The sequence below is a fragment of the Acipenser ruthenus genome, chromosome 24, assembly GCF_902713425.1.
Source record: "Acipenser ruthenus chromosome 24, fAciRut3.2 maternal haplotype, whole genome shotgun sequence".
In the NCBI taxonomy this organism is placed as follows: domain Eukaryota; kingdom Metazoa; phylum Chordata; class Actinopteri; order Acipenseriformes; family Acipenseridae; genus Acipenser; species Acipenser ruthenus.
In genome coordinates, this window is record NC_081212.1 from 9,747,717 (window position 1) to 9,819,805 (window position 72,089).

A 72,089-nucleotide genomic window follows, 5' to 3' on the forward strand; every position below is an offset into this window, starting at 1 on the left:
GGTATGAGAAACCATAGGATGCGATGAGGGGGCCCAGGGAGCGGGTGTAGAGAGAGAACAGGAGAGGACCCAAGACTGACCCTTGGGGGACTCCAGTTAAGAGAGGGTGAGGTGTGGAGATTGCTCCACGCCAGGTTACCTGGTAAGTGCGGTTGGAGAGGTAGGAGGAGAACCAGGCCAGAGCAGTGCCAGAGATCCCCAGGTCAGCAAGAGATGAAAGTAGAATAGAGTGATTAAGAGTGTCAAAGGCAGCAGAGAGGTCGAGGAGAATTAGGACAGAGGAGAGAGAGGAGGTGAGTGGGGAGGGGGTCCAAGGCACACGTGGTGGGTTTGTGACCCTGGAGCAGGGAGGAGAGGTCAGTCTGAGAGGGGCAAGAAGGTGGAGAAGGAGGGTGAGTTAGTAGGGGTTGCAGTGGGTGTAGGAGTTGGAGCGGGAGGGGGTGCGGGGGAGGGAGAGGTGTTAAAGAGTTTGCGGATATCTGAGATTTTAGAAGAGAAGAAGGAGGCAAAGTCATCAGGGGAGATAGAGGAGGGAGGAGGAGGGGGGGAGGGTTTAGGAGGGAGGAGAAGGTAGAGAATAGTTTACGTGGGTTGTTAGTGGAGGCTTGGATTACAGATTGGAAATAAGCACATTTAGCAGAGGAGAGTGTGGTAAAGGTCTAGGGCAGCAGGGAGTTTGGTTCTCTTCCATAAAAGGGAGAGGGGGAGAGGGGGGAGAGACAGAGAAAAAGAGATGAAATAGTGATCAGAGAGGTCCAGGGGGGTGACAGAGAGGGTGGAGGGGCAGCAGGCCCTGGAGAAGGTGAGGTCCAGTTGACGGCCAGCTTTGTGGGTAGGAGGGGACGGAGAGAGACAGAAGTCGAAGGAGTGCAGGAGAGGGAGGAATCCAGCAGAGTGGCTGGGGTTGGAGAGATGGATGTTGAAGTCACCCAACAGGACAGTCAGGGTAGACAGAGAGGGGAGGGAGGAGAGTAGATAGTCGAGTTCATCCAGAAAGTGAGTGAGAGGCCCAGGGGGGCGGTACAGAACAATGAGCAGGAGTTGACAGGGAAAGGTTAGTTGGACTGATTTTGTAATATTGATGAATAGTACATTCATAACAATAGTAAATTGTGCATACATATAAATGGACGTTTTATTTAATCGAAGTACAGTTGTATAATATTCTGTTGTAAGAAAACAAAATGGAAAAATTGTATTTTTGGTTTTGCAACTTAAAAAAAATAACATGGGACAATTTGTGTCCCCAAAAGCAACCGCAACTCGTTTTTCCGCCGATACCGAACGTCTCATCTGTGTGTTTTGGCACTGCAGGAAACGTGTCAGTAAATGACAAAGACGCACATACGACTCCTTAGACATGCGTACATTTTTAATCCAGTCATTTGGAGACCACTCAAGTCGTTCAGATCGTCACCGCCGTTATTTAGCAGTACAGAAAAGCAAAACCGCATTTCTGCCCTTTACAGCCTCCATGCTGCCTCCACACAAACCTAACGCATGTCGTGTAAGGATGGTCCGAGTCCAGGTATTAGTTTAAACAGGCAGTGCCTCACTTCAGTAATGAAAGGGGTGTGTGTACAACACACAGCCACAGCGAGTGCAGGTTGTTAATACAACCGTCACGCTAGTGTTCAGTGTGTGTGTGGAGGCCCAACTGAATGCTAGTTCAGCAGCTGGATGTTCCTGCCTTAAAGCACACAATGGTAGTAACCACTGCGAGTTTGTTACAATGTAAACTTGTGACACTCATAACTTCTAAACGCCTTTTACCAGCAAATATTATCTGGCACTCCCCACAACCGAGCCTATAAAATTTATGAATGTTTCAATGCGATTAAAACAACATGGCATCACTGTTGAGCAAGCTGACAGTGCAAAGCATTAAATAAAATCACTTCCTTACAAAAGGTGTTTATTTTCCCACTAGATGAATACACAAAGTATGTACAAGTACAGGCGATTCAGACGTACACAAATAACTTCAAACAAAAAGGTAGACTTACATTTTTTTTTTTACCTTGTAACCTTAGAAGCATAATTTTATCTTTGGTAGTTATAAAGTTACCTTGTTGAATTGTCTGTTTAATTGTATAACTATCAATTAAGTTTCTTTAGTTCTGTGATATAAGAGCCTTTCGTTCTCAGTTACATATAAACTGCAACTTAATTCAGAGTACTACAAATACTGAAAAGTTAAAAAGCCAATTGCTAACCACCAGAAAAATTGCATGACAAGTTGCATTTCAAATATTACAAATAATCCTGCAGGGTTCAGAAAGGGTTCCGAGTGGTGGTTCGGAGTGCAGTCTGAACCCAGGGCTCTTCTCAGAAGCTGAAGTGGTTCTTGATGTCCTTGATCTGCTTCATCATCTCAGCGATGTGCTCTCCCCTGCCAAACCAACACAAACACTGTCTGAACTCATACATCAAGTGCTATTGCAAGCAACTAAAAAACTACTGTGTTGCCAAAGACGAGTACCCAGAATTAGCACATGGTCACCACAGTACCAAAAAGGATATTGTAGCCCTGGAGGGAGTCCAACAAAGCCAGACTAATCTGTAAAGTCTTATAGGAATGAGGGAGGGAACTCAATCTATTTAGCCTAGAATAAAGACTAATTAGGGGAGGGCTTGATTGAAGTCTTGAAAATCTTAAAAAGAGTTGACAAATTTAACCCTAACCAATACTTTAAATGCAGTACAGAAAGCAGGGTGCTGAGCTGGCCGGTCTGGGTGAGGTGTAGCTGGAGGGTGTTTCCACTGACAAGACACACACCCTGTCACCACCCTAAATATGTTAAGGCTCCCCCCAGTACAACACTCAATACTTACTCCTCCTTGAGAATGCCGAAGACACACGTCCTCTGGTGTGCAGTGAGAGACAGATTGGCTTTAGGGAGAGACACCCCCTTCTCCATCTGTTTCTGCTGGTATTCTTTCTTCATATTGACCTGCAACGGTAGGAAACACCCGTCACTGTACAATCCCACACTGAACACCCTCAGAACAGTCAGCTCTCATGTATGCTGTGAAACCAGTCCTGCGCTTGTACATTTTCTAGTATGTATGGTTGTTACTATGTCAATTTGTGACTCTTATAACTTGTAAAAGCCTTTTACAAGCAAGCAAGACCTTAAATTTAGTGTTCCAGAACTCCTTGCAGTATTTATAAGAAAGGCACTGCCTTTGCTGTGTCCCGTTCTGTACGTAGCGCAGCATTATATATATATTTTTTTATTTATTTAGTGTGCCCAATTATTTTACCCCTTGATTTTCTCCCCAATCTGGAATGTCCTATTATTTTTCTCTCCTCAGCAGCAATTCCCTACATCCACATTACGCAGCATTTAATACTGTACTCGAGAACTGTACTGTGTATCCTCCAATATCACAAAATGCTTTGTGATATGTTTGCCGATATACTCAGAGCAGGCGCCTGAAGGACTTGCTGTCAGTGTACACTCCGCACTAGATATTCATTTTTATGCTTAAAAAAAAAAAAACTATCAGGACATCTCTGTTAAACTAGTGGGGAAAATAACAAAATCAAAACATTAAATTAGGCGACTGCAAAAATGAAATGTGAGTTAAAAAGTAGGGTCGAGGATAATTCACGCAATTTGTCAGTTCTGTTTGAAATACAATTAAAGGGACCAAAATTTGTTTTGTAAAAACAAAGACTGTTTTGTAATTATCGAGATCAGTTATGTAGTGAGGACAGGTCTTCAAAGATGTTCTTTAAAGACTGAAAGTCCCTGTGGTCTCTCTGAGGGGTACCTGCTTGATGCTGTTGCCTAGGTGACGGAGCTGGTCGTTGATGGTCAGCAGTTCTTTCCTCATGTCCTTCTCACTGTCTGACAGCACAGGCAGCTGCGAGCGGAAACTACCCAAGATCTGCTTCATCCTAGAGTGGGCACAGACAGGTAGGAAAGCAGTTAGCAATACATATGCGATTTCCTATTGTAACAAATGACAATTTTGTAAAGTTTTCTTTTAATATTTATTATATGGTATTCGTACTCTACTTGTTATCTTTAGTTAATGTATAATGTAAAAATTATATTCTACATAAGTAACATCAAAACCGGGTTTATAGCTGTAACAGCATTCGTGAGCCGGTCGCTCTGCTCGCTGCAGGAGGAGTCATGCGGTGTGGCTGGTCGCTCTGCTCGCTGCAGGGGACATGCAGTGTAGCAGGCCGCTCTGCTCGCTGCAGGAGGAGACGTGCGGTTTAGCAGGTCGCTCTGCTCGCTGCAGGAGGAGGCGTGCGGTGTAGCAGGTCGCTCTGCTCGCTGCAGGAGGAGTCATGCGGTGTGGCTGGTCGCTCTGCTCGCTGCAGGAGGAGACGTGCGGTGTGGCTGGTCGCTCTGCTCGCTGCAGGAGGAGACATGCGGTGTAGCGGGTCGCTGCTCGCTGCAGGAGGAGGCGTGTGGTGTAGCAGGTCGCTCTGCTCGCTGCAGGAGGAGGCGTGCGGTGTAGCAGGTCGCTCTGCTCGCTGCAGGAGGAGGCGTGCGGTGTAGCAGGTCGCTCTGCTCGCTGCAGGAGGAGGCGTGCGGTGTAGCAGGTCGCTCTGCTCGCTGCAGAGGACATGCAGTGTAGCAGGTCGCTCTGCTCGCTGCAGGAGGAGACGTGCGGTTTAGCAGGTCGCTCGCACAGACAGCTTGAGAGAACTTGAACACCACTATAGTCCACAAGTCTCAGGAAACAACCATATTAAATAACTACTGTGTCTGTTCTGGAAATAGTCAAATATGTCACCCTCCTAAATACAGAGGCCATTCTGGTTTGCTGTAGGTAGGTAGGGGCGGGCAGGTAAGTAGGAAGTATTCAGGGAGTTTGTTGCCAGATAACCTCACTCAGTAGCCCTGAAAAGATTTTAATGAGCAACCCGTCTCACACGTGCACTAGTAATGTAAATATGATCCATTTACTACCAATGCTGAATGACTGGGTGGAGCATCTGTTGTCCATTTAAACCAAAAAAAAAAAGGGTTTCCCCAAGTGGTGAGTGCCAAGACTGGTACAGTACTCACTGTAGTGCTGTCCTGGGCAGTCCTGAGCCACATTTATACAGTACTGTGTAGTGCTGTCCTAAGCCACATTTATACAGTACTGTGTAGTGCTGTCCTGAGCCACATTTATACAGTACTCAGTGTAGTGCTGTCCTGGGCAGGCCTGAGCCACATTTATACAGTACTCAGTGTAGTGCAGTCCTGGGCAGTCCTGAGCCACATTTGTTAGGGTAAAATGCAGAGCAATCAGCAAAGCCAATCATTCATCTTAGTCTTGACTGTACCTGTTCATGATGACTTCCTGTCGATACTTGGCATCCTCATACTTATCAGCCAGCCGTTCTGCCATCTCTCTCAGGCTCTTCCTGTGCGAGAGAGAGAGAGCGCAAGAGGGGATGAGAGGGACAGAAGTAATGGAGAAAAGCGATTCTGAACATAATTCACAAAGGTCATTTTGATAAAACCTACAGAAAAGTAGACATTTCAAAACCGTCACCTCAAAAATAAACAAGTATGTCCGTAACATCCATCCCTCACCACACTCTGAGCTCTCAGTGTGATGAGAAAGTGTATGAGCATGACATATATCAACAGTGTGTGCGACTAGTATAGAAGAAGAATTAGCAAGGACGTGTTTAATCACAATGAAGCGATGGTTTAAGTATACAGTAGTTTATGTATACTGCACACACTTTACAGAAATGAATCATTTTTAAAATACATAGAAAATTTGGAATTTTAAATATTGTGATCCACATCTTGCGTTTCAAACCAGTGGAGTCCATCAGTATTTGTGAAAGCTTCTCTCCCTTTTTCCACCCAATCGATTGCAGTAAGTTTAAACTCTGTAGAATTTACTTGACCTCTTTTAATCAAGTTCTGGCATAACGGTGTCTGTATTAGCCAGGGACTACTGCACTCACCTCTCCTCTCTGCAGTGTGCCATGTCTTCCAGTTGCTTGTCTTTCTGTCCACACAGCAGCTTCACCCTGCAGAGGGACAGACAAACGCATTAGTGACAGAGAGACGGACAGCACAAGTGCTGTTATTCATACAAACATCAATACTCTTCTGTAGAACAGGACAATAAACTTACACATTTCCACTGTAATGCCGACGACAAATAACTTTAGATTTCTATGAAATCTGGTGACATCATTGCAAGTTCAGCCGTACTAGAGTGTGTTGCTGATGTAATTTGACGTCTCAATTTCTTGCAATTTAACTCAGATAAGACAGAAGTTTTGCGGTTAAGTTCTCTGCAACAACAAGAGCTTGCAGATTCCTTAAATAGATTTGGGCAACCTGACCTCTAATATAAAGTCTGATGTGAAAAATTTTGGGGTTATAGTTGAATCTGATTTGAATTTGGAGGCGAATATTTAAAAAATTACAAAAATGTATTTTTATTATCTGCGAAACATCGCTAACCCTAGGTCTTTTCTTTCTTTGTCTGATGCTGCGAAGTTAATTCATGCTTTTGTTTCCTCTACACTTCACGACTGCAATGCTTCATTTTCTGGGTTTCCAGGTCATGCAGTATCATGCTTGCAGCTTATTCACAATGCAGCTGCTTGGGTTCTCACTAGTACAAAGAAACAGGTTCATATAATTTCAGTGTTGGCCTCACTGCGCTGGCTTCCAGTGCATTTTAGAATTGATTTCAAAATCGTACTATTGACATATAAAGCACTAAATGGCTTGGCACCGGATTATCTAACAGAGTATTCGTCCCATACAAACCTCCGCTGGTCTTTTGTGCCTCCCAAAGCAACATTGAAAAGGACAGGAGAAAGTGCATTTAGTTATAATGCCCCCAGATTGTGGAACTCATTGCCCTTTTCAAATTAGAGATGCTGCGTCGGTCAATATTTTTAAATTAAGATTTATATTTTAGCCTTTTTACCCTCACTCACAAACAAAATAGTCTGACTCTTATTTACTTTTTTTCTGATGTTTTTGTGTATTAACATCATTATTAATTTCTTGTTTTCTTCAATTGTTTTATTTACATTTGTTGCGGTTTTATTATTATTATTATTATTATTATTATTATTATTATTATTATTTTTACTACTACTGTTTAGCATCAACAACATGGCAGGAAACCCATTCCATTCCCACCTCACTGTGTCCTCTGTTCCTGTACTGTAACTTTGGAACGACTTCAATCAAGTCCCCCCTTAAATCTTCTTTGTTCTAGGCTAAATAAATGCATTTCCTTGAACCCATCTTTATAGCTCACTCATTTAATCCTGGGACAAGGGGCTAGGTGCATGAGGGCCAGTACCTGCACTGGGACGAGGGGCTAGGTGCATGAGGGGTGTTACCTGCGCTGGGACGAGGAGCTAGGTGCATGAGGGGTGGGACCTGCGCTGGGACGAGGGGCTAGGTGCATGAGGGATGGGACCTGCGCTGGGACGAGGGGCTAGGTGCATGAGGGGCGGTACCTGCGCTGGGACGAGGGACTAGGTGCATGAGGGGTGGGACCTGCGCTGGGACGATGGACTAGGTGCATGAGGGCCGGTACCTGCGCTGGGACGATGGGCTAGGTGCATGAGGGGTGGGACCTGCGCTGGGACGATGGGCTAGGTGCATGAGGGGTGGGACCTGTGCTGGGACAAGAGTCTAGGTGCATGAGGGGTGGTACCTGTGCTGGGACGAGGGGCTAGGTGCATGAGGGATGGGACCTGTGCTGGGACGAGGGGCTAGGTGCATGAGGGGTGGTACCTGTGCCGGGACGAGGGGCTAGGTGCATGAGGGGTGGTAACTGTGCTGGGATGAGGGTCTAGGTGCATGAGGGGTGGTACTTGTGCTGGGATGAGGGTCTAGGTGCATGAGGGGTGGTACTTGCGCTGGGTGAGGGGCTAGGTGCATGAGGGGTGGGACCTGCGCTGGGTGAGGGGCTAGGTGCATGAGGGGTGGTACCTGTGCTGGGATGAGGGCCTAGGTGCATGAGGGGTGGTACCTGCGCTGGATCTCCTCCCGGGCCAGGTCTTGTTTCAGGATGTACTCATCACGGAACACCTGGGTCGCACGGCTCAGCAGCTGCAAACACTCTGGTGGGGGAGGGGAGACATCCTTATTACCAGACCTGAAAAATACAATCGTTTCATTATGGGATAAACTGCTCACCTATCAGAACCCCAGATAGGGCCAATGCTACAACAGAAACACAGCTGGTGGAGAATACAAGCCTTTAAAACAAAACAGCGAACAAAATAATTCTACAAATTGTATCTCTTTTGCACTTAGGTCTCAAATTTTTTAAAGAAACGATTGTTATAGCATAAATCTACTTCTTTAGGCTAAAGAAAGTTCTTCGTTTCTATGCCTTATTCTCGTATCCGATACACTTCCTTGGTCATTTCACCTTAGCAGTGTATTCAGTGTGTTATTGGGTGAAGGCATTTCAATAGGTGAAGTAGCTGGTTGGTTAATGACAGAAAGGAAGCCACTGGATGGGGTGGGGACGATTTCATCCTCCAGGTAAGTGCAACACTAACTCAAAGGTTGCAAACAGAGATTTCTTTAGTGTGGTACTGTGGTGGAGTGTCCCGCCCCTACATATTTATTTATTATTATTTATATTATTGTTTGCGGCGCGGATAAGAGCGCCGCCTATTTGTTATTGTTTTTATATTTAAAAACCTCGTGAGGATGCGTGGCTGATCAGCTACTGATTATTTAACAAGCTGACAGTCACGCATCCTTACTAAACTCTTTACTAAGTGAGGGCTCTCTCCACTCTCACTCCTAATACACCCTCCCCAGCACGGACAGCTGCAGGTTCTTATACTCTGGCCGAGGGGTTAACTAGCTGTTAATTATCTTATTACCCCTCGGCCACAGTCTGCACGAGTTTAATAAAGATGCGTGACTGTCAGCTAGTTAGTAGCTGATCAGCCATGCATCCTCACGGGGTTTTTAAAATATAAAAACAATAACAAATACGCGGCGCTCTTATCCGCACCACAAACAATAATACAAATAATAAAACGGTGCACAAATATATATATAGGAGCGGGACACTCCGCCACAGGTACCATATATTTTAAAATAATAATACATGTTTACTAAAATCATGTGTTTCTTTCTAATTGGACATTTGAGACCTGTATAACGAATGGAAGTGCACACAATGTAAGATTGATGGAATTATATTGTTAGCTACAATCACTTTAATTGAGTTCTGAAACCCAGGACTGTGTGCAGGATTGGTGAGCGTTCCTAACGAAATCACAAGGCACCACAACATGATCAGTCTGCTTGAGAGAGACTGAATGTCAGGACAGGATTGAGGAGCTGGAAACTGGAAGGGGGCTTGAAAGAAACCTGCCTGAGCAATAGGGGATTGGCAGAGCCACGCTGCAGAATGTTGCGGATGTGCTGCTCAAAGGAGTCCTCTGCAAAGCCACGCAGTGGGGAGCTGCCGAACTCCAAGCCAGGACGAGAGCAGAGCAGGGGTGGCGAGGGGGGGCGGGTCGCGCTCCTGCAAAATCAGAGACACAGTCAGTCACATGTCCAGCAGGACAGAAGAATGTAAAGAGGGGTTTCTAATAGGTTAGGGTATATAATAAGAATTCTATTCTTGCTCTTATTGTATTACTTGTATTGTAACACTTGAAATGTATTTGCTTACGATTGTAAGTTGCCCTGGATAAGGGCGTCTGCTAAGAAATAAATAATAATATTAAAATAAATACATTTAAAAAACTTCTCCTGAATTAGAAAAAGTGAAACGTTTTGTTTGATCAAGGAGAACAGCAGTGTAATTCAAATTAAAAATCTTAATACGAAAGGCTGTTTTAAAAGGTGCTTTCTATAAACATGTTCAGGATATTGTATTCAGAACTTGAGAAACAGGTGTTTAAAGCTGGATCGTCTAGAAACAAGATCACTTTTGAATTGTAGCACTTTTAAAAGCAGAGGAAATACATTTGCCATACTGGAATCCCATAATTTCACAAATGAACAACAGCAATGTCATAAACTTCCAAATAATTTTATTAAAAACACATCACCCCATTGAAAACGTAAAGCTTATTTTCTAATTTTTCTGGTTTCATGTTTTCAATGAAGCCCAGTCAAATAAGTACTGGAAAAGGTGAGACATAGGATTCTTCACACGCCTAAAAAAATCTAAACAAAAAAAGAAAAAAAACTCTCCAGTGATGTATTGGAAGCCCTTGACTGGAAAGTGACTCACAGTAGTGGCTGGGTGATGCAGTCGGAGCTGCTGGTGATGCAGATCATGGTGGCTCCGAGAGACAGGTCTGAGACGATCCAGAAGCCTTGAACAGGGGCGGCCGCGCTGGGGGCGGGGGGAGGGGTAGGGTTAGCTTCTTCACAGAGAACACAAAGTACAGGAGCTTCTAGTGCAACAACAAACCCAAAGTGCACAGATCTATAGGCTTTAGTGCTTTGGGAAAGCTTTGTTTTAACAATCTGCCATTATAGGTGTTCAAATCAAACCAGCATGGCATTCATAAGCTATAAGCGTGCAAGCAACACAAGAAACATTGGGGCAGTGTAGTACTACTAAGGTAGGATGTTTGGGTAGTTAGCACTAGTTAACACCTCCATTATAACACATTCAACAAGTTACACAACGTTTACCATCAAAGCAACATTTAGATTTAAAATACTCTGAAGGTAGACTGTTTAGATAGACAGTTCAAGAGCAAAAGGAGACCATATTCATATGACAGCATCAGAGCATTGCACAGGTTTATCCAAAAGATTCAACCCAGTACAGTATATTTAGTTCCCTAACATGAACACAGTTACACTTGCAGCGGACATACTGTTTTTATGAAAGTGAGAGGCGTCACAGCCCTGCCAGGCAGAGACCCTTGTTTCCTCCCTACCTGCAGGTCAGCGGCCGGGTGCAGAGGATGTGCTCCACGATGCAGCGCTGCTCGGCTGCCAGCTCCTGCAAACCGTCCTTGTCTTCTTCATCTAGGAACAAGCAGGGAGGAGAGTGAGTTTCTTTTTATTATTATTTTACCTCGATTTCTACCCATGCAATTTAGAATGTCCAATTCCCTCACTGTATCAACTCTCCACAACATATATATCTTGGAGTTTGATACTGAATCATACAGTGGTGCCCAAAAGAATGAACAGAATGCAGGGGTGACTCAAAGGGCTCTACACTAGCCAGGAAATCAACCTAAAGGGCTGTCAATGTCTCTTATTTTAGGAGGCAGTATCTTATTGGAATATTTCTGCCACGTCACCAGACCTCTGAAGTGGAACGTGTGGGGGAGGGTACTCAAAGTGTAGGAGATGCTCTTATGCAGTTGATGTGTTAATAATAACCAACCTGACTGAAGGAATTTGTGCAGTTTGCTGAACCAGGTCAGGCCCACACTGTGAACGCCGGCCTCGTGGGTGCAGTGGTACCTTGTCTGGCACAGCGGGTCTGGAACAGACAGGAGAGAGAGTCAGTCAGAACTTCAAACACTGCCATGAACTCAGCAGAGGAGAATCACTGTTGAAACAGTGCCAGGGCATACATTCACACAGATCTTCAGGTGGGGCTTGGTGCAATGAGCAGTTACAGAGCAAAACTGGAACAGCAGTGCACGGCACAGACCTGTGTGTCTCTCTGTGTGTCTGCATGTCACACCAGAGCAGCGCGCTATCAACTACAATTAAACTTGTACATACTTTAACACAAGCTATTTGAATAACTGCAATAAGCTTATTCGGAATGATTTATTATAAATAAAAACAGTGTTTCAAATACTGTGTAATTTCAGTACGCAGCAGATTTACCTTAAATTTAATTAGGAAAACATTTTTATTTATTGGTCAAATTTTAATTCAAAATGCTTGAATTATATGAAGCAGCATCTGGGGGTCTGATTTCCTGATGGTGATTTTGTAAACTTCACACTCTGACATGCCTGAGAACAAAGCAGCAATGTTTGCCAAGCTGATAGGTGAGAGCTTCTGTGTCCTGCTGAGAATCATAGGAGACCTGGATTTAGGCAGTTCAGAGGTTAAGCTGACTATATCAAAATACTAACAAATGCTTGTGGGGCGGAGTCCACCTACCTCGGTGCAGTCTGATTGGGCAGGTGAAGTCTGACTCTAGAGGCTCCTCTCCATCCTCGCTGGCTGCCAGTTTGAGAGTGAGCTCGAGCTCGACACATTCGAAGACATAGAGAGAGGGCACCGGCACCGCACCCTGGGGCCAGCGATCACTGAGCTGAGGGGAGAGGAGCCCGGGTTACAGGGGGAAAAGAAGACAGGCCTCCTTGTTTGTCATTACCACTAGAAGTGCACAGACACATACATAATTCCAGTAAATCTGACCTAATGTGTGTTGCCATCGTTCTTAGATCTCTCATTTCCTATATGAAAGATGTAGACATTATATTAAAGGTGAACTTGATGTTTTAATAGTATTTTATTTTTAAGCTATTAATGCACATTTTAACTTGTCGAATTAATTTGTGTTTGATCAATGTTGACTGCGTTCCTTCACAACGGCAAGTGCAGCACTGCCGAGAGTAAAATTATTTTAACTAGAAGCCGGATGAGCACAGATGGGCTGAATGGCCTCCTCTCGTTTGTACATTAGGAGTAATCAGGAGAGAGTATATCAGGAGATCATGCCCCATGCCAATGCGATGCCAAATCCAATTGGGTAGACGTATGTATGCATGTATGTATGTATGTATAGGAACTCACTTTTTAAATTTTTTTTAATTTTTTTTTATTTATTTAGTAGCCGCCAATTGTTATCATTTTTTTCTCCCAATTTGGAATAGCCAATTATTTTTAGGCTCAGCTCACCGCTACAACCCCTGCGCTGACTCAGGAGTGGCGAAGACAAACACACGCTGTCCTCCAAAGTGTGTGCCGTCAGCCGACCGCTTCTTTACACACTGCAGACCCACCATGCAGCCACCTCAGAGTTACAGCATCGGAGGACAACGCAGGTCTGGGCAGCTTACAGGCAAGCCCACAGGCGCCCGGCCAAACTACAGGGGTCGCTGGTGCGCGGTGAGCCGAGGACACCCTGGCCGACTAGATTAGTAGTTTATAGAGGGTTCAACATTACCACTTGCTGGGCACTATTTAGCCCTACATGTCAGTTTAGGCGGTAAAGTGTTACACTTTTAAGTAATCATGTATTTCTTTTTTAAAGCATCATATCTGACACTACACTCGGCTAAATACATCTCTGTTTGCATCCATGCTTTTTGGTTAGTTTAGCATTCCTTGGTCACCTAGTGGATAAAACTGTCCCCAACAGCTTCTTTCCTGTAATAACCCAATAAACTGCTTCCCTAACCGACAGCCCTGCTTTTAGCCAGTAACATGACCCAGAAGTGCAGAGGTAAAATGACCCAGGAAGTACAAATGCAACAGAAATCCTGTGAATAAGGCTTACTAACTGAGAGCTTTCTTGAAAGTAGTGCTACTTTAAAATAAATTACATGTTTGCTATAACATGTTTATTTCAAAACTGAACATTTGAGGCCTATAAACTAAGTGCAAAACAGGTAAGCCTTATGCAATTACTTTGTTGGCTACAATTACTATAAGCAGCAGTCCATGCCAGCCATGTCCCTTGGTACTCACTGCAGGGTCTTCCTCCTCCTCCCCCTCCAGCACCACACAGTGATACAGAGTGCCGCTCTCAGTGGCGATCACCAGGATGTTGGGCACGCAGGGCAGGCACAGCACTGCGCAGGCGTCGTAGCCGTAGTTATCCTCCGCCGCAGGGTGCATGGGTAGGGGGCCCACAGGCTTCCCCAGACTCCCTCCACTGTGCAAAGAGCACACAGAACCCCATTGTTACACACAACTACACAAGCACCTTGACAATACAGTGGGACACACCGGCAAAATATAATACTAACCCCCACCCAATTCAAAAAGACAGGGTGGTTAGAATCTGTGTTGGGGGGTAACACATTACTGTAACGTCTTACTGTAACCCGATTACATTTCAGTAACTTGTAACTATAATGGTTCATTTTTCAGACGGTAAAGAAATGGAAGAACGAATTAAAGAAATGTAGTAACAGATGTGAAAAAAATAACATTTACTTTTCTGCATTTAAAAATGGACTATGGCTAGTGCAGAGCATGGAAATCAGAAAGCGTTTCAACAGATGAGCGTGTTCTTCATGTCCTCTGCTAGAGGCGTCAGGGGTCAGAACGAGCAGGGTCGATAGATGGATCTTCACCTGTATCTGATCATTTTATTCAGCGGGGAACATAATATTATTGACTTTTTTATTTTGGCATTGAACGAGTTGGTGTGAATAAAAGAGGTGGAGATGTTAATCATATTGGATTCACTTTTTGGACACATTAACACCAAAGGGCCTTAATCTGGAAAAGGATTACAATGTGTTTATTTAATTATTTTTTCTTCTTGTTGCAATAGGTCACATTCTAGTGTACTCTGTAGGGTTTCTAAATTAATTGAAGAATGGTGTGGTGATTGCCTTGTTTGACATATGGTGTTGGGTTATTAGTGCCTATTTGTATTGCCTCAATGTAAACTGGGCACTTTGTACTAATTGAGATTATTTCTAACGTCTTTGTCCCCGAGTTAAGTCTTTTATACAGGTGCCAGAACTGTACCAATTATCTCAGAATGTTGATTGTTAATTGAATTGTGTATTTGAAAGTGGTGTGATCTGTGTGCGTTGAGTAGAGTGACAGGTCTCATTTGTTGTTGTACTGTTGTCTGTAGCGGAAAAACTACTAGAGTGTATTTTGAGAAGTGAAAGCATGTTTAGCACACAGGTGGTACAGCAGACTTCTGTGTTACTGGAACTCACTTTGACAGTAGATACAAGTAACCCTCTTTCTATCCAATGAACCATCGGAAAGTTTTTAAAAAATAAACGTTCCATTCAGTCCTTCAGTTTGAGTGCTTTGCTACACATTTCATATTCTAAAGATGACTGCAATCAACCCTGGCATACACTAAAATGGTGCCGCAGGAAATGAATTACAGTGTGCTAAAAGGGACAAGAATGTGATTAGCCTGTTAAAAGAATTAACCTCAAGAAATGTATGCATTAATCGCAGAAGTTAACTGTGACTGACAGCCCTACTTGCTATCCAAGATATATTATATGATTAGTAATTTTCGAATTGATTATTATAATAAACGATTACATGTGGCCATCCCTATCTATACGCCCAGATCCTTGTCCCTGTGGTTGGTTTTGCAGTGGAGCTGACCTTTGCGCCAGGCTGACATAGCTGAGGAAGGTCTCTCCATTCTCGTAGAGGATGTAGAGGGGGTACGCCAGCACGTCCTCCCTCACTCGCTGACCCAGGAGCTGCTTGGGGGCCGGGAGCCTGGGGCCAAAGTCAAATGCTACAGCGATCTCCCCCAGTGAAGCTGCATAGGACCGCCTGAAACAAAACCAACACGATGACATCAGAACTCACTCGAACAAGATTCAATTAGAAAATACAGATTTGTTTAAAAGCGGTGGTGGTTTCAATCAAATTTCCTTACATAAAAGTAGAACACCTGTGCAGGGCTTGAAATTTGCACTTAATTTCAGAACTGCCCTTGTTTAGATACATTATTAAATTGGCCCAGTGCAAGGAGTTGGAATAATCAGCCCCTGAGATACATTCATTAATCATTTAGCAGACGCTTTTATCCAAAGCAAATTACAGAGACTAGGGGATGAACTAAGCATCACAACTGCTGCTGCAGAGTCACTTACAATAAGACCTTGGTTTTACGACTGAGGGCAGGGCTTAAGCATTAAGAAAAATAAAATGTAAATCCAATAACCGTAAACACATTTGTGTCTGCTTATTCAAGTCTCCTCTGAATCTCTATGAATATAAGGGGTGTAACAATCCAAGATACAAGACCAAAAGCACAACAGAACTCACTGTAGTTCACCAAATGTATGACTTCAGACCTCCCTAGCCCATTTCACTTTCTGTCTTTACAAAATTGTCCCCCTATTAAATGACTACTTAATCTTATTATGCATCATAGAAGTACCCCATCAGGACGTGTATCGTGACACATGTTGTATTGCGACATTACTGTATCGCTACACCCCTAATGAAGATCCCTTTATTTTTGGGAGCAAAGTATATTGTGCTTTCAGAGAGCAGCACGCAGGCCCCTATGAAATGACAGGCCCCTCACGCACCCTCTTGTCCGGACAGCACTTTCCTCTTCAGGCTGAGAGAGAGAGAGGCTCCTTGCTGGGGTCTGTGGCTCCTTCAGACTGTAGCACCTGAGGAGACAGCAAAACAACAAGGAGCAGGATTCAGGACTTATTGCAGTTAAATACATATACCAAACCAATCCCAGGAAATCGTATCTAATATGTATTCCATCACTTTAGATCTTTTCTATATGAAAGAGGCACACTATTATTATTATTATTATTATTATTATTATTATTATTATTATTATTATTATTATTATTATTATTATTATTATTATTATTTTGTATTTCTTAGCATACGCTGTTAACCCTTGCGACAATTGTTACAAGATATAACATTAACTGGTGAACGCACTCATGCTGCACTTCCTGTTAAAGGGATGCATCAGGATTCTGGGAGTTTTGAGTCCTTGTAGGAAAAACAATTCTGAATGTACTGTTTTGACAATGACTCTTCCTGGGTGTATTTTTTTAAAAAATATATATTTCTGCCAAAAAGAGACAAATTAAAATAAGAAACCTTCTAACTGCCATTAATTTTCTTCACAAGAACTCCGATAGGAATGAATCCCAGCTGGCTCTTACCGGAGGGAGTTGTCAGAGGTAAGCAGCACTAAGTGCAGCTCTTCAGTCTCACTGGGGTACCAGGCAGCTTGTCTCAACGTCAGAGACCCAGAGCTGGTGAAGAAGCGCTCAGCTACTGGGATAGTCCTGAAACACAGAGGGATTAGCAGCTAGCAGCAAAGAGGCCTGGAGTCCAGCACGAGTACATGTGTTACAATCATGTTACAAATATCATTTCCCCTGATTCTCATACTCTCAATAACTTGTGCTAGAATATCCTCTTTCACTCTTTAACACACATACCATGAACAGGCAAGTCGCATATTCAGAGGACGATGCTACCAGGCAGTTCAAAATCATTTAAAGTCGGAAAAAAAGTTGTACATTATAATTTTGTTCATGCAAAAGTATTGAACTGCACAAGTGTTATGTAAGAAAGGAAGGAAAAAAAGGATTTGTAGATATTCAATAAATGTGAGCAAAATCTTATTTTTTTGTGTGTGTGTGTGTGCCCCTAAAATTTTCAGTGCGCGCCTAAATTTAAGTTAGGCGCACATGTGCTTAAAAAAAAGTTAGCGTTGCACCCTGCCTACACCAGGGTTCAAGACTCAAAATGCCAGTAAGTTTCTGTTTTATAACTACCTATGCTTAATATTAAAAATGCTTTGATTGCACATTTGTTACGTTTTTGTTGTGTTTTTGCTGCTGTAAAGCTATGAAGATAAGCTGAAAGAACTGAATCTATTTAGCCTAGAACAAAGAAGAATTAGGGGGGATATGACTGTCTTTAAATCTTAAAAGGAGTTGACATTGTTACCCCACACCAATATATTAAGTGCAGTCCAGAAACCAGGACACAAAGTGAGTGGAGATAGACTTAAGACACTTCTTACACAGAGTGTGAGGGGATGGAATGGGTTACCTAGTCATGTTGTTGAGGCAGGATCACGTGGATCCTTTAAGACCCGACTTGACAAACCTTTGAGATTAATCAGCTACTAGGAACCAGACGAGCTTGGATGAGGTGAATGATCTCCTCTTTTTCGTACATTTTTTTGTCCTTCAGTTCTAAAGCACGTTAATAAACATCTCGGCGCCCACGTCTTGCATTTACACTTATCTTCAACTATGTGGGTGCTGGAGGCGCATGGGTTTATATATGAAACTAAAGGATAAACAGCATTCTCTCAGAAAACAGTGTGCCCCCAAGTATACGTCCAGGCGCCTGTTATGAATACGGTAAGAAGCTCTCCACTCTACACCGTGGGTAACATCGCAAGGAAACAGGGGCACAGGGTTTTCAGATACAGTAGAGAACAAGGAGGAGTGCATACTTGCAGTTGACTGTGCAGCGCCCTCCTTCAAACTCAGACCTCTTCCCCCAGCGCTGGGGTAGTTCCAGCACACTCACTCCTTTCTGCCCAATCAGAGCCACGTGGTACTGCGTGGGGCTAAGCAGAACCTGGTGCACTTCGAACAGGGGCGGGTTGATGCACAGCAGGGTCTGCAAATGCAAAGCAAACAGTTACAACAGGCAGTGGGAAATGCCTTGAGGAATGCCGTCATATTTTGCACTTGTGGTCTTATATATAATTGTAATGAAGCCCGGTATTAACATTACAGTATTTAACATAAGCTTTCGATAGAGCCAGACTAACCCAAGCACTCACAAGAATGAGTGACTAACCCAAGCACTCACAGGAATAAGCTATGATGACAGGCTGAAAGAAATTAATTTATTTAGCCTATAATAAATTAGAATTAGGGGAGACTTGAAGTCTTTAAAATTTAAAAGGGTGTCCTGTCCAAGTATATATATCTATATCTATATCTATATATATATATATAATCTCGATAGATAGATAGAGATCGATAGATAGATAGGTGTGTTTGTGTGTGTGTAATATATATATATACAGACGTGCTCAAATTTGTTGGTACCCTTACAGCTCATTGAAATAATGCTTCATTCCTCCTGAAAAGTGATGAAGTTAAAAGCTATTTTATCATGTATACTTGCATGCCTTTGGTATGTCATAGAATAAAGCAAAGAAGCTGTGAAAAGAGATGAATTATTGCTTATTCTACAAAGATATTCTAAAATGGCCTGGACACATTTGTTGGTACCCCTTAGAAAAGATAATAAATAATTGGATTATAGTGATATTTCAAACTAATTAGTTTCTTTAATTAGTATCACACATGTCTCCAATCTTGTAATCAGTCATTCAGCCTATTTAAATGGAGAAAAGTAGTCACTGTGCTGTTTGGTATCATTGTCTGCACCACACTGAACATGGACCAGAGAAAGCAAAGGAGAGAGTTGTCTGAGGAGATCAGAAAGAAAATAATAGACAAGCATGGTAAAGGCTACAAGACCATCTCCAAGCAGCTTGATGTTCCTGTGACAACAGTTGCAAATATTATTAAGAAGTTTAAGGTCCATGGAACTGTAGCCAACCTCCCTGGGCGCGGCTGCAAGAGGAAAATCGACCCCAGAGTGAACAGAAGGATAGTGCCAATGGTAGAAAAAGAACCAAGGATAACTGCCAAAGAGATACAAGCTTAACTCCAAGGTGAAGGTACGTCAGTTTCTGATCGCACCATCCGTCGCTTTTTGAGCGAAAGTGGGCTCCATGGAAGAAGACCCAGGAGGACTCCACTTTTTAAAGAAAAACATAAAAAAGCCAGACTGGAATTTACTAAAATGCATATTGACAAGCCACAATCCTTCTGGGAGAATGTCCTTTGGACAGATGAGTCAAAACTGGAGCTTTTTGGCAAGTCACATCAGCTCTATGTTCACAGACAAAAAAATGAAGCTTTCAAAAAAAAAGAACACCATACCTACAGTGAAACATGGAGGAGGCTCGGTTATGTTTTGGGGCTGCTTTGCTGCGCCTGGCACAGGGTGCCTTGAATCTGTGCAGGGCACAATGAAATCTCAAGACTATCAAGGCATTCTGGAGCGAAACGTACTGCCCAGTGTCAGAAAGCTCTGTCTCAGTCGCAGGTCATGGGTCCTCCATGACCCAAATGACCCAAAACACACAGCTAAAAGCACCTAAAAATGGATAAGAATAAAACATTGGACTATTCTGAAGTGGCCTTCTACGAGTCCTGATCTGAATCCTATCGAACATCTATGGAAAGAGCTGAAACTTGCAGTCTGGAGAAGGCACCCATCAAACCTGAGACAGCTGGAGCAGTTTGCTCAGGAAGAGTGGGCCAAACTACCTGTTAACAGGTGCAGAAGTCTCATTGAGAGCTACAGAAAACGTTTGATTGCAGTGATTGCCTCTAAAGGTTGTGCAACTAAATATTAGGTTAGCGGTCCCATCATTTTTGTCCATGCCATTTTCATTTGTTTTATTATTTACAATATTATGTTGAATAAAAAAATCAAAAGCAAAGTCTGATTTCTATTAAATATGGAATAAACAATGGTGGATGCCAATTACTTTTGTCAGTTTCAAGTTATTTCAGAGAAAACTGTGCATTCTTCGTTTTTTGTGGAGGGGTAGCAACAAATTTGAGCACGTCTGTATGTGTGTCTATATGTGTATAGATAGATAGATAGACATAGGTGTGTTTGTGTGTGTGTGTGTGTGTATATATATATATATATATATATATATATATATAATCAGAAATTTCAATGAAGATGTTTTGTAGAATAACAAAACAAAACGTCAGCTAACCTGATACTGCTCGGGAACCAAGTCTGTGCTGTTAAGCTGGCGCAGATTTGTGGTGTAAAACGCACTCTCCGCTCCGTCCCACACAAACAGGTCCCCGTCTAAGCAGAAGGTGAGATTCTTCGCCGGTTTCCTGCCGTTCCCGCGAGGCTCAAAATCCAGGTTTTCACGAAGCTTTGTAAACAGAGCATGGGCCGGCAGTTTGCTCCTCCATCGCTCTCCAGTACACGCCGCCATGTTTCCAGTCACAAATCCAGGCAAGTGTCCACTGTCGCAGGAAAGTGAGGGTTTGGTTGAAGGAACCAATAGATACAAGCTTACACAGGCAGGCGGGAGCTTCAAAAGTTGTAGTCCAATCGCAAATAAAAAATAGGGTGCGTTCACGATACACAGACTTTGCTAAGTCTGCGCAGATTCTGAAAATTCATTGGCTGCGTTCACCATACGCAGATTCTGCGGAAAACCTGTCCAAATTCAACATCTGCGTGAACTCAGCCGGAAAGACGTCACCAGGTCACGCATCCACAGGCTTAAAAGTCTGCAGAGCCGCACAGCTTCTCAAGAGGTCCTGCGCTGGAGCAGCCGCGGCGCAAAACAACAGACGAGCGCTGGCTAACAAAGAAGTGTGTAGACAACCAGATACAATCCTCACTCCATGTGCTACTGCCACCTAGTCAGGGGGTGAGAATCGCCTTCCAGTCATGTCATTAATTATACATGATTTGACTCTTTTTCCATACAGTTATTATACTTTTCAAATATTCAGATATTTATTCTAAAGGTTTTAAAAAAAGCTAAACGGTTGAAATGAACCTAAAACCGCTCTGTTATTTTCAGCATGTGTAATTGGGTATTGATGAAAGGCTATCAGGGACAGGGAATAACCTACTTTGAATTAAGGAGAATCAGCTTTAATAACAGGTAGTTGAAGTGAGATATGTGACCATATGTGCAAGTATTTGAACTATTTTTGTCCCAGATCAAAATACAGTACTGTCTAATCCTGCCCGTTATAATACTCATTAATTTGTCTCACATCACAAAACACGTTTATATGATCTCTTTATAGCAGGGACAGTTTCTACTATATATTTTCTGATCATGCTGTAAATGAAGCTGGTGGAGCTCAAAGGGCACTTGGACTGCATCCACTTCTGCGATTAGAATTTCTCTCAACACCACCTCCATTTTGGTTCTGCTCAGAACTGTTTTTCATCTTCCAAAGCTGTGCACGCTGCGGCTGCACAGACCGTGACGTCACGCGCAGACTCCCGTATACAATCTAGCCGGCAGCAAAGTGTCGTGAACGCGCCCATTGGCTACTTGCTCCGATTCTGTGCAGAATGACGAAAGTCTGCGTGGCGTGAACTCACCCTACGTCTTTGCCAAGTGTCGCTGTGGAGCGTTATGGGATTTGTAGTTTGTGCATAAATACAGGTACATAAATAAAATACATACATTGGTCTGTTAATTTTTGATGGGAAGACAACTTAAAGAACAGCGCATTTACGGCAGTGAGTAGCTATTTCCATCAACAAGACGAACACATTTCCAGCGAAATTTCGCACAAAAATATATATGCGAATCTTATCGTACAAAAATAAAGGGTTTCCATCAAACTGGATTTTGGCTAACAAACAGCCGTTTGAAAAAATGGTTATCGCATACATTTTCTTGATCCGAAAATAACAAAAATGTGATGCATTTTTTTTTTATTTGCTCGCTAGACTAGCGTATTGACCTGTGTGTGTGTGTGTGTGTGTGTGTTGACCCGACGGGAGTAAAAATAATTACCATATTTTTTGAAGCTGTACTGTGCCCCTCATATATAATGTATTATTAATAATAATAATAATAATAATAATAATAATAATAATAATAATAATAAAGCAGACAGAATGGCAGTCCAGTATCAGATACCCACCGAAACCTAAAATAATTTATTTCAATCCTGCTTGGGAAAATTTATATTTTCCAGGGATAGTAGCATGGAATGCATGAGGTGTGGTCAGGTAAATGAAGCATTTAAAATCTACAGTGGCCAGAGATCATGCAGATAAATGATGTAAGATGACAAAAATATTAAAGATGTCTGCAGCAGAAAAGGAGATGTAAGAGAAGCGAAAGAAAACAGTAGGGTCAGGTACACGTCGGCATTTGTAAACTTTGACCAAAAAGACGCACAGCATGATCTCTGTCTTTACAATTTACAAAAGGTAGCGTCTTTAAAGAAATTGTCACAGAAATGTACCCCAATTCCACTGCCTTCCAAAGACTTCACTGTAGTGCGTAAACTGTTGCCATAAACAATATATTTGGCGACTACCTTTTCAGTGAAACCCTGGTCAGCGGTAAATGTATCCTTTGTCTGCAGAATGTGTGATGAAAGCACTCACCAAAGTGACACGAGTCAGCTCGTTTTGTACATTTTGAAGCAGGTTTGCTCTGAGTTTTTGAAACTAATAGAAATATCTGGACGTCTTAATGCAGACAATCTGAGTGCAGCCATATTCAGTTGTTTGGAAAATGAACAAAATAATGATATGGTATGCGGACCAAAACTTAACCCATGTAATGTCAGAAAGTGGTACGCTGTCAGATTTTGGTACAGGTGCAATCAATTGCGATCTGATGGGTGTTTTCTATTGTCAAGCAGGTACATTTACCATTAATTCTACATATATATTTTTTTGCAAACTCAAACTGGAAACACAATCAGTTTATCTAAAAAGAAAAAAAAAACAATTCACAACGAACAAGACAAAATGAGAAGTCCACAGCAAAGTTGCACAAGTAAAAAATGTACAAGACCCAATATATTACATATTCACATACTGTTTTCTTAATGGAGGAAAAATATGATAAATTACATTAACAACGATGTAAAAGACCGAAAACAGGATGATGTACCAGATTTGAATGGGCGCTTCCCTGCTTCCCTAGTGGAAGTTGTTTAGGCTGTGCGAGCAAGTGCAGTGCGCTGAGTACCACTTTTACAGTGTACCTGAAAATAACACTACACCTGTACTGAACACTGTGTGGTTTAAATCATACAGTGCGTCAGTAAAGCTATCACAGCATTACGAGGTATGTTTATTTTACATTATATTTAAATGTATGTAATTCTAAGGGACATGATATATGATCATGTCCTAGGGAGGTCAGTATTTTGTAAGGTGTCCGTTGTGTAACATGACTGTGCCGACCCCTCTACATGATATGTGTTATTTAAGCTGAATTACCGTAACCGCTCGGTCCGGTGCTGATCAACAAGTTTTTTTTGATATTACAAAAAAAAACCCCAAAAAACAACATTGGTGATTCAAGAATCATTTTTGATAATTAGGGGGGACAATTACATCTGTGGCCAAAAGTTTCCAGCACCCTATAGAATGAACTAATGTTGCTTCATAAAGTGCAATGAAACCTGCTGAATAATGTTACGTTAACATCTTGTAACAATTGTAAGTCGCCCTGGATAAGGGCGTCTGCTAAGAAATAAATACTACTACTACTACTACTACTAATAATAATAATAATAATAATAATAATAATAATAATAATAATAATAATAATAATAATAATAATAACATATTGAATTACATACCGCTTTGTAGTTTTCCATCTACATAACGTAATGAAAAACTGACAAAAATTGAAAAATGGGACATTTTGAAATCTAATATGAAATACTGTACTAATATTATGGCTTCCGGTACACTTTTGCAATATAAGTTTGTAGTTTCTTTGATTAAATAGTGTTAAATTAAAATGTCTAAATTATGTTAATGTGTCCCTTTCTTAATTACCAGTATGTGTCAATCCTAAAATTCTATGCAAAACTTTTGCCCATAGCTGTAGATTTGATTGACATATGATCTGTGACTTTAAGTTTTAATTAAGTGCCCAGTCCCAATAGAGATGTGCTACGTTGACCACATAAAAATACTCAAAAAATACTAAAATTAGCTCGAAAAGTATTTCCATTACATTTGTGCGCCTCATTTATCGTACACAATACATTTTTATCCACCCCTATTGAACTACTTTTTTTTCCCTCTCATGAATTAACCTGCTTCCATCATAGTTGTCGAGTTTTAGAACTGTGACGGGAGATCTGTGCTGGCTATCGGGCACATGAACATATCGAAAGCACTGTTTGACCCACCTGCCAATCATGGCAATTACACAAAGAGGTTGAGCAGGGGTGTGTCGCTCGGACCTCTTTGGTTGGGGGCCGGGTCTTGGGTGGACGGTGGATCCCATGAGAATTACCTCTCCTATTCCTCTGTTAACCCTCCCTAAATTGTGGAAAGAAGCTAAAGTAATTGTGTTTCACAAGGCTTGAAAGCCGCTGCGGGACTCCACAAGCTACCACCCTATAAGTCTGTTGTCCTGTCTCTCAAAGCTGCTGGAAAAAGTCATTCTGGCTCACCTCAATGATCACGCTACTTGCAACAAACAGCTTATTAACAAGCAGTTTGGGTTTAGAAAAGAACATTCTACCATCACCAGCTGCTACGGGTGGTGGATACCATCAGCCATGGGTTCAACATCAACAAATCAACAGTCATAGTCTTTCTAGATGTGGCCAAAGCTTTTGATCGTGTGTGGCATACAGGTCTTCTCCACAAGATGATTAGCCTCAACTTTCCAAAATACTTGCTTAATTGGTGAGCAGTTATTTGACTGGATGCACTTTCCATGTTGCAGTACGGGAAGAAAGGTCCTCACAGGAGTACCGCAGGGAGCAATCATCGTCCCTTTCCTGGTCAATATTCTGACTGACTTACTGAGGACAGAGCTGGCACTCTATGTTGATGATGTTGCAATCATCTCAGTCTTTCAGTGAGAAGGTGGTGACCAAGAACCTGCAGATCTCACTTGATAGACTCTCGGATTGGTACAGTGACTGGCGAAATAGCCCTCAATGCCAGCAAGACCACGGCAACACTGTTCACAAAGAGGCACATCAAGGAGTACCCACAACTCTCCCTCAATGGTGATGCAATCCAGTGGGAAAACAGTCGTGCCTATCTGGGTGTCACCTTAGATGCAAAGCTCAGCTGGAAGAACCATATTGAAAAAACACAACAGAATGCATCCCACAAACTGGCAGACGAGAACCATGCCACTAAGAAGCAAAATCAAGTTCATCAAGGCAATTATCAGACCTACCTTGACCTATACTTCCCTAGTCTGGCGTGGCTGCTTGGACTCAACTTGTCTCTTACTTCAGAGAGTACAGAACAAGCCTTGCGGATTGCTGCAACCTTCACCAGAACAGCAGATCTTCACAGGCAGCTGGGTATTGAGATGCTGGATGAACATCTTCTGAAGCTGAACAGAAAGTTCTATGGTGCTTTGGGACAAAATGACAACCCTCTGAAGCTCTCCAACATCACAGAGAATCCATTCGACTGGTACACCCGAACCATCACAGAGCTGTATTTGTGAACTCTATAACCCCCTGTGACAGAGAACGAATGAATCCGAGTCAACACTCTACCTCCCAACCTGTGAGGGCACGGTATAACAGGAACAGTGTGCCCCGGACTGGATGGTTTGACTGTTCATTCCAGGGTCAGTCGGAAGTCGGACATCCAAAAAGGGGGCGAAGTCACAATACTAGAAGTCAGCGCCTTACTGCGGTAGGCGATGTGTCAGTCATGGATTGGAGGAGATGTGATTGCACTTGCGACCAAAGGGGGCTTGACTGAAGGTTTATCAGGGGATAAGGCCGAGCGATCTGTTCCTTTGTTATGGTTACGGACAGATTCCAAAAACTGTAAACTAACCGTGAGTGTTTTTGTGAGTGTTTTGTATTAATAGTGTTTGTTTTGTAATTAGTAGATGGCTAACAACCGGGAGCTGTCGCTGTCAAGCCAGCATCCAACCCAGGTTATAAATACTGCACCAGTCACAATCACTGTATTCACCACCAGCACGGGAGCACCACGAGAAAGGACGCGGAGCCGTGCCTGTATTATTATTATTTCGGGACTGAAATCCTGTATTGTTTAACTGTGCAATTACACATTGCTGTGTAGTTGCCAGCATTATAATTTAACGGTGTCAAACCGTGCAAACAAAATAAAGAACTGTTTGGACCGTGAACTCTGTTGTTTGTTGTTGTTTGAGCACTGCATCACCTCTACACCAGCACACTGCAAACCACTTTGCCACACCCCCCCATCCATTACATCTGTAATACCTGTTCAACTGTGGTGATGAAATGCAGATCAAGACGTCAACTCAATCCGCCATTTGAAATTCAAACCACGAGTTCAGAGTAATGAGGTAACTACCTTGGTATCTGAATATATTACTACTGGATTAAATCTGGTAGTCAGACAAGAAGCTCTGTTAGCCCTTGCAGGATACAATCCAGTGGAAGCTCTGGTCGGAGAATTAGAGTAAACAAAGAGAACGAAAGAGTATGGAGAAAGAAGGAAAAAGACAACAGAGATGGGGGACGAAGACAGCCGCTATACTTAATTATCACGTACCCATACTGGGACGTTATTTAGTTTAGCTCAGGCAATCTGGGCTACCCCATGAATGATATTGAGGGAATAGGAGAGCATCACTGAAACTCGAGCCTCACTGAATAGCGGAGGCTGTGGGACGCTGCGTGGAGCAGCACCTTTTGTTTGTAGTTTGATTACCAGTGTTTATTTTCTCTTTTGCTTTTGCCTTTTTGTTTTGGACTTTTATTTTGCAGTGAGTGCTATACAAGAACTTTACAAGCAAACAAACATTACAATTGTGTTTTAAATAAATCTTGTGCACCTGTGTGGCATTATCAACTACACTTTTCTGACTCCCGTGTCCCTTAATGAGTCATCCACACACCCTATCACAAGAACATAAGAAATTCTAGAATGAGAAAAGGCCATTCGGCCCACCTACTGTATGTTCGCTCGCTTAATGGAAGTGTGATCCGTTAACAGAGGAAAAACAAAAAAAGTTATTAGGGGAAATGAAACCTCTGGGGATCCGTGGCTAAACAGACCGCTCTTCCTCCAGGTGGCTAGCTAAAGGTCTTTTTACGGTCACAGAGAGGGTTATACAGAATTTTTGGACAGCATCCTGACGGATCCTGAAGGATCCGATAGTCTCTGCTTCAACAACTTTGTCCAGCAGCCTGTTCCAATGGTTCACCACCCTTTCCATGAAAAAGCTCCTTCTCCTCTCAGTTCTGAATAAACCCTTCGTCATCTTCCACCTGTGGCCCCTGGTTCTGCTTTCTGTGACCTGTGAAAAATAATTCTCAGCAGTTACTTTGTTAAACTTGACAATCTGAAATGCCTCTATTAAGTCACTTCTGGCTCTGCTTTCTAGGCTGTACAGATTCAGCTCTCAGTCTATCTTCATATGACATACCCTTCAATCCTGGAATTAATCATGTTGCTCTCCTCTGTACTCTCTCCAGTGCCTCAATGTCTTTCTTATGATATTGGGACCAGAACTGGACACACTATTCTAGGTGTGGCTGTACCAGTGCATTGTATAATTTGAATATTACTTCTCTTGATTTGAATTCAACTGTCTTGAATATATAACCTAATGTTCTATTCCCCTTTTTCATAGCTTCTGCGCACTGTCTAGTTGGCTTAAGAGATTCATCCACTACTACCCCCAGGTCCTTTTCGTACATAGCTTCCTCTATTTCGTTACTGTCCACGCTGTACTTGCCTGTAATGTTTTTGTGCCCTATGTGCAGGACTTTGCATTTATTCACATTCAATTTCATCTGCCATGTGTCAGCCCAAGCTTGAATCTTGTCTAAATCTCTTTGTATTATTAAAGTTGCTGATTAGGAGTTGGCTACCCCTCACAGTTTTGTGTCATCTGCAAATCTGCATAGTTTACTGATTATGTCTTTGTCCAAGTCATTTCTATAGATTAAGAATAGCAATGGTCCCAATACTGACCCCTGTGGTACCCCACTTGTTACTTTACTCCAGTTTGATGCCTGGCCTCTAATTATAACTCTCTGCTTTCTGTCTTGTAACCAGTTATGAATCCATGCTGCTACTTTACCATTTATTCCTACTGATTTAATCTTTCGTGTTGTACTTTGTCAAATGCTTTTTGAAAATCTAAGTAGATTATGTCATATGCACTATCCTTGTCCACTCTAGTAATGCATAAAAAAGTTTAATGGAAGCATAGCTACTGTCTCTAATCTTTTTCTGTAGCAAGAAAAACTATGCAAACATATTTTAGTGTTTTAGAATGTAAAACACCAAAAGCTGTCCATGGTTTGCCTATTTACCATAGTAAAAGCATAGTAAATTGCAATAAAGTACAGGGAAAACATGGTAAAGCATAGGTAAGCAGCCCAGGTCTAGTAAAACATATTAAAGGTAAACTATGGTAAATGCATTGGGACAACCATGGAACACTGCAAAATGACCATGCAAATGTACTGACCCTTTATAAAAGCAAGGAACACTGCAAAATGACCATGCAAATGTACTGACCCTTTATAAAAGCAAGGAACACTGTGAAATGACCATGCAAATGAAACAACCCTTTATAAAAGCATGGAACACTGTGAAATGACCATGCAAATGTACTGACCCTTTATAAAAGCAAGGAACACTGTGAAATGACCATGCAAATGAACCGACCCTTTATAAAAGCATGGAACACTGTGAAATGATCGTGCAAATGTACTGACCCTTTATAAAAGCAAGGAACACTGTGAAATGACCATGCAAATGAACCGACCCTTTATAAAAGCATGGAACACTGTGAAATGATCGTGCAAATGTACTGACCCTTTATAAAAGCAAGGAACACTGTGAAATGACCATGCAAATGAACCGACCTTTTATAAAAGCATGGAACACTGTGAAATGATCGTGCAAATGAACCGACCTTTTATAAAAGGTGACCCTGCTGCTACACACTGTATGCATGTGAAGGTTATTATACAAGATCCACTGTAACACAATTTGTGCTTGACAGGAAGTACACAGTAGTTGTTTAGTGTGTTGTTTCACAGTGAAAAACTAGAAAAGACATTGAGTGCACAAAATACCATTTTTTTGATGGAATTACCCCTTGTTAAAACATGGGCATGTGTGGCTAGAATGGGTTGCTTTAGTTTGAAAAATTATATATATGAACTACCATGGCTGGTTTTCACTGCCTCTTTTACGCAAACTACCAGAGTAACACTAACAGAAAATGAAGATCGGAACAATAATAATAATAATAATAATAATAATAATAATAATAATAATAATAATAATAATAATAATAATAAAAACACCTTTAAAACCAGTTACACTTGTTGGTGTATGCAGGGTTAAACTGCTCTGGCAATAAATCTGCAACAACTCCGTGTTACAGGCAGTGCAGTGCCTCTCGCCACACTGTCCCCTGGGGCTAACCTTTGATATACTTTGTAACCTTCTCGTCTACCCCGATGTGTGGCAGTCGCAGTGTGAGGAGAGGCAGCCTCTGTTTAAAATTGTTTTCCCTGCAGTCCGAAAGCTTAATGTAAGTATTGTTGTCCCAATCGTCCATACATACTATACCGTGCCGTCTGTTAACCCTGTGTAAACCACGGGACAGTATATTTGCTGCATACACACAGCGTGCTGCATAAACCATCATGGCATTTGACTAAATATGGTCATTTGGCTAAAAAAATAAACTAATACAATAAGCACATGTTAAATTAAACAAAGCATCTGCTACTTCGCTGTCCCTTTAAGAGTCCTGGTGCGCCCCGTGTGGTTGTGAGGAGAACTAGCTTTGGTTTAGCCACTGGCAGTAACTCGCATTGTCTCGGGCAGAGCAGTCATGTGTGGAGTTACCGCTTCACTATGAGGCGCCGTTCATACAATACTATGTGCATCTGTAACAGATTCAGGATGAGACCAGACCACAGCATCGCCTCCGAGACTGTCTGAGCCATCGGTGTCAGAACAGCATGTCCCGGTTCACACGGGGGAGCAAGAACCCGGTGCCGGACGGGCTTAAGATACTCAGCACCGGGCAGCTCCGGGACCTCTTGCAAGAAGAGGATACAATGGACCAAATCGTCAGACTCAGTCAGAAGGTTATATTGCTATTTTTATACACCAGAAAAAAAACAAAAAACAGAAACGTTTAAATACCAATGTAAAAAAAAATGTGTCAAATACGTGTTGAGCAGAATTGATAAATGCAAATATGTGAACAATAGTATTTATATGTGTGTGTGTATATATATATATATATATATATATATATATATATATATATATATATATATATATATATATATATCATTATACTTGTGTCAAAAATCATACGCTACGTGGTGGTCTATATTGCCAGGATTCAGGGCAGAGGTAGATACTGCAAGTAATTGATGGGTATGCCGTTTATCGCTTTACAAACACACAACCTGAAGCTTCTTCTGTGGACCGCAGATGCAGATTTAGTTATTTTTATTTAATATGTATTCATAACTACGCAAACTGGCTGAAAATGCCAATAATTTAAGGCGGTGACAATTTTTATAGAAAATGGACTTTACATTGTTGGTTTATTTTTCTTGTAGTTGGAAATTATTAACATGCTGGTCATTAGTGCAATAGATCTCAAACACGTTTCTATGGAAACCCTTCATAAAAAGTTTTCCTTGGTAAATTTCCGCTAGTACTAATTTGCAGTTATAAATGTCTTGTAGGCCCTTCAGTTTATCATTGGGATTTATGTTAAGGTAGTCAGGCATAGTTCATTGTCGTTTAAGTGTCGTTAATAAATTATTATTAAAGCTGGGTGTTATTTAGAATTGGCCCTTCTAGCTTGCACGGTCGTTTTGCAGTTTCCCGATGTCTACGCTAATGCATTTACCATAGACTATGGTCTGCCGTGCTTTTCAATATGCTTTACCATATAAGGATTACGGTTTAATACCAAGCTTTCAGTGTTGTTTAATACACTATACTGTGCTGCAGGGAACTTTGAAAAGGCGGCCTCTTCATATGACTTTTCTAAAGTGTTTATTGGGAGTAACAGCATTTTTGTAAACGCGCAGAGGGTGTTTGCAGACAGAGGAAGCTAGCCCTAGTCACCGTCAAAATTCCAGTTACTCAACAAAACTGAATTTGTGGTCAAAGAAAGCGAGGGAGGAGGGGGGAGGGGGGTGTTAGACTAGAAATAAAAATATAAATGAAACCTCATGTGATAATCTCGAGTCAACATGCCATAGTACACGCGCCCATAAAATCCCCGGGTAGATTTGGAAGGGTAACTATGTATTAATACAGTATTAATGTGTGTGCATCGATTTACCCTTTGCAATGTAGACAAGGATTAAGCTGCAGTATTTGAACCAGTAGCAGCACACATATTAATATATAAAGTGGTTGTATATACCATATCAACACCTGCCTTATGCCACACTAAATGTTTGCCCCAAGCATGACTCATACATTGGTTATGTCAATTGAATTTTTGACATAATAATAAGCTGTCAGTTTCAGTCAGAATGGGCAAGACTGCAGTTCTAATAGACTTTAATACGTTACAAACTACTGCTTTTTAATAGCATTCTGGAACAGTCTAATAGGTGTATCATTTGTTCAACTTCCACTCCAGAACCTCACTACTGCCCCTACTGGTCAGGCGCCCGGTAAAGCTTCAGAGGACATTTACCAGGGCTGGCATTTATCTAGGGGCCAGTAGCCCTCTGACATACGCTCTTCCTGGGTGTAAAGAGGAGATTGGCTTGGGGATCGGAGGAAGTTGAGAGGAGTTGCTGCAGTGAGGGAATGTAATTGGTCATTCTAAATTGGGGAGAAAAACAAGGCAAACTAATTGTTGAGTTGCAGTCTAATGTAATGAATGAGAAAACTAACCTTACTGTGCAGGATGGGTTTATAATTACATACAGAAAATGTTCAATGAATCAATCTTTACTTTTGTAAAGCGCCTGTAACGAGGGCCGCCACAAAGCTCTGTGCATGAAGAAAAATAAATAAATAAATAAAGTAATAACAGTAATTGTAATAACAAGAATATCCATAAAATAGCTCAAAGTATTTAAAATAAATAAAACAGTCAAATAATGCTAACAAATAAAAATAATAAACTATGCCACATAGAGAAGAGAGAATATCATTTTAGATAACTGTATATCCCAGACTATAAAAATGTGTTTTTAATCGAGATTTAAAAACATCAACGAGGGAGCTTCCCTTACCGTACTGGGTAGGGGTGGGAATTTCTTCACAATAAAAACATGTATTAAAGTCCATCAGAATGACGGCTTTGTTGCTAGGTGGGCTGGCTTATAATTTCCTTATTTTCGTAATGCTGCCTTTCAAACGCTGTCGGGGTATTTATTTAGGAAAAGTCTTAAAAGGACAACCACATAACTTTCAGACACGCAGAGTAATTTAAATTTGAAAACATCAACCCATCAAAATGTCTTCCATTTCTAGTGTTAAGGTGGTATACATGAATAAAATATTGTAGCGGCTCAAAGCAGGAGATGGAGACGGGATTCAGGCGCTAACAAAACTACTTTATTAATTAAACAGGGTCCGTGTTTGGGTCAGGACCACACCACAAAAACAATAAATCCTTCCTCCTGTCTATCCTATAAACCCACTTTCTCATTCGCTCTATTCCACACACACATACACACACAGGCTCTGGCTGTATCAGTCCCCTCACACACAGAGACGAGAGCAGACCACTACTGTCATTGGGGTAGGGGGGGCAGAGCAAGGGCGTCTAGATGACATGGTCTGCACCCAACAGTGGCTCACACACACACACACCCACACTATCGAAACTAGTGGTATTGTCCCACCCCGGAACAATACAGATAACGTGAATGCACAGGACCAGATGAAACAAAAGCCTGCCAACCTGAACTGACTGGGTTGCTACAATATATTGAACTTACATTCATGAAGAGATGTTATTTGCATTATTTTGAGTACTCGAGTAACCCACTCCACGTACTGGGCAGCTCATTCCATAGTTTCAGTGCAATACAGCAGAAGCATCTCGTACCTGAGTTTCTTTCTGAATAATGGGTATAAAAAGTAACCTGGCATCCTCAGATCGGAGTGACTGGTTGAGGACGTGTGGTGTTAAAAGATCTTTAAGATAAGGTGGAGCAAGGCCATTTGGAGCCTTATAGGTTAATAACAACACCTTAAAATCTATCCTAAATCGGACAGGAAGCCAGTGTAGACATGCCAGCATTTTGAACAAGTTGTTATTGCAGTTCATCTGTAGCAAACACTCAACAGCAGTGTCTGCAGTAAGACTAAAAGAAACTCAGTAACATGTTTAGTATTGCTACGTACAGAAATGCTAAGGAAATTGAAGCTGTAATAATTCAAAAACATTTTTTTTGGTAAAAACAGACACGGAATTGCGTGCAAACTGGAAGAACTTCACACACTGACATTTCAACCGAGGCTGTGTATCTCACTTGTGTTCACATGAAACCAAACTGACTGACCCGGAATTTACTCTCGCTGACTTGCACGCAGCGACACAAATAAATTCCAGGTCAGTCAGTTTGATTTTATTTGAATACAGCAAACAATGTCTCTTTCTGGGGCAGCAAAGCATAAGCCCCAAACTGCCAAAAACATCCCGACCCTGGAGAAAGAGCATTTCCTTTAAGGAAGCAGGTCAGAAACCACCTCCAATCAACCGTAAAACAAGGAAAGCTCACTGCCTTTGCTGTATTTGTGATTGAGAAAGAAGTAAGCCATGTTAAACTGCATTTGACTTAAGGTTGCCAACCGTCCATACACTTAGGCCAGTCGGTAAAGAAAAGTCACATTTTAACACTAAAACATAAATAAATTAATAAAACATTTCTGTGATTTTGGATCGAAATAAATATAAATATATTTGTATTGCTTTGCAGCTTTCCCAATCAGCTTGAATGCCATATACCTGCACCTTATGGGATGCCAGTGAAAAGCATCAAAAGAAGAATGCCATTAACAATAGAATTAGAACAGGTTTTTTCTCAGATGGACCTTGTAAAAACAGACGTAAGAAATACATTGTCTACAGACATTCGGAATGAGATTCTGATCATCAGACTGCTGTTAAAAACAGCACCAGCTTCAGACCAACGAAGCAAATGATCCAGTCTGCAAATGTTTACATGTATGAGAAGTAAATAAGACCTAAAGAAATGTAAGGACACAAAACTAGCACATTTTATAGTTTATTGTTTCTGATTTTTGATGATGTCATTAAAAAAATATATAGTGTCAGTAAAAAATCTGTAAATCTGTATGTCAGTAAAAACAAAATTAACAAAAGGTTGGCAACCCTGACTACATGACTATGTTTGTTTTTAATATATATTTTTGTGGACTATAGGTAGGGGTCTACTTAAATCGCGGTAAATTTACGTATTTTTCACGGATATGTTGCGGAATAAAATTAGGATTTCGCGGACATGTTTAAACATTAAATAAACCTAAGTAGACAGTATTTCAGAACACTATAAAGCTTAAAAATAGTGGTACTTGCTTCCTTACTAAAACAGAGTGCTGGCATTTGTTAAAGGCAAGTATGCAAATCCCCCTGCAGTTGACTTGCCCATACATTGAGACTGCACGTCTGCATCCACTGAATTGGTTGGAAGTTAAGGCAAAGCTTTGCCAAGTTATACAGATGTGGAAATCGATTAGAAACAGCCCAAAAACTCGGTTACACAAGGGCATCTGGCATACTTTAATAAAGTCAATGTATGCAGCATGTTCGTTGTCATGTTATTTGTCCCATCCAATAATTTATTTTATTAGTACCGAGTCAAAACAAAGAAGACGTGGCTATTCGGGTCTAAAATTCTAACTGTAAGCAGCAGGTTGAAGCGAGGTGGCTGTGCTGGATCGTTTTGTACTGATTTAACTTGCAGACAGGAATACTTTTTGTCTGGGCTGACTTTCCAGTTTGGTTTCTGAAAGCTGTTTATTTTACGTTATGTTCAGTAAGTAGCCTCTGTAGTAGCCTTTTGTTTAATGTGCGATTCTGAAGCTAAATAGCGATCGATCGTATTGTAGCGATCTCGGTTCCCGCAGGCAGGCGCATCACACAGGGCGAGGAAATCCACACACAGGCGGAGGGCGGGCGCGAACCCGGGTCCTCTCGCACTGAAGCATAGCGCCGATACCGCTGTACAAATGCTTTGGAGAATTTATTTTGTAAATGTTACTTGTGGACATTGTTTGTTTGTTTTTTGCTTAAGTGCAGTGCACACGGGACGGCGAAGGAATAAAAATTGGCTATCTACAGAAGGAAGATACGTAGTTTGCGTCACTTGCATTGTGCAGTAATTTAAACAAGTTTTTTCCTCTCCGTACTTGTTTGTATGCATTGGCCCCTAAGAGGTGAATTTCGCGGTGACCCCTCAATTTCACGATTTCCGCGAAATCGCGAATTAGGTAGGTCCCTAACTATAGGGGACCTACAATTAGTGGACAAAAGTTTGAGATCCTCCTTTATAGAAGTATCTTGTTTTTTAAATTGGATAACAATCAACATATGGTGTTCTTGTCCATACAGTGATTACACTATGTAACACAATTTTTGTTCCTGGGTAGTAAGTGTTACTTCCTAATTGCTTATGCCTCAAAAGTATAGAAAATGGCTATTATTCCCCACAAACTTTGCTTTTGTGACCAGACAGTGATATTTTGAAATTTACCTATTTCCAATGAGAAAACGGGCGAATTTGTGTCTTTTCGTTCACATAAAGTCAGAAAAAAACAACATATGAATCCAAATTAACATGTATTTATACTAAAGTAATACAAAAATGACTACAAAAGATTTAGAAGTGAGTAGTTTTTCGAGATTTACGATTATACTGTAAATCACTTTCACGAATCAGCCCCCAAATGTAGTCTCCCATCATGTTCTCGTTATACTGTCCTTGGTAGCGGCGTTCAAAGTCCAGTATATCCTGGTGGAAGCGCTCGCCTTGCTCCTCCGAGTTCGCTCCCATGTTCTCCTTGAATTTATCAAGATGAGCATCAAGGATATGGACTTTGAGGGACATCCTACAGCCCATTGTGCCGTAGTTCTTCACCAGAGTCTCAACCAGCTCCACATAGTTTTCGGCCTTGTGATTGCCCAGGAAGCCCCGAACCACTGCGACAAAGCTGTTCCAAGCCGCTTTCTCCTTACTAGTGAGCTTCTTGGGGAATTCATTGCACTCCAGGATCTTCTTTATCTGTGGTCCGACGAAGACACCGGCTTTGACCTTTGCCTCAGACAGCTTAGGGAAGAAGTCTTGAAGGTACTTGAAGGCTGCCGACTCCTTATCTAGAGCTCTGACAAATTGTTTCATAAGGCCCAATTTGATGTGCAGTGGTGGCATCAGCACCTTCCGGGGGTCCACCAGTGGCTCCCACTTGACGTTGTTCCTCCCCACAGAGAACTCTGTCCGCTGTGGCCAGTCCCGCCTGTGGTAGTGTGCCTTGGTGTCCCTACTGTCCCAAAGGCAAAGATAGCAGGGAAACTTGGTAAAACCGCCTTGGAGACCCATCAGTAGTGCCACCATTTTGAAGTCTCCTATGACCTCCCAGCCGTACTCATCATACTTCAAGCCTCTTGATGCCATCTCAGAAAAATGCAGATATGTATCCACTTAGGCAGCTGGAACTAAATTGAACTGGTGGGCTTAAGGCCCCTGTATTTATACTACTATTTATATTACTGGAAAGTTCTAGAAAGTTCTAGAAGTTACTCCAAGTTTACTCAGCACTGAATCTATCTGGAATGTTCTGGAAAATAGGTAAATTTCAAAATATCACTGTCCTGGTCACAAAAGCAAAGTTTGTGGGGAATGATAGCCATTTTCTATACTTTTGAGGCATAAGCAATTAGGAAATAACACTTACTACCCAGGAACAAAAAAAAAAAAAATTGTTACACAGTGTTATCAAGCTGCGCTATGGGATTTGACGCAGGCTTCAGGAGTTTCTGAATTTATTTTGAAATGTATTTAGCACACCACCTTCAATTAAACTATTTCTGTCAGATTTGGTCAGTCGTTCAGTTTAGAGCAGTGCGTAAAACTTTCGTCATAACTAGAATTTGGCATAACTGACGTTTCTGAAAACGATACCTTTTGCAAATTGGTGGAGCGTGAGTTAAGCTAATATATATATATATATGAGAGCATAAGAAAGTCTACAAACAAGTTCTGGAGTCATGCATCAGAAATGAGAAAGTTTATGCCAGAATTTCTGACGATTTGAAGCAAATGGAAATAAACCGCAGGTACGGTACACTTAAGAACATAAGAACATAAGACAATTTACAAACTAGAGGAGGCTATTCGGCCCATCTTGCTCGTTTGGTTGTTAGTAGCTTATTGATCCCAGAATCTCATCAAGCAGCTTCTTGAAGGATCCCAGGGTGTCAGCTTCAACAACATTTCTGGGGAGTTGGTTCCAGACTCCCACAATTCTCAGTTCTCTAATATATATAATCGTCTATTTGTTGTTATTCATATAGGAAGGTAGGGCCCCAGAAGTGTATGTTTGCCTAGGGCCCTGTGATAGGTTAATCCGACCCTGGTTGTGTCACTCAGATCTCATGGATTGGCTGCAGTCGATCGCTGTGATTAAATGGGAAGGAGTTTAAGGGGCAGTGTTGTGTTATACTCTGCCGTTACAGATTCTGTCCCCCGTCGGTGAGATGAGATGATGTTAAAAGCTCTAAAACCATGAATGAGCCCGGCTCTTTTGCATTGTGGTTGAGATGCCTCCTTGCGGTGTGCTGGGTCGCCGTTTCACACCTAGCTTCCACCCTGTTAAATAAAGCTAAAAAAAAATAATCTCAGTGACTTTTTTTTTTTTTTTTTAGCTCTTGCGGTTTATAATATAAGAGAACCCCTCGATGGAATTATCATAACATTAACCGAAATGTTTGTCGATTATAATACTGACATCACCATAATTAAGAAATGCTAAAAGAAATGACAAATGTTTCAGCTAGAAGTCTTTTTCAATAAAAATTGAATTAAATGACAAATATTTTGACTAGAATTCTCCATTCAATTAAATTCCCCATCCCCACCCCCCCTCACTGTCCTGGCTTGTGTAGTTCCAGGAGCTGCAGCTGGAGAGGGACACCATGCTGACTACCAACCGTAGCCTAGCTGAAGAGTCTCTCTCACTCCGCCCGCGGCTGGACAACGGCAAACTGCAGCTCGCTGGCAAATACCAGGAGCTGGAGCTGCTGTCGGCAAGCTGTCAGGAGAAGCAGGAGCGCGTTGGTAAGTCACACAATAAACACTGTACTGAAAATGCAAGGTAAGCAGACAACTGAAAGAGCATCGCGGATCAGTGTTTCTCAACTAAAGAGCATCGCGGATCAGTGTTTCTCAACTGAAAGAGCATCGCGGATCAGTGTTTCTCAACTGAAAGAGCATCGCGGATCAGTGTTTCTCAACTGAAAGAGCATCGCCGATCAGTGTTTCTCAACTAAAAGAGAATCACGGATCAGTGTTTCTCTGAAATACTCAGGGGAGTTCCAGGACCCCTCAGCTCATTATTACACTTTGTTGCTATGTTTTTGTTAATTTCTAGTGTGGTTATGTTTCATTGATGTCTTTACATTTAAAACAAAATCCCATACATTTCCTAAAGTTAGTAACTGAGTATTTATAAATAATACTTAAATAATACTTATTTATTTATAAATGGTTAGCAGGTTGTCCATTAAGTAGAAAATGTACGAGCGAAAGAAGGCCATTTGGCCCATTTAAGCTTGTCCGGTTCCAAGCAGCTGATTGATCTCAGAACTTTGTCAAGCTGGGTCTTAAAGGATCCCAGTGATTCAGCCTCACAACATGCCTAGGAAACCCATTCCATACCCTCACCGCTCTCTGTGTGAAGAAGTGTCTCCTTCAACAACATGACTAGGAAACCCATTCCATACCCTCATCACTCTGTGTGAAGAAGTGTCTCCTTCAACAACATGACTAGGAAACCCATTCCATACCCTCATCACTCTGTGTGAAGAAGTGTCTCCTTCCCTCTGTCCTAGGTCTGTCTCCACTTAATTACCAGCTGTGTCCTCTGGTCCTGGTTTCTGTACTGCGCTTAAAGTATTGATTCTGGTTAACTTCCTTTTAAGATGCCAGAGATTAATCAAGTCCCCCCCCCTAATTCTTCTTTGTTCTAGGCTAAACAGATTCAGTTCCTTATGGTTTATTATGATCACAGTATATTATTTTATATATATTACAGGCGGGACGCTTTATTGGGACGCTTTGGGAAAAGTAAAAATATCCTGAATAAGTGGCTGTTCCAATTAAACGAGAGGCAGTTGAGACGACTTTGTCACACTTTTTTGTTTCTAAATGAAAAGAAAAATAATTAAATCACATCACATCACATTATGATTAAATGTTAAATACATATATATATATTTTTTTATTCTTAAACAAAATGAATCACTGTTTTTTATTTCTACATGAAACGAAAAAGAATGAAATCACATCTTCGCAACAACAGCCTGATAAACCACAGGGGACTCCAGCTCCTTCAAGAGTTTAATGTGGTTTATGCAAGTCACAGTGTAATCACATACTCACTGCACTACGCAAACCTGTCTTGTTCTGAAAAGTGATCTCCATTCATCATTTGAAAATACTGTATCCCAATTAAATGAAGTGACGTCCCAATTAAATAAATAAATAACATTGGGAAGAACTGTCTCCCAGAGTTGGGTCCCATTTAAGCAGCAATCCCGATTATCAGTATCCCGATTATTATTTATTTCTTAGCAGACGCCCTTATCCAGGGCGACTTACAATTGTTACAAGATATCACATTATTTTTACATACCCAATTACATTATTTTTTACACATTATTTTTACATACAATTACCCATTTATACAGTTGGGTTTTTACTGGAGCAATCTTGCTCAAGGTTACAGCAGCAATGTCCCCCACCTGGGATTGAACCCACGACCCTCCAGTCAAGAGTCCAGAGCCCTGACTACTACTCCACACTGCTGCCAGAGCCCTAATCACTACTCCACACTGCTGCCAGAGCCCTGACCACTACTCCACACTGCTGCCAGAGCCCTAACCACTAGGGCCCTCATAATAAACAAGTGCCTGCCCATACACAGGCCCTCATAATAAACAAGTGCCTGCCCATACACAGGCCCTCATAATAAACAAGTGCCTGCCCATACACAGGCCCTCATAATAAACAAGTGCCTGCCCATACACAGGCCCTCATAATAAACAAGTGCCTGCCCATACACAAGCCCTCATAATAAACAAGTGCCTGCCCATACACAGGCCCTCATAATAAACAAGTGCCTGCCCATACACAGGCCCTCATAATAAACAAGTGCCTGCCCAAAATGCAATCCGAGACGTATATAGGCTAGGAGTGTGATAAAAGTTTGATGAAAATTCACAATCAAGGCAGTGATTGTGTTCACCATGTAGTGAACAGACAGACAGAGAGACTTACAGACAGATGGTAGATGTCATAGCTGTTACAAATACTCAGATGTTGTGCATTTTATTTTTAGATAACTATGTTAAGGAGTTCAGGAACTGCTCTTCATTTCTAGTTGCCTGTGATAGATGTAACATAGATTTTGTTTAACCAGTGTCTTAATAGAAGCAAGCTTTAAAACTGAGATGTGGCAGAAAAAGCCAGCCTTGGTCTCTCCGCCCACTCCCTGTGTAGCCTTATCAAGAAGGAGGGCACTTCCTGCCCAACACACACTTACCCACAGTCACCAGACACAATGAAAATGGCACCATGTGCAGTCTTTACACTCTAGGGGTGTGGAATTCTCTGCATTACTACTAAAATGACCCGTCTGAAATGACAAATGTACATTTAGTTTGCTGGACACCCCCACAAATAATGCCAGGAAAGGATATCCAGTACAGTGGAATCCAGCCAACATCCAGACCAAATTGTCTATTCTGGAATCTGGCATGATTTGTAAGTGCCTAAAATTCCTAAATCTGACTGCAGGCTGGCACCAAGTCGTATGATTTTTCTTTTCTAAGTTTGGAATAATGAAGTAAATACACCCGTGGCTGTGGCTTTTCAGTAAACCGCTTGGTTTCATAATGGAGAAAGTAAAATACAAATGAAACCAGTCATTGAGTTACAGGGTGTACCTGGACAGTACTTTCACTGTGAGTATTTTAAAGTGTTCAAATAGTATTATACCTTTATTGCTTTTCAGGTACGGTATTGGATTTTATAGTATTCTGTAAACCAGCACACTGTATAATCTGGCACAATTTTCCAGCCCCATGCAATGCCGGATTAGACAGGTTTTACTGTCTCTGGTTTCATTCTACAGACCTTGGTATTGACCATGGATGTTATTGAATTACAGTAACAAGCTATTTTTTATTACAGTTTTTAAATATGGAAGTTGTTTCCCATTTTGCTTCCACAGGGTGTATTTGCAGAACTTGTCTATTGCCACATTGCCATTTTTTCCATGTGTATCAAATCTGATTAATCTTCAGTATATTGTTTAGCTCAGTTCATTTCTTCAAATATACCCTATAGTAGTTCCATTAATCGTGATAATTTTTAGCTGATAATACATCAATATTTTCCAATCTTGCTCAATAAAATGTTGTCTTGTGCTTACCATAACCCTACAGGGAGCCTACACAGTAAAAGCTCTACTTACAGTTCACAGGAATATCAACAGCAACTATGTTTGACAATTGTTTTACCAAGTGAATTTGGGCCCTTGGTCATGAATCAACTGGGCAATACATTTTGGAACATTTACTCAGGAGTGTTCACCAGGAGAAAGAGAATGTCTCTTCTAAGGATCCCTGTGTATCCAGATCACCTGTTATGTATATAACTGAGGCACACACCCAGTGTTAAGTAACTGCTGAAGTACTTTATTCTTTACAGCCGCAGTGCGTTTTTATTTCTTTTTTTTGAACATATACAGCTCTGGCGCTCACTGGCTAGTTCAAGAACAACTAACTTACTCCCAGCATGCTTTGGTATTTAAAGGTGTAATAACATATTACTATCAAAGGTAATATTTAAGCAATAACTGATTGGCAAACATTTAACCTAGTCTATTAAGAACAGACACAGCAGCTCCCTCCTGCAACAAAGCTGGTTTTCTGTATGCACACTACGGCGCTCATTTCAATCACAGCATTAGCATTGTTGTGGGAGGGACTGTGGCTACACTGTAATGTTTAGAAGTAAGAATCTGTATTGCTGCAGTATGGACAACTTGGGATACAGCCAAGGTAAAGTCATGAGTTTCTTGTAGAAATGGCAGGGGATTCTGGAACACTAGATGGTATCTAATACCCCTTCACCACTGGCACATCCGACCCGTGAGGGCTCGGCACGGTACAGGTACAGGTGGTTCTTCACTGCCTATTTGTCGAGCCGAGCGGGAACCAAACAGGACATCTGAATCTGGCTGCGAGCCAAGACGGTTTTGCACTTCCTTGGAGACGGTTTTGCACTTCCTTGGAGACGGTTTTGTACTTCCTTGGAGACGGTTTTGCACTTGATTGTAGAGGGTTTTGCACTTGATTGTAGACGGTTTTGCACTTCCTTGGAGACGGTTTTGCACTTCCTTAGAGACGGTTTTACACTTGATTGTAGAGGGTTTTGCACTTGATTGCAGACGGTTTTGCACTTCCTTGGAGACGGTTTTACACTTGATTGTAGAGGGTTTTGCACTTGATTGCAGACGGTTTTGCACTTGATTGCAGACGGTTTTGCACTTCCTTGGAGACGGTTTTGCACTTCCTTGCAACTTTATTTAATATTGTTTAGTACCAGATGTTGCTTAAAGTACACATAGCTAACAAAATAACAGCATCATTCCAGTAAATCATATTTAATATGTATTCCCATCACTTCACAGATCTCATATTTTCTTATATGAAAGAGGCAGGTATTATGTGAAATGTGTATTTGATTTTTTGAATGGTATTGGAATGTATCTTGCACTCTTTGCTGTGCTGGAATGCTACTGGAAGTGTTGAGTCCTTGTAGGAGTATCGTTTTTTAGACAATGACTCTTACTGAGCAAATTTTTTAAATGTATATTTCTCTGGAAAACAAATAAAAGAAATACAAACTATGCATTCTAAATGTTTGCCATGTACTGTCTTTAAAAGAACCGGGACTCTCAGAGCCAGACGTTTTGGCTCTCCTCTGAGTACCAGCCACTGCTTCTTTACTGTCACGTGTTTTCAATGGCAACTTAATTACTTCATGCCACTTCAGGAAGTTGACCGAAATTGTAGCACTGATGCATCTGCAAGGAGCATTCGATAATTATTCATCTATAACAGCTTCAAATAAATTACGATTCAAAAATCGAATTCACCTTAATGTGTGCATCTTTCATATAGGAAAATCTGAAACCAGTGAAATGTTAGCAATATACAATATATATTAGGTATGTTTGCTATGTGTGTCTTTTAAAACTGCATGTTTCAGACTGAATTGTGCATAAGTTATTTTGTTAGCTGTAACTACAGTACATGATAGCAGGCAGACTCACAGTGTATGTGGTTGCCAGCCAGGCTGTGGCTCTGTCAGTGCTGTGCAGCTTCTATGCACCTTGCTGCTGCACTCTGCTCTCTTGTGGTTAGGTGCTGAGTTCCGGGGGGCCTGAGGTTTGCTTCTGAAAATCAGATAAGTGTTATTTAAGATCTGCATTATTTAAGCAAATAGTATCATGGTAAAGTCTCTCTGTCTGCACATCTGCTTTAATATAAGCAGATTGAGGCGTCTCTCTCTCTGTGCATCTGCTTTAATATAAGCAGATTGAGGCGTCTCTCTCTCTCTCTCTGTGCATCTGCTTTAATATAAGCAGATTGAGGCGTCTCTCTGTCTGTGCATCTGCTTTAATATAAGCAGATTGAGGCGTCTCTCTCTCTGTGCATCTGCTTTAATATAAGCAGATTGAGGAGTCTCTCTGTGCATCTGCTTTAATATAAGCAGATTGAGGCGTCTCTCTCTCTGTGCATCTGCTTTAATATAAGCAGATTGAGGCGTCTCTCTCTGTGCATCTGCTTTAATATAAGCAGATTGAGGCGTCTCTCTCTGTCTGTGCATCTGCTTTAATATAAGCAGATTGAGGCGTCTCTCTCTGTCTGCGCATCTGCTTTAATATAAGCAGATTGAGGCGTCTCTCTCTCTGTGCATCTGCTTTAATATAAGCAGATTGAGGCGTCTCTCTGCGCATCTGCTTTAATATAAGCAGATTGAGGCGTCTCTCTCTCTGCACATCTGCTTTAATATAAGCAGATTGAGGCGTCTCTCTGTCTGTGCATCTGCTTTAATATAAGCAGATTGAGGCGTCTCTCTCTCTGCGCATCTGCTTTAATATAAGCAGATTGAGGCGTCTCTCTCTGCGCATCTGCTTTAATATAAGCAGATTGAGGCGTCTCTCTCTCTGCGCATCTACTTTAATATAAGCAGATTGAGGCGTCTCTCTCTCTGTGCATCTGCTTTAATATAAGCAGATTGAGGAGTCTCTCTATGCATCTGCTTTAATATAAGCAGATTGAGGCGTCTCTCTCTCTCTGTGCATCTGCTTTAATATAAGCAGATTGAGGCGTCTCTGTGCATCTGCTTTAATATAAGCAGATTGAGGCGTCTCTCTCTGCGCATCTGCTTTAATATAAGCAGATTGAGGCGTCTCTCTCTGTGCATCTGCTTTAATATAAGCAGATTGAGGCGTCTCTCTCTGTCTGTGCATCTGTTTTAATATAAGCAGATTGAGGCGTCTCTCTGTGCATCTGCTTTAATATAAGCAGATTGAGGCATCTCTCTCTCTGTGCATCTGCTTTAATATAAGCAGATTGAGGCGTCTCTCTCTGTGCATCTGCTTTAATATAAGCAGATTGAGGCGTCTCTCTCTCTCTCTGTGCATCTGCTTTAATATAAGCAGATTGAGGCGTCTCTCTCTGTCTGTGCATCTGCTTTAATATAAGAAGATTGAGGCGTCTCTCTCTGTGCATCTGCTTTAATATAAGCAGATTGAGGCGTCTCTCTCTCTGTGCATCTGCTTTAATATAAGCAGATTGAGGCGTCTCTCTCTCTCTGTGCATCTGCTTTAATATAAGCAGATTGAGGCGTCTCTCTCTGTGCATCTGCTTTAATATAAGCAGATTGAGGCATCTCTCTCTGTCTGTGCATCTGCTTTAATATAAGCAGATTGAGGCGTCTCTCTCTCTGTCTGCGCATCTGCTTTAATATAAGCAGATTGAGGCGTCTCTCTCTGTCTGCGCATCTGCTTTAATATAAGCAGATTGAGGCGTCTCTCTCTGTGCATCTGCTTTAATATAAGCAGATTGAGGCGTCTCTCTCTGTCTGTGCATCTGCTTTAATATAAGCAGATTGAGGCGTCTCTCTCTGTCTGTGCATCTGCTTTAATATAAGCAGATTGAGGCGTCTCTCTCTGTCTGCGCATCTGCTTTAATATAAGCAGATTGAGGCGTCTCTCTCTGTGCATCTGCTTTAATATAAGCAGATTGAGGCGTCTCTCTCTGTCTGTGCATCTGCTTTAATATAAGCAGATTGAGGCGTCTCTCTCTGTCTGTGCATCTGCTTTAATATAAGCAGATTGAGGCGTCTCTCTCTGTCTGCGCATCTGCTTTAATATAGGCAGATTGAGGCGTCTCTCTCTCTGTGCATCTGCTTTAATATAAGCAGATTGAGGCGTCTCTCTGTCTGCACATCCGTACATCTCATAGGCAGCGTTTGCCCCCTGGGGTCCCCATGCAGTACTTGATTCCGGGGCCCCTACCAGGGCAGGGCTGCCAGACCAGTATGAAACAATTCCAAGATGTAGTATAACAGTAATTAGCGGTTATGCAAAATAAACACACTGTTTATTAGGTATAGAAAAGCTTGTGTTGCATACTGCATCTGGTTATTTTGAGTAAATGGACAAACAACTGATTTTAAACTTTGAACGAAGGAAGTTTGTTTATTGCAGCTTTCAACTCACTTTAAAACACAGTGTGTGTTACAAATCTCTGCCTCTCCCCCACCTTGAATCTTAGCAATAATAAGCATGATAATAACTCCACACTATCTGATAACTGGCAAACACAGGTACATTGATTGCACTCGTGATTTGTGTAATGGCTATGCATACAGCATAACAGCATCCATACAAACAAGACATGTTTTTCTGCTTATGAAACAAACATATGCATTCATTTGACGTATTTAGGGTTTCCAAGCATCAAAATACAATGACCAAGAAAGTTTCCGTTTTGCGGATCGTGCAGATTCATTGTATCCATGAAAAGCGATTTCGTTCTGCCAAGTGACAAAGTCTAGTCAGAATAGATTTCCAGTACTTCTGTTCCAGCTAAATTAATTCCATGTTGGCCAGCTCAATAGTAGTATTAGTGCTCATTCCTACCTGTAGGTTGCGCCATTTTTCCATGTTGTGTGTGTGTGTGTGGCTTTGAATGTTCATACTCTTCAAGAGTGTGTGAAAAGCGCTGCCAGGCCTTGAAGCCCTCCTTGGAAATACTGCTGTAATGAAGAGTGCACAGCAAAAACAAAACACTGTATCCGAAGAAAAAGAAGAAGAAGAAGAATGTCATTTCCATAATCCGCTTCGGACCTCTTCACAATTTCGCATCGTTGATCATTGCTTTTATGATCTGGCTAAAGCGCCGGGTCATTAGATAACATGCTGATATCTGCTATGCAGACAGGGCCCTCCTCGGTTTTCACATCATCTGCAGGTGTTTCAGCTCGTGGTGCAGTAACATACTCAGAAGCTGCAGCCGACGAGGGACTTCTGTATTACTAGCATCTTCTTTATCGCATGCCACTTGCTGTGATGCAGAGAATTATGTCAGTTTATTGTAAGTTACCATTCGCTTTGCTTTTTCTTGTGAGTGTTTTCGCTTTTCAGCACCACGGATAATTCGGCTTCATTTTTCTTTTTCACACTCCTAAAGAGTAAGCAACAGTCCACACTAGAAGATGGGTTAATCTCCTTGTTACGTATGGGGGTTGTTTTTTAGACTAATACAATTAAATGCACCATGAAATTGAATAGGCCTATTCCATTACAAAAATGATGACACAATTTAACCGGTCTATGTAATCACGTGTAAAAAAGGTATACCTTTATTGATTGATTGATTGATTGATTATTTGTTAACCTTAAATACATTTACAATCTCCAGCATACACCCCTCTGATTTTTCGTAGTAGTCTTGTCGGGTCATGCGGCTGTCAGTATTAGTAATGTATTTTTTCCTCTAATAGTTATGTGTGTTGTGCACTAGTCAGCAGCACTCAGCACTGGCAGAGTCCCTCCCCTGGTCTGAACTTGTTGAAAAGCGATATGCAATGCGCTTTGGCTTTACCTAGTCACCAGTGACACGTAACTGTCACCTTTGTTGTATTGTCATGTTTTAAATGTGTGCATATTGTTAATAAAATGTAAAATAATAAAAAAATAACCTGTCACCACGGTCGGCTGGGGGCCCCCTTCCTGCCTTGGGGCCCCATGTGATTTCATGGGTTGCATGTCCCTAATGACACCACTGGTACATCTGTATGTCACACTTTTTAACAGAGCTCTACAGTACATAAGCCAATGAAAGCATCTGTCCCATCATCATTTTTTGACACCATTTTCGGGTATAAATTGTGCTCAAGCCCTTTAAAAACAACTGGGAATAGAAATGTGGCTGTATCCCTAAACTCAGGATCCCTACAAATCAGCATTGTAGTAATAAGTATTTAGGATTTTTCAAAGGCATTTAAAAGGGCATTACCATGACGTTAATTTTAAATCTCCTCTCAGGTAGCTGGATCATTCAACACTATCAAAACAGGACCCTGCAGGTAGTATTATTGGAACCCTTTTCTATATTGCATAGTTCATTTAGATTTACTCACCGTTTTTGTTTTGTTTTTCAAATACAAAATTGTTATATTGTTAGCTCCATCATTTGTAATAATTTTAGAAAGGAATGTACCATGGTAATCCTCTGTGCCTTTGAACAGTACTGCTATTTACAGTATGTGCCGCTACTGTACAGTTTATCGGATTCCAGCCAAATGCAATCCGAAATGTCTACAGGAGGCTAGGAGTGTAAAAGTTTTGTGAAGATCATGACAACTATTGTGTTCACAATATAGAGTGTGACAAACAGACAAACAGTTAGACAGACAGACGGACACGATCAGTGCACAAGGGTCACCATTTTCTGAATGAGAACCCATAAAATCAACATTGTTCCTGTGACTGCCGTTTGGTTTTGTTGCAGTGTTTCTGATTCATCGCAGTATAAAGAGCTACTACTTTCAACTTTGTCAACACCTTTTAAGATTTTAAAATCAAGTCATCCCCTAATTCTTCTTGCTTTAGGCAAAATAGATTCAGTTCTTTGACTCTTTGTATAGCTCATGGTTCAGTGTACATTTACATGCAGGCTACTATTCCATTACTATTCTGAATAATGTAAAGAGCATATTCAGAACAAGGTAAGCAGCATTCCAAATAATACCTCGTTTCCGTGACCGCCAACGTGAGTTAAAGGTCAAGACGTGCATTCGCTGCAGAGTGTAAACGGTATTACAGTCAAATTGTCAACGATTTAAAAGATACATCCATCTAGATATTCTTTCACATTTGTTTCACACAGTACATATTGTAATGGAGTGGGCTTTCTTATTAAAGATATAGAGGCTTTAGGACCCTGGGGATTAGGAGAGGACACTCCATCTTGGTAACACTGAAGTAACAGGAGGCCATTTTGCTAAAGGCCTCCTAATTGGGTTAAATTATTTGTTAATTGTTTTGGCAGTGGGTCTGATTGGGGTAAATTAGAGCCAGCTGCCCACACTTATGACTGTGGGGCATATAAACCTCACAGTTGGTTAATTCAGGGCTGTCAGGTTGGAGAAGGCAGTCTGGTAAAGTGAGTACTGTGTGTACTGGATTGTATGTTTGGGTCGGTAAGCAGCTTAGCTGCCCGACGCTCAGTCAGGGACTGTATTGAGTTTAGGAAGTACTCCTGAGAGGAGTTAGATTTTGTTTTGCTTATTGTGTTTGGCTGTACTTGCAAATAAAGATACAGGCACTGTCCTGTTTAACTGAGAACAAAGTGTGAAACTGCTTTATTTTGTATCAGAATACGGGGCTGGTAAGAGCGGACACCTGGAACAGTAAATACAGAGTGGTGACTTTATCACAATATACCTTTGGCAGACTGCTATGCAGAACAGGGAAAGAAGCGCTGGGCAAGGGAAATAGTGTGTCAGGTACCGCAAAGTCCATAAACAAAACAAAGCGTTAAAATAAATGAGCTCTGCACGGTATAAAACACAGCTGATTTTACCAGCGCTTGCTAGTCTAACTGATTAGAAGGCCTTCTTCGTTGTTCTCCAACTTGCTGCAGAGACATTGTAGATGCTGGTATAAATAGTTACTGTAAATGAGATACTGGTTTAGCAGACAGATTTAATTAAGTAAACATTTATTTTAATCTTTTTGAAATTTAAAAGTATAAATGCAAAGCTGCGTTGCATTTTTCTTTGTGACTGTGCGAAGTGAAAAACGACAATTCAAAATCCCCCAAGGTAGCAAATCCACTGAATTTAATACCAGCCAAAATGTCCCGTTAAACGGTATGTTTCCGCCCCCTACAACAATTTTGATTGACATTTAATGATGTAATTTCCTCCCAGTCCGAATTCAGACTTTAGAATTCAGGCCAGCCCAAGGAGTGAAATTGGACCAGAGAATTCGGTTCCGAATGAGGAGCCAACTCCAGTAATTTAAAAACATGGAAACGGAGGTGTGGGGCAACTCGAGCATGTTTCTGATTTCTGTGGTTCATGGAAACGTGGTATTAGAGTAATCAGAATTCTATAAGTGGAATATGGAGCTATCTTGTTGAATATTAGTGGAGTATTAGTGCATGTAAATACCGTATTCCAAATACTCGTCCTTCTCTACTGTGGTGACCAGAACTGAACACAGTATACTAAGTGCGGTCTTACCAATGCATTATACAACATCATCATAGTGTCCTTTAATTTGTATTCACTTATATTCACAAGCATGCCTTTTTGATTGCTTCCCTGATTCAGGCCCCCCGTATTAGTGTTTGAGTGTGGTTGACACCGACTGAATTGATCATTGCTGTTCTGCAAAGCTTCCCCCACCCACAGAGCCATACCGTAACACAGTGGTGTTGCTAGGAATTGACCCCCTTCCTTCAACCACCAACCCCTCCATATACACACACACAATTTATAGAAACAGAATTCTCCCCCTTTAACCACCCACCCCTCCACATACACACATACAATTTATAGAAATAGAATTCACCCACCCCCTTCAACCACCCACCCCTCCACATACACACAGACACAATGTTTAACTTTTACAGACACGTCAGCCATCACAAAGACATGCAGGGGTTTTTCAGGTGTTACAGAGCTGTGACAGGAAGCTGTTGTAACTGCGGAGGCTGGGTGTGAATCAGTGACCACAGACCCCTTAAGAGCATCTTAAAGTATCTGTAGCTCACAAAATACATTTTCTCCATCATGCACATCCATTCATTATATTGTTCTCAAATTAGTTTTAAAAGGAACATATGTTCTAGCAAACATGTCTTTTCCTGTTAAAACATGATATATGGGACTCCATTAGATTAAAGCCATGCTTTTAGACTGTGTTGCACTTCCTGCGTCTGTTCACCTGCCTTCACCCCTTTAGTGGCTTCTTTCCAGCGGCTTCCCCTAGACACGGCTCACACACACAAGAACCAGGCTTGTATGCACAAGCAGTTATATAGGTTGTGATCTCACCTAACCTGCAGTCTGTAACCCTAAGCCTAACCTGCAGTCTGTAATGACAGTAAATCACAAACGTAGTTTTGATGGTGCTTCATAAGAACATAAGAAAAATTGCGAACGAGAGAAGGACATTTGGCCCATCAGTTTTCGTCCAGTTCCTAGTAGCTGAATTATCTCAAAACTTGAGGTTGAGTCTTAAAGGATCCCAATAATTCAGCATCAACAACATGACTAGGTAACCCATTCCATACCCTCCCCACTCTCTGCATGGCTAGGTAACCCATCCCATATCCTCACCACTCTCTGCATGACTAGGTAACTGTGGCAATGTGCCCCGCCCCTGTGTGCATATTATGTGTTGTATGTTGCGTGCGTGTGTTAATGTTGGTGTATAGATTGGTACACGGGATATAAACGGGTCTGTGTTTCACGTGTGATTTAAAAAGTGTAGATTTGTATTTAGGCACGAGGAGGGCACAAATCACTTCACGTGCTGGTTAAATGTAATATGTGAGCACGGGGTTGCACAGAATTAATTCACGTGCTGGGATTCAAGTGAATAATTAATTAGTAATTGAATCCCAGCACAACAGTATATATAGAGACACGTTCTTTCACTCGGGGTTGGGTGTTCGGTGAGTGGAGAACGGGATTGGAGACAGAGGTAATTGTAAAAGTAAAATAAGTAGTTAAATCTGCTCACCGTGTTTTGTTCGTCTGTCTGCACTGTCTAGTCCGTTTTGTTTGTCTATTTATTTTGGCGCAAGTGCCGTGTCCTGTGTTTTTGTTTCAAACCGTTTATTTTCTGTGCTGTTTATTGCTGAGCAAAAGCATTCGCTCAGCTCCACCAAGTCTAAACTGTCTGTTTATTAACTGCTTCTGGTCTGACGCCACCCACTCCGGCCGTCTTTGTGACAGTAACCCATTCCATACCCTCCCCACTCTCTGCATGACTAGGTAACCCATCCCATATCCTCCTCACTCTCAGTTTTAACAAGGGTCTCCTACCCTATTCCAAAGTCTCCATGTAATTTCCAGCTGTGTCCTCTGGTTCTGGATTCTGTGCAGTTTGTCACCCCTGATTCTTCTTTGCCCTCTAGGCAAAATAGATTCAATTGAGATCTGAGCTGGATGGGAACCCAGGCTTCACCACATACAGTAGCTCCCTTTTCACAGTAATTGTTATTCTTAAGTACTGAAGATAGTACGAAGGTAGACCTTCACTAAATCTAGGTCACTGCTGTTTGTTTTGCTGGTTATCGCTTTCTGTTGCTCTCAAAGTCTTGAGTCTGGAGCTGTGTGTGCAGCACTTTTGCGTGAGATAACGGTTTGTTTTGACACTTTTGTTTTGGGGACATTCTGTTGTCATCTTGAGATAAACAAGTGACAGCCCTTGCAGTCAGGCTTCATTTAAAAGAGTCTATTGCTTGTAAAAGCTAGAATTGAATTGTCCTACACCCTCCAGGGCCACAGTGTCCTTTTGGTACTGCGTTGACCAGAATTGAACACATTGTTCTACACATGTTCTCACCAGTGCATTATACAACCTCACCAGAGCTTCCTTGGATTTGTACTCTACACTCTTGGCTATTTACACAAGCATTTGCCTTTTTGATTGCTTCCCTGCACTGTGTGGTTGCTGACAGCAACTTCTAGTCGAAACATTTGTCATTTAATTTATTACGTTTCTTTTAGTATATCTGTATCTATGAATAACACATTATTTTGTTAGAAAAACCCATTGACACAACATGTTAAAAAGCGATTGTTTCTGTGCCTTGAAAATGTCCGGAAACAGATTTTGTCTTTATCTGATTGAAGGGAACCATAGACGATACAAACAAAAAGCCACCTGTGTACTGCAGTGCTGGTACAATGAACAGGGACTGACACGGATTTTCAGAGCACACTGTAAATGCAGATTGTAGCAAACACTGATTTAGAAGTTTAAGATGCAGTCACCCCGACATATTTTTTTACGTATTTTAGAACCATTTGGAACCATTGTGAAAATATGTGTGTGTGTTTCAGGTCCCATTCATAACATTCATCAGCCATTAAAGATTACAGGGCATCTTATCCCAGGCAGAGAAAATATGTACAAGTTCAAACTTTTAAAAAGCATGTCTCTCGTTCTCCTCCCTGCAAAGGAGGAGGCGGTGGTACACATGTGGGGATATAGAGGAGGCGGTGGTACACATGTGTGGCTATAGAGGAGGTGGTGGTACACATGTGGGGATATAGAGGAGCTGCTGGTACACATGTGTGGCTATAGAGGAGGTGGTGGTACACATGTGTGGATATAGAGGAGGTGGTGGTACACATGTGTGGATATAGAGGAGGTGGTGGTACACATGTGGGGATATAGAGGGGGTGGTGGTACACATGTATGGATATAGAGGAGGAGGTGGTACACATGTGTGGATATAGAGGAGGTGGTGGTACACATTTGGGGATATAGAGGAGGCGGTGGTACACATGTGGGGATATAGAGGAGGCGGTGGTACACATGTGTGGATATAGAGGAGGCGGTGGTACACATGTGTGGATATAGAGGAGGTGGTGGTACACATTTGGGGATATAGAGGAGGCGGTGGTACACATGTGGGGATATAGAGGGGGCGGTGGTACACATGTGGGGATATAGAGGAGGCGGTGGTACACATGTGTGGATATAGAGGAGGCGGTGGTACACATGTGTGGATATAGAGGGGGTGGTGGTACACATGTGGGGATATAGAGGGGGCGGTGCTACACATGTGGGGATATAGAGGAGGCGGTGGTACACATGTGTGGATATAGAGGAGGCGGTGGTACACATGTGTGGATATAGAGGGGGTGGTGGTACACATGTGGGGATATAGAGGGGGCGGTGCTACACATGTGGGGATATAGAGGAGGCGGTGGTACACATGTGTGGATATAGAGGGGGTGGTGGTACACATGTGTGGATATAGAGGAGGCGGTGGTACACGTGTGGATATAGAGGAGGCGGTGGTACACATGTGTGGATATAGAGGAGGCGGTGGTACACATGTGGGGATATAGAGGGGGTGGTGGTACACATGTGTGGATATAGAGGAGGCGGGTCCTACACGTGTGTCACACTTCACAGATTTCTCCATCTGGAAAATCGCTTATCCAGTTGTCATGAAACTAAACATGAGTGTCTGACTGTCTGACTGTCCATCTATCCATCTGTACTGTACAGTTGGTCACACTATTTAGCATATATCTGGATAATGGATTATCCAGTTGCCATGAAGCTTGCTAATTCCTATTTGATGCTACGCTGCACACAATGCATATATCTGAATAAAGGATTATCCAGTTGTCATGAAGCTTGCATAGAAAACCTGGGCTCTAACCACTAAACCACACTGCCTTCTTCACAGTCCCTCAGCTCTAACCACTAGGCCACACTGCGTCCCTCCCAGTCTCTCAGCTCTAACCACTAGGCCACACTGCCTCCCTTCCAGTCCCTCAGCTCTAACCACTAGACCACACTGCCTCCCTCCCAGTCCTTCATCTTTAACCATTAGATTAGGCTGCCAACCCTCCCAGACCACTCTGGCTCTCATCATTTAATGGTGATTATGTTTTGATACTTATTTGTCCTGCTCCTAACAGATGCCTACCTGGAAAAACAAAGCCCCCAGGAGGCCCAGAACCTTCTCCAGGTTGAGGTGGACAGAGCTGAAAAGGAATCTGAGGTGAGTCTGCAGACGAGGGTTGGGGAGTGCGAGTGATCCTACTCGGGACCAGGCATGCCTTATGGGCTGTGGGCTCCTATTGAACAGCCATACTGTCACGCTGGCTGTGATTGGTTGATCCAGCAACTTGGTAATACAGGCATAAGACTGAAAAATGTTGTAAGTTTGCAATAAGTTAGACTTCTTAGTTCTAAATTCGATGTTTGTAAAGTGTTGTAATTTGGTAATTGTAGCTAACAAAATAATTCCATACATCTTCCCCATTGTGCACTTCCATTAGCTACATGTGTCTCACGTGTGCAGTTTTTAAAGAAACGCATGTTATAAAGCTCTGAAATTATGTGATGCTCAACCTACTTCTGTCAGGGAAGCTGCTACTCTTACGGTCTTTAAATCAAGATTAAAAAACTTAGGGCCTCACACTAAACGTCGGCAAATGATCAGAATTAAGGCGTGGGTGGGAAAGCCACAGCAGCAGTCGCTGTATTCACTAAGCTAATAAAGCACTGTCCTCTCTGGCTCATAAAAGGAAGTATAGTGAAGTCATGCTCCACTATACTTCCTGTTTGAGCCAGAGAGGACAGTGCCTTTTTATTTAGTCATTCACCCTGTATAGTCCCACCCCCCAGCCAATGACAGAGCGTCAGCCGATTTCTTCACAGCCGACTCTTGTCAACAAGACATTGCTTGACAGCGTGGGAATACACAGGGTGTACGGACCCCCTACAAGCTCACAAATGCGCCTGAAGGACAGATCCCTCCCCTCTCACAGTCATGCTGAAAAAGGGGCTTCTACAAGAATTTAAGACTTGTCATGCATAATCATAACTATAATCATAATTATAATATCCATATAACTTCAATTATGTAGTATGTATTTATTTAAGGAGGTTATTGCGACAACCATTTTGTCTATAAGTATGTTTGTTATAATCAACAGACAACTGGGGAAAACAAATTACAATATAATACAATCCTGTATGTATTGATTAATAGGGAGTGAATATAGGCCAATTCACACCGGACGCAAGACACAGTTAAAGTACAGTGCTGCGCAACATCTGGAGCGAGATAGAGGAGTTGTGGGAGCATATGCTGTGCCAAGCATAGCCTAAAGAAATGTAAAATAAAAGCACAAAATCAAAGTAATGAATGAATATACAGGTAAATATGTGCACAAATGAAAGAATATAAATGTTTGTTTGTGGTGGATTGTTATTAAATGACAAAAAAAATACTTATGCTGCTGCTACTACTACTGCTACTACTGCTACTACTACTACTACTACTACTACTAATAATAATAGTACAAAACCATAACCATGTAAGATGTAATTTATTTAGTTTGAGTAATGCAAAATATTAAGTTGCATCAGGTCACTGCGTCCTGTATAAATTGGTCTTGCTGTAAACAAAACTAACATGGCCAGTCTCTTACTTTAATGACATGTTGCTAAAAGCCTCAAAGTCTGCCAGTCTTTCTGAAGGAGAAATCCATTCCCTGAAGTGTGTGTGTTGCTTTTGTATTCGGGGCACTGTGAGATCAACCAGATCCTCAGAACATTGTGCATCTAACCAAAGCCATCTACAGTAAGAATGGTGATCTTCAAATCAAGCTCTGCCATTACATTTTGGAAGATTCCTTGTTGCGGTCTTTGCTTGTCAGACAAGTACCATTTTGTCCACGTTTTCCTCTTTTTTTGTCTTCTTTTCAGTCTCATCGTCATCAATACAATACACAGTAACTGCTACTGCAGCTGCAACCCTGGATAGTGCCAATGTCGCAAGCAATAAATTGCCAAATGTAGAAAAATTGCTATCAATTATTGCCGGCAACTATTGCTAGCCATAATTGCCAAGTGTAAACCCACCCTATCCAATCGCCGCCCGCAGCACAGATGATCACAGTGAAGTTGCTCCGCAGTCATACAGCTACGCCCTTTTTCCCCAAGATGGACAACTTCCTGTTTCATCCCACCATTGACCCATCTCGGGGAAGGTGTAGCACAAACCTTACCCAGCCCCTTCCTGGTCAAGAGGTAGACTTGCAGCTCAGATTCCTTCTCTCCCTGTCACAGGAATATATTGTGTTATTATGTTTTAGGCAACATATTATGATAATGTTTGTTACGGTAATTGTTTATTAGTTAGTTTAAAAAAGTTTAGTCGAAAAAGTCCCCTGGGTCGACATTGTCAATACCTTTTAAAATTTTGAATGCTTGATTCAAATCGCCACGTAGTCTTCTTTGTTCAGGACTGAATAGATTAAATTCTTTTAGCCTGGTTTAAAAGGCATATGACATGCCTTTTAAACCAGGAATAATTCTGGTCCCTCTTCTTTGCACTCTTTCTAGAGCAGCAGTATCCTTTTTGTAACGAGGTGACCAGAACTGAACACAATATTCTAGGTGAGGTCTTACTAATGCATTGTAAAGCATACTTGCTGAAAGCATGACAGTCAACAGGGAAGAAGCTGATTGGTTAACGACAGGAAAGAAGCCAGTGAAGGGGTGGGAACAATTTCACCCTCCAGGTGACCCAGGAAGTGCAAGACAGTTTCAAAGCATGGCTTGCACACAGCGATTTCTTTTACCGAGTGTAGTAGCAGATACCATGTTTTAAAACTACACATTTGAGACCTAAAATGCACACCTAAAATGAATAGGTGTGCATAGCAGAGAAATGTTATGGGATTATTTTGTAAGCTGCAATTCCTTTGAGTGTTCTCTCTTTTGATTTCTGTAGGAGCTGTTGTCACAGTTCATGGAGCACTCCTTGCCTTTAGAGGCTTTTCTCGAATCATTCCAAAGCTCCAGAAAGCTTTGCCACATCCGTCGTGCACAGACCGAAAAACTCCAGGAAGTGACGAAACGCGACAGAAACCTGAAGAAGCTGCAGTCAGGAAACCTGAAGCACCAGGAGCCCGTCCCCAATGGCTCTCCCGCCCAGGCCCCTCCTCGAGTCTTTCAGCTCCGCTATGGCCTGAACCCAGCTATCTTCATACCTTCCTTCCACCTGACCTCCACCCCAGCTCCAGCACCCAGCACCGCCCTCCCTCCCCTGGGCTCGCATCCAGGACAGCCTCATGCTGCTTTCCAGCCTTGTGCTCCTCACTCCGGCATGGGCCTTCCTGTAGGTCTGCGGGTGATTGGACAGATCCCAGGCTGGCCGCCCAGGGCTGTTCGACTCCAGCAGCTCCAGAGACGACACAAGCAGTACCCCCCGGAGCCCCCGTACCGATAAACACCCACTCTGTGGGTAAGGCTCATAGCAAAAGTTAGGGAGAGGGTGGGCAATTAACAATAGACATTATGTGATTGCTGTAGACCTGTAGAAGTTGATATGGCAGGTTGTTGCACAATCAAACATGCTTAATATGACCCCGGCCAGAATATAGAGGCAGTCATGGGGACAAGCTCCTGATTACAGCACTCTGGTTAAGTGTTACACTCTGGTTAATATCACACACATTTATCAGTTATACACACACTGATCTGAACTTAATATCACTTTGGAAAAAACATAAGATTAGAAAAAAATAAGTTGCTGCATAGCATTAAAATGTTCTTAATACTATAAGGTACAGCCCTTCATTTCTGGTTTTTATTTTATATACATTTCCTGTCAATGTATAACTGTTTTAATTTTTTTTAAAAAGGGTGAAAATATGTGAAAATAAGTAATTTCCCAGTTTTCCAGGTAAGCATCGGGGCGGTCGGAACAGCAGCTAACTGTGTAAAGCTGCTGAAGCTACCCTGTATCAGTGCTTCAGTATGTTATTACACTAAAGAGATATACCCAGATTTTTACATTTTATTTACTGGCTGTAAAGTCTTGGATTTTCTTGGTGTAAATCAGTATTTAACCGGCCAAATTTATGATGAAAATCAGTAAATACTGATTTGAAGCTTTTGTAAAACGTGGGAATTTTGGAGAATAAACGGCCTTGACATATAGCATATAGATTGACAGCTTTCTTGTGGTTTTTTAACTGTTCAATGTTTTACATAAACATTTCTGTGAAACTGTTATAATCAGTGCAGTACCTTGTAGTACATGTGAGTTTCTCAGCTACATGGGAGCACACCTCTTCTGTTTCTAATGCTTATTTTGCAGGTTATTGGTGAATTCCCAATAAAGTCAAGTGTGCTTATTGTCACAATTCTTGCCCAGTCACTTTGATATTATTAGTTTTTATGGGATTTTATAGTAGGTTTGTATTGTATAGAGAATGCAAGTGTACAGACAGATGGGTGCAAGTTTATTAGAACAGCCCATTGCTTCTGTATTGATGTGTTTATTAGAACAGCCCATTGCTTCTGTATTGATGTGTTTATTAGAACACTCCATTGCTTCTGTATTGATGTGTTTATTAGAATACCCCATTACTTCTGTATTGATTTGTTTATTAGAACACCCCATTGCTTCTGTATTGATTTGTTTATTAGAACACCCCATTGCTTCTGTATTGATTTGTTTATTAGAACAGCCCATTGCTTCTGTATTGATTTGTTTATTAGAACACTCCATTGCTTCTGTATTGATTTGTTTATCAGAACACCCCATTGCTTCTGTATTGATTTGTTTATTAGAACAGCCCATTGCTTCTGTATTGATTTGTTTATTAGAACACCCCATTGCTTCTGTATTGATGTGTTTATTAGAACACCCCATTGCTTCTGTATTGATTTGTTTATTAGAACACTCCATTGCTTCTGTATTGATTTGTTTATTAGAACACCCCATTGCTTCTGTATTGATTTGTTTATTAGAACACCCCATTGCTTCTGTATTGATTTGTTTATTAGAACACCCCATTGCTTCTGTATTGATTTGTTTATTAGAACACCCCATTGCTTCTGTATTGATTTGTTTATTAGAACACTCCATTGCTTCTGTATTGATTTGCTGTGCATATCAAATCAAACCACTTGAACTGAAAATCTGGGAAAATTATCAAAATAGGCAAGTTAGTGATTGTCTGATTTAATTTATGACTTTAATCAGCTACGCATGCAATTCATATACAATAGTAAGAGAAAAGGAACACATAGCCACAAACGATAAAATGCATGAGACTTTTTAGAAGTTGTTTTAAGATGCATTTTTACACACAAGTGCCTGTTGTTTCTATGCCACTGATTACTGAGCGGAAATTGAAATTCTCACTCCCAGAGGTTTTCATGCAAGTAGGTGTATAAAGATATAGATGACAAATCTTGAGGTGTCTAATACATGTGCACTCTGCTGTATACAATGTTATGAATCATGTTATGAAAGGAGACTTTTCCATTTTTTTAATATGCAATTTTTTTTAGTTTTTTAGTTTTTATCAGGCCTCCAAACAGGTACCATTCTGAACTCGTTACACACCGTGCACCTTCTGACTGTTAGATTTAAGAAATACATTTATCACCCGCTCAGAACCCTTGCATACTTCATTCTTTTGATCCTATCTTCAAAATGAAAGATTTTTATGAGAAATCTGTCCCACAAGTGCAGTGGTACCTTAAATTAGTATCCATATTATGTGACATACATCAGTACATACCAACACCAAATCCCCTTCGCCGGAGGTAACAAGCAGACATTGTGAGGTGGGTGCCAAGACCAGTGCTTTTAGAAGAAACTCCTTGCCTATTTGCTGTATTGACTATCCTTGCTTACCTGAACTCCTCTGCTATGCCAGCAGCCCCCTTGTTAACCTGTCTTGTGTGATGTGCTCCATTCTGCCCTCAGGGTCTGGTATTTACACTACAGTGAGTACTGTATGTTTTTAAAGGTAAACGGGTTGTATAATGTCTTTTTAAGGGGGTTAGTTATTGGTAAAGTTGCAGTTCCATTATATGGACACCCACCTGGTCCTGATTTGGATAATAGAAGTTTCACTGGACCTTCTTAAATCTTAATTATCATTTCTGTACCTTCAGCAATTATTGAACTATGCAATGAAACCAAACTGAGACCCCTTCTTAACGTGGTTCAGACCAGAAAACTGTTCATCCTTTTGGTTTATTCGAATACAAACATGTGTGATGTTCTGCTGTTAAGGATTTTGACATGGCAAACATTTTCCATTTTAAGACGCACACATAATGGAAAAAGTGAATTACATTTTTTAATGGTTAGTAAAATAATTCCAGTAAATCTTAACTAATATGTAAGATCACTCTGTAAATATTTTCCATATGAAAGGGCTCCACTCTCAAAGCCGTTTACTCCAGAGCGGTATTGCGCAGTTTGTTCTGAATGGAAAAACACCAATTAAATGTCTAAAACGAATAAGAAACAACTCAATACTTCACTCAGGCCCCTGAATTAAAAGTCTTTGTTGTTTATTTCTGGGTTGGTAACATAACTGGGTGCGTTTCTTCTTTCTGAAAAGATTGTGCTGATGATGAATTGGAGTAAATAGCTTTGTGAATGTAACCCGCTATGTTAAACATGGATTTTATATTTAATGGTATTTCTTTAATTGCATTAATCACATTAAAACTGGCCAACATCTTTTGCAGTCTTTTGCACCCTGCACATGTGAGCTGCTTCTGGGAGTTTGAGTCCTTGTAGGAAAAACCATTCCGAATGTTTTGTTTTTTTAGACTGAGCCATTCCGAATGTTTTGTTTTTTTAGACTAAGCCATTCCGAATGTTTCGTTTTTTTAGACTAAGCCATTCCGAATGTTTCGTTTTTTTAGACTAAGCCATTCCGAATGTTTAGTTTTTTTAGACTAAGCCATTCCGAATGTTTCGTTTTTTTAGACTAAGCCATTCCGAATGTTTCGTTTTTTTAGACTAAGCCATTCCGAATGTTTCGTTTTTTTAGACTAAGCCATTCCGAATGTTTCGTTTTTTTAGACTAAGCCATTCTGAATGTTTCGTTTTTTTAGACTAAGCCATTCCGAATGTTTCGTTATTTTTCCTAAGCGTAAACACTGTTTTTCCTGACGGACGTGTTTTTGATGTCCACTTCGTTCCCTCGTGTGACGAAGCTCACCAGAAGTGTATCACTGAATTATCTGCACGGAGCGTTTGATAAATACTCTACAGTAACAGCTTCAAATAAATTACCAGAAAAAAATCACCTTCTCATATACAGTGGTTTACAGAAGTATTCAACCCCTGCAAAGTTTTCACATTTTTTTGGAACCTGAGCGTACTCCACAACGCTTTCAAATTACACTTTACATGTAGAATCTCCACAAACTACTCCACATTGATAAAGTTAAAAAATGCATATAGAATATAAATAAGTAAGATTTACAGAGAAAAACAGATTAATCTCAGTTGTATAAGTATTCAACCCCTTTGCTACTGCAGCCCTAAATCAGCTCAGGTGCAAATGATTTGATGAAAGGTCACAAAATTAGTGAAATGGTTTCAGCCTGTGTGTACTCAAAGTGGTTTAACTTGTAGATAATTTCCCTCAGGTATATAAAGACTTTCAAGCTGCAACTCACATAGTGATCCAACAAAGCAACCATGAAGACCAAGGAGCTTTCGAAACAAGTCAGGGATAAAGTGGTAGAGAGGCACAGAGCAGGAGAAGGGTACAAGAAAATTTCAAAGGCGCTGATTATCCCTCTCAGCAAAGTGAAGTCCATCATTAAGAAGTGGAAGATGCATCATACCACCCAGACACTACCCAGATCAGGTCGCCCTCCCAAACTGAGCAACCAGGCAAGGTTCGGGATGTCACTCTGAAGCCAACAATGACCTTGAGAGATCTGCAGAGTTCTGTGTCTTGAGATGGGAGTCTGTGTTCACACATCAACAATAAGCCGGTCCCTACACAAAGCTGGCCTATATGTACAGATGGCAAGAAAGAAGCCATTACTCAAAAAGCCTCATCTTAAAGCCTGTATGGAGTTTGCGAAAAAGCATGTAGATAATACTGCAGACGTGGAAAAAGGTTTTGTGGTCAGATGAGACAAAAATTTAATTTTTCGGTCTAAATTCCAAGCGTTGCGTCTGGCGCAAGCTCAACACTCTGCACATCACCCAGTCAGCACCATCCCAACTGTCAAGCATGGTGGTGGCAGCATCATGTTATGGGGATGCTTCTCTTCAGCAGGACTGGAAGCTTGTCAGGGTAGAGGGGAGAATGGATGGTGCAAAGTACAGGTGAATCCTTGAGGAAAACCTGTTTGAGTCAGCCAAGATTCTGAAACTGAGGAGGTAATTCAGATTTCAACAGGACAATGACCCGAAGCACAAAGCCAAAGCCACACTGGAGTGGTTGAACAAGAAGATAATTAATGTTCTTGAGTGGCCCAGTCAAAGTCCTGACTTGAATCCAATTGAAAATTTATGGCGAGACTTGAAGATTGCAGTCCATCGACGATCCCCAGCAAACTTATCAGAATTGGAGCACTTTTCCCATGAAGAATGGGCAAAAATTTCACTATCCTACTGTACAAAGCTAGTAGAAACCTATCCAAAAAGACTCATAGCAGTAATTGCTGCAAAAGGTACTTCTACCAAGTACTGACTTAAGGGGCTGAATACTTATGCAACCAGTAAATTTCATCCTCCTCATATAACAGTGTTCAGTTTAACCACTACAGCTTTGAATAAGAAAAGTTTGTTTGAAAAACTGTGCATACATTATGTATTCTTAGTCCTTGAATATAGACTGAATTTAGGTTTAGCTCACTGTTAATGTTTGACATAAATAATTAGTGTTTTTTAAAAACTTGTCATGACTTTTATTCAAATATTTGTATGTAATTGTGATGTGGTTTGTGATACTGAAAAAATCGAATTTAATGTAGCATAAGAATATTTAGGAACAAGAGGAGACCATTCGGCCCATCTATTCTGGCCTGGTTCCTAGTAACTGATTGACTTTTGTCAAGCTGGGTCCCAGAGATTCAGTATCAACAACATGACTAGGGAACATATCCCATCCCCTCACCACTTTCTGTGTGAAGAAGAGTCTCCTTCAACAACATGACTAGGTAACCCATTCCATCCCCTCACCACTCTCTGTATGAAGAAGAGTCTCCTTCAACAACATGACTAGGAAACCCATTCCATCCTCTCACCACTCTCTGTGTGAAGAAGAGTCTCCTTCACCAACATGACTAGGTAACCCATTCCATACCCTCACCACTCTCTGTGTGAAGAAGAGTCTCCTTCACAGCAACATGACTAGGTAACCCATTCCATCCTCTCACCACTCTCTGTGTGAAGAAGAGTCTCCTTCACCAACATGACTAGGTAACCCATTACATCCCCTCACCACTCTGTGTGAAGAGTCTCCTTCAGCAACATGACTAGGTAACCCATTCCATCCCCTCACCACTATCTGTGTGAAGACTTGTCTGTCCTAAATCTCCACTTAATTCCCAGCTGTGTCATCTGGTCTTGCTTTCTGTACTGCACTTAAAGAGTAAGGCTTCTGAAAAATATAGCGTTGTACGTCCCCCACGTGCTGCTACAACTGTTTAAATAACGTACCTGTCATTTTTATTTCCATTGTAAACATCCTGACAACTTTTTACACTTATAAGTTCAAAGTCTGTTTCAAAGCTGTTTTCAACATGTCAGCTCTAGTGCACTGGGGTTTCAGATGAGGGGTGTGTCCTCTAAGTCAGAAAGAGCAATAAAAACATATAAAAAAGTAAAGACTACAAGTGCTGGAATGCGCCCTATAGCCTGGACAGTGCCGGTTCGAATCCAGGCTATTCCACTGCCGAACGTGGACGGGAGTTCCCAGGAGGTGGCACACAAATTGGCTGAGCGCCGCCCGGGGAGGGGGGGGGGGAGGTGTGGGGGTGGTGGGCCTTAGGTCGGCCACGGTGTCCACCAGCGATCCCTGTAATCTAGCTGGGTGTCTGCGGGCTTGCCTGTAAGCTGGCTAGAGCTGCGTTATCCTCTGACGCTGTAGCTCTGAGGAGGCTGCATGGTGGGTCTGCAGTGTGAAAAAGAAGCGGTCGGTTGATGGCACATGCTTCGGAGGATAGCATGTGTTCGTCTTCACCACTGCCGAGTAAGCGTAGGGGTGCTAGCGGTGAGCTGAGCCTAAAAATAATTGGCTATTCCAAATTGGGAGAAAAAAGGATAAAAACAATTGGCAACTACTAAATTAAAAAAAAAATAATGCAAGTGCTCGCTTTTGTGTTGCGTACAACATCATGGGTCATTATTGCTGTGTTACCTGTCTGACAATGTGGGCAACAATCCTGATACTACAGCAATAAAAATTTGCACTGCCATTCTCTTGTAATTGGTACCACTACTCAGCGGTACCCAGTTGCAAGCGCGTGACAGTGACATTGGCCAAACAAGCGCTTCATCTTGTATATTTATAAATAACCAGTTCACACAAACACCCTGTAAGGAAACAATGTGCAAATGCCTACAAACTGCAAAAAACAAACGTTATTTCAGTAGCTACCCAAACACATCAAATGAAATCAACAGAAATCATGACTAATAGCCAAGGTATTATTTATTTTTTCATCAGTTATTACATTTGGGTGCTAATATCAGCTCACAGTGCATATGCCTCAGTCACACAGCACAGGTATCTCGGAGTGCTGTATTAAATGAATGGCAGTCGAACAGTATAGTTAAGGGCCCTTCTCTCTGATAGCCTCTCTCTCCCTAACAGGAGCCTTAACTGACTTGTGTTATTATTTATATTGCATACACATCCACCGGAGAAAGAGAAATCAAACCCAACAGGATATTAGTTTTGTATTACTGTACATCAGAAGGGCCAGCTGTGAAAAAATTACTTTTATTATTTATTTATTTATTTATTTATTTATTTATTTATTAGCAGACGCCCCTTACCCAGGGTGACTTACAGTTGTATACAAAAAAATACATATCAAGAATTACAGTATAATTAAGATCACACCTCCTTCTTTTTTCCCCAACAATAGCCTACGATAAAATAATTGGTTTTAACCTTTCAGATTTGAAAGGTTAAAACCACTGTGATTTATACAGCTCTTCCTATGCAGTTACAGATCTGCACTGTGATTGATACAGCACATCATATGCAGTTACAGATCTGCACTGTGATTGATACAGCTCTTCCTATGCAGTTACAGATCTGCACTGTGATTGATACAGCACATCATATGCAGTTACAGATCTGCACTGTGATTGATACAGCTCTTCCTATGCAGTTACAGATCTGCACTGTGAGTGATACAGCTCTTCATATGCAGTTACAGATCTGCACTGTGAGTGATACCTGCTCTTCCTATGCAGTTACAGATCTGCACTGTGATTGATACAGCTCTTCCTATGCAGTTACAAATCTGCACTGTGATTGATACAGCACTTCATATGCAGTTACAGATCTGAACTGTGATTGATACAGCACTTCATATGCAGTTACAGATCTGCACTGTGATTGATACAGCACTTCATATGCAGTTACAGATCTGCACTGTGATTGATACAGCTCTTCCTATGCAGTTACAGATCTGCACTGTGATTGATACAGCTCTTCCTATGCAGTTACAGATCTGCACTGTGAGTGATACCTGCTCTTCCTATGCAGTTACAGATCTGCACTGTGAGTGATACAGCTCTTCCTATGCAGTTACAAATCTGCACTGTGATTGATACAGCACTTCATATGCAGTTACAGATCTGCACTGTGATTGATACAGCACTTCCTATGCAGTTACAGATCTGCACTGTGAGTGATACCTGCTCTTCCTATGCAGTTACAGATCTGCACTGTGATTGATACAGCACTTCATATGCAGTTACAGATCTGCACTGTGAGTGATACAGCTCTTCCTATGCAGTTACAAATCTGCACTGTGATTGATACAGCACTTCCTATGCAGTTACAGATCTGCACTGTGATTGATACAGCACTTCATATGCAGTTACAGATCTGCACTGTGATTGATACAGCACTTCATATGCAGTTACAGATCTGCACTGTGATTGATACAGCTCTTCCTATGCAGTTACAGATCTGCACTGTGATTGATACAGCTCTTCCTATGCAGTTACAGATCTGCACTGTGAGTGATACCTGCTCTTCCTATGCAGTTACAGATCTGCACTGTGAGTGATACAGCTCTTCCTATGCAGTTACAAATCTGCACTGTGATTGATACAGCACTTCATATGCAGTTACAGATCTGCACTGTGATTGATACAGCACTTCCTATGCAGTTACAGATCTGCACTGTGAGTGATACCTGCTCTTCCTATGCAGTTACAGATCTGCACTGTGATTGATACAGCACTTCATATGCAGTTACAGATCTGCACTGTGAGTGATACAGCTCTTCCTATGCAGTTACAAATCTGCACTGTGATTGATACAGCACTTCCTATGCAGTTACAGATCTGCACTGTGATTGATACAGCACTTCATATGCAGTTACAGATCTGCACTGTGATTGATACAGCACTTCCTATGCAGTTACAGATCTGCACTGTGATTGATACAGCTCTTCCTATGCAGTTACAGATCTGCACTGTGAGTGATACAGCTCTTCCTATGCAGTTACAGATCTGCACTGTGAGTGATACCTGCTCTTCCTATGCAGTTACAGATCTGCACTGTGATTGATACAGCTCTTCCTATGCAGTTACAAATCTGCACTGTGATTGATACAGCACTTCATATGCAGTTACAGATCTGAACTGTGATTGATACAGCACTTCATATGCAGTTACAGATCTGCACTGTGATTGATACAGCACTTCCTATGCAGTTACAGATCTGAACTGTGATTGATACAGCACTTCATATGCAGTTACAGATCTGCACTGTGATTGATACAGCACTTCCTATGCAGTTACAGATCTGCACAGTGATTGATACAGCTCTTCCTATGCAGTTACAGATCTGCACTGTGATTGATACAGCACTTCATATGCAGTTACAGATCTGCACTGTGATTGATACAGCTCTTCCTATGCAGTTACAGATCTGCACTGTGATTGATACAGCTCTTCCTATGCAGTTACAGATCTGCACTGTGAGTGATACCTGCTCTTCCTATGCAGTTACAGATCTGCACTGTGAGTGATACAGCTCTTCCTATGCAGTTACAAATCTGCACTGTGATTGATACAGCACTTCATATGCAGTTACAGATCTGAACTGTGATTGATACAGCACTTCATATGCAGTTACAGATCTGCACTGTGATTGATACAGCACTTCCTATGCAGTTACAGATCTGAACTGTGATTGATACAGCACTTCATATGCAGTTACAGATCTGCACTGTGATTGATACAGCACTTCCTATGCAGTTACAGATCTGCACAGTGATTGATACAGCTCTTCCTATGCAGTTACAGATCTGCACTGTGATTGATACAGCACTTCATATGCAGTTACAGATCTGCACTGTGATTGATACAGCTCTTCCTATGCAGTTACAGATCTGCACTGTGATTGATACAGCTCTTCATATGCAGTTACAGATCTGCACTGTGAGTGATACCTGCTCTTCCTATGCAGTTACAGATCTGCACTGTGAGTGATACAGCTCTTCCTATGCAGTTACAAATCTGCACTGTGATTGATACAGCACTTCATATGCAGTTACAGATCTGCACTGTGATTGATACAGCACTTCCTATGCAGTTACAGATCTGCACTGTGAGTGATACCTGCTCTTCCTATGCAGTTACAGATCTGCACTGTGATTGATACAGCACTTCATATGCAGTTACAGATCTGCACTGTGAGTGATACAGCTCTTCCTATGCAGTTACAAATCTGCACTGTGATTGATACAGCACTTCCTATGCAGTTACAGATCTGCACTGTGATTGATACAGCACTTCCTATGCAGTTACAGATCTGCACTGTGATTGATACAGCTCTTCCTATGCAGTTACAGATCTGCACTGTGAGTGATACAGTTCTTCCTATGCAGTTACAGATCTGCACTGTGAGTGATACCTGCTCTTCCTATGCAGTTACAGATCTGCACTGTGATTGATACAGCACTTCATATGCAGTTACAGATCTGCACTGTGAGTGATACAGCTCTTCCTATGCAGTTACAAATCTGCACTGTGATTGATACAGCACTTCCTATGCAGTTACAGATCTGCACTGTGATTGATACAGCACTTCCTATGCAGTTACAGATCTGCACTGTGATTGATACAGCACTTCCTATGCAGTTACAGATCTGCACTGTGATTGATACAGCTCTTCCTATGCAGTTACAGATCTGCACTGTGAGTGATACAGCTCTTCCTATGCAGTTACAGATCTGCACTGTGAGTGATACCTGCTCTTCCTATGCAGTTACAGATCTGCACTGTGATTGATACAGCTCTTCCTATGCAGTTACAAATCTGCACTGTGATTGATACAGCACTTCATATGCAGTTACAGATCTGAACTGTGATTGATACAGCACTTCATATGCAGTTACAGATCTGCACTGTGATTGATACAGCACTTCCTATGCAGTTACAGATCTGAACTGTGATTGATACAGCACTTCATATGCAGTTACAGATCTGCACTGTGATTGATACAGCACTTCCTATGCAGTTACAGATCTGCACAGTGATTGATACAGCTCTTCCTATGCAGTTACAGATCTGCACTGTGATTGATACAGCACTTCATATGCAGTTACAGATCTGCACTGTGATTGATACAGCTCTTCCTATGCAGTTACAGATCTGCACTGTGATTGATACAGCTCTTCCTATGCAGTTACAGATCTGCACTGTGAGTGATACCTGCTCTTCCTATGCAGTTACAGATCTGCACTGTGAGTGATACAGCTCTTCCTATGCAGTTACAAATCTGCACTGTGATTGATACAGCACTTCATATGCAGTTACAGATCTGAACTGTGATTGATACAGCACTTCATATGCAGTTACAGATCTGCACTGTGATTGATACAGCACTTCCTATGCAGTTACAGATCTGAACTGTGATTGATACAGCACTTCATATGCAGTTACAGATCTGCACTGTGATTGATACAGCACTTCCTATGCAGTTACAGATCTGCACAGTGATTGATACAGCTCTTCCTATGCAGTTACAGATCTGCACTGTGATTGATACAGCACTTCATATGCAGTTACAGATCTGCACTGTGATTGATACAGCTCTTCCTATGCAGTTACAGATCTGCACTGTGATTGATACAGCTCTTCCTATGCAGTTACAGATCTGCACTGTGAGTGATACCTGCTCTTCCTATGCAGTTACAGATCTGCACTGTGAGTGATACAGCTCTTCCTATGCAGTTACAAATCTGCACTGTGATTGATACAGCACTTCATATGCAGTTACAGATCTGCACTGTGATTGATACAGCACTTCCTATGCAGTTACAGATCTGCACTGTGAGTGATACCTGCTCTTCCTATGCAGTTACAGATCTGCACTGTGATTGATACAGCACTTCATATGCAGTTACAGATCTGCACTGTGAGTGATACAGCTCTTCCTATGCAGTTACAAATCTGCACTGTGATTGATACAGCACTTCCTATGCAGTTACAGATCTGCACTGTGATTGATACAGCACTTCATATGCAGTTACAGATCTGCACTGTGATTGATACAGCTCTTCCTATGCAGTTACAGATCTGCACTGTGAGTGATACAGCTCTTCCTATGCAGTTACAGATCTGCACTGTGAGTGATACCTGCTCTTCCTATGCAGTTACAGATCTGCACTGTGATTGATACAGCTCTTCCTATGCAGTTACAAATCTGCACTGTGATTGATACAGCACTTCATATGCAGTTACAGATCTGAACTGTGATTGATACAGCACTTCATATGCAGTTACAGATCTGCACTGTGATTGATACAGCACTTCCTATGCAGTTACAGATCTGCACAGTGATTGATACAGCTCTTCCTATGCAGTTACAGATCTGCACTGTGATTGATACAGCACTTCATATGCAGTTACAGATCTGCACTGTGATTGATACAGCTCTTCCTATGCAGTTACAGATCTGCACTGTGATTGATACAGCTCTTCCTATGCAGTTACAGATCTGCACTGTGAGTGATACCTGCTCTTCCTATGCAGTTACAGATCTGCACTGTGAGTGATACAGCTCTTCCTATGCAGTTACAAATCTGCACTGTGATTGATACAGCACTTCATATGCAGTTACAGATCTGCACTGTGATTGATACAGCACTTCCTATGCAGTTACAGATCTGCACTGTGAGTGATACAGCACTTCATATGCAGTTACAGATCTGCACTGTGATTGATACAGCTCTTCCTATGCAGTTACAGATCTGCACAGTGATTGATACAGCTCTTCCTATGCAGTTACAGATCTGCACTGTGATTGATACAGCTCTTCCTATGCAGTTACAGATCTGCACTGTGATTGATACAGCTCTTCCTATGCAGTTACAGATCTGCACTGTGATTGATACAGCTCTTCCTATGCAGTTACAGATCTGCACTGTGATTGATACAGCTCTTCCTATGCAGTTACAGATCTGCACTGTGATTGATACAGCTCTTCCTATGCAGTTACAGATCTGCACTGTGATTGATACAGCTCTTCCTATGCAGTTACAGATCTGCACTGTGATTGATACAGCTCTTCCTATGCAGTTACAGATCTGCACTGTGATTGATACAGCTCTTCCTATGCAGTTACAGATCTGCACTGTGATTGATACAGCTCTTCCTATGCAGTTACAGATCTGCACTGTGATTGATACAGCTCTTCCTATGCAGTTACAAATCTGCACTGTGATTGATACAGCACTTCCTATGCAGTTACAGATCTGCACTGTGATTGATACAGCACTTCATATGCAGTTACAGATCTGCACTGTGATTGATACAGCACTTCCTATTCAGTTACAGATCTGCACTGTGAGTGATACAGCTCTTCCTATGCAGTTACAGATCTGCACTGTGATTGATACAGCTCTTCCTATGCAGTTACAGATCTGCACTGTGAGTGATACCTGCTCTTCCTATGCAGTTACAGATCTGCACTGTGATTGATACAGCACTTCCTATGCAGTTACAGACCTGCACTGTGATTGATACAGCACTTCATATGCAGTTACAGA

General features: G+C 41.5%; 2 protein-coding genes across 2 annotated transcripts; one reads left to right on the forward strand and one right to left on the reverse strand.

Moving 5' to 3' along the window:
- Positions 1-1,811: 1,811 nt before the first annotated feature.
- On the reverse strand, positions 1,812-20,970 carry LOC117429339 (nucleoporin 88). The gene is made up of 17 exons (XM_058998357.1): positions 20,470-20,970; positions 18,103-18,272; positions 16,790-16,915; positions 16,184-16,270; positions 15,240-15,416; positions 13,617-13,803; positions 12,081-12,234; positions 11,344-11,442; positions 10,886-10,976; positions 10,225-10,329; positions 9,355-9,507; positions 7,984-8,109; positions 5,939-6,004; positions 5,300-5,380; positions 3,781-3,907; positions 2,836-2,954; positions 1,812-2,392 (listed from the first exon to the last, which is right to left on the reverse strand). The coding sequence occupies exons 1-17, from the start codon at positions 20,701-20,703 to the stop codon at positions 2,329-2,331; spliced, it is 2,166 nt and encodes a 721-aa protein (XP_058854340.1). The 5' UTR covers positions 20,704-20,970; the 3' UTR covers positions 1,812-2,328.
- A 9,294-nt stretch (positions 20,971-30,264) lies between these two features.
- vps37d (VPS37D subunit of ESCRT-I) lies at positions 30,265-59,206 on the forward strand. The gene is made up of 4 exons (XM_034048884.3): positions 30,265-30,547; positions 38,581-38,752; positions 54,962-55,044; positions 57,790-59,206. The coding sequence occupies exons 1-4, from the start codon at positions 30,419-30,421 to the stop codon at positions 58,285-58,287; spliced, it is 882 nt and encodes a 293-aa protein (XP_033904775.1). The 5' UTR covers positions 30,265-30,418; the 3' UTR covers positions 58,288-59,206.
- Positions 59,207-72,089: the final 12,883 nt, after the last annotated feature.

Coding starts and splice junctions, on each gene's coding strand:
- LOC117429339 (XM_058998357.1), bottom strand. CDS start 20,703: ATGGCGGCGTGTACTGGAGAGCGATGGAGGAGCAAACTGCCGGCCCAT. Junction 18,273..20,469: donor TGGTTCCCGAGCAGTATCAG/GTTAGCTGACGT, acceptor TTGCATTTGCAG/ACCCTGCTGTGCATCAACCC. Junction 12,235..13,616: donor AGGAGGAGGAAGACCCTGCA/GTGAGTACCAAG, acceptor CTCTCCCCTCAG/CTCAGTGATCGCTGGCCCCA.
- vps37d (XM_034048884.3), top strand. CDS start 30,419: ATGTCCCGGTTCACACGGGGGAGCAAGAACCCGGTGCCGGACGGGCTT. Junction 30,548..38,580: donor TCGTCAGACTCAGTCAGAAG/GTTATATTGCTA, acceptor TGGCTTGTGTAG/TTCCAGGAGCTGCAGCTGGA. Junction 55,045..57,789: donor GAGCTGAAAAGGAATCTGAG/GTGAGTCTGCAG, acceptor TGATTTCTGTAG/GAGCTGTTGTCACAGTTCAT.